General features: G+C 40.8%; 3 protein-coding genes across 7 annotated transcripts; 2 read left to right on the top strand and 1 right to left on the bottom strand.

The window, feature by feature from the left end:
* Positions 1-10,662: 10,662 nt before the first annotated feature.
* LOC110528335 (isotocin receptor) lies at positions 10,663-25,087 on the top strand. Its single transcript, XM_021610325.2, has 3 exons — positions 10,663-10,776; positions 11,048-12,333; positions 21,966-25,087. The coding sequence occupies exons 2-3, from the start codon at positions 11,400-11,402 to the stop codon at positions 22,211-22,213; spliced, it is 1,182 nt and encodes a 393-aa protein (XP_021466000.1). The 5' UTR covers positions 10,663-10,776; positions 11,048-11,399; the 3' UTR covers positions 22,214-25,087.
* Positions 25,088-27,993: 2,906 nt separating this feature from the next.
* On the bottom strand, positions 27,994-34,601 carry LOC110528334 (caveolin-3). 5 transcript variants are annotated; one of them, XM_036983909.1, is made up of 5 exons: positions 34,181-34,394; positions 34,000-34,044; positions 33,562-33,749; positions 29,816-33,361; positions 27,994-28,972 (listed from the first exon to the last, which is right to left on the bottom strand). In XM_036983909.1, the coding sequence occupies exons 4-5, from the start codon at positions 29,936-29,938 to the stop codon at positions 28,631-28,633; spliced, it is 465 nt and encodes a 154-aa protein (XP_036839804.1). In that variant the 5' UTR covers positions 29,939-33,361; positions 33,562-33,749; positions 34,000-34,044; positions 34,181-34,394; the 3' UTR covers positions 27,994-28,630. The 5 variants fall into 5 exon arrangements, with proteins under 5 accessions (XP_036839804.1, XP_021465999.1, XP_021465997.1 ...); XM_021610324.2 differs by having other exon boundaries at positions 29,816-30,191; positions 34,181-34,375; XM_021610321.2 differs by lacking the exons at positions 27,994-28,972; positions 34,000-34,044 and adding an exon at positions 34,536-34,601 and having other exon boundaries at positions 31,962-33,361; positions 34,181-34,416.
* Positions 34,602-43,921: 9,320 nt separating this feature from the next.
* LOC110528333 (synaptoporin) lies at positions 43,922-56,393 on the top strand. Its single transcript, XM_021610319.2, has 5 exons — positions 43,922-44,220; positions 49,991-50,115; positions 51,348-51,546; positions 53,959-54,150; positions 54,804-56,393. Exons 1-5 carry the CDS (start codon positions 44,197-44,199, stop codon positions 55,182-55,184), a joined length of 921 nt encoding a protein of 306 aa, XP_021465994.1. The 5' UTR covers positions 43,922-44,196; the 3' UTR covers positions 55,185-56,393.
* The last annotated feature ends 15,696 nt before the right edge of the window (positions 56,394-72,089 follow it).

The raw sequence follows: 72,089 nt of genomic DNA, 5'->3' as shown, positions 1-72,089 counted from the left end.
GCACACACACACACACACTCATAAGTACTGGAGCAGGCAGTACAGTGTGTTTAGTACTAGACAGACCATTTGCTATATTTTACACACTAAGACTGGAAAGAAATTAAGGCCAAAGATTACACTGAGACTCAATCGTGTTACAAAGTCTTGGAAACGTTTTACTCCCACGATCACCATACTGTATAGTTTCAAACTGAAAAAAGCTCTGTGTAAAGAGGACAGGAAAGCTTGGAAGGGCTTGGCTGGAGATACACTGAGATGCCAAAGGTGTTTTTAAACATCCTCAGACAGAATGTTGAGTTGTATTTTCTACACTTGGATCTACACTCCACGTGTAGCCTATGTCAGGCTCTGGAAGCAGTTTGGGTCAGGTTGTGCATAACTATGTTACCCTGTTGTATCTGCTATATGGCTCTCTTTGGTTGAATTGATGATACATTCTATTACAAAATTTAATTCTCATATGACAGCAGAAGGACACCACATGGTGATATTACAGTAGTTGTGTCTATGTGATGTCATACCTGATCTATCTTTTTTTTTTTTTTGTGGTGGATATTACAATGGCCTGTTATCTAAAGTGTTTAAAAAAATCCACAGGCCTCCCAGGTGGCGCAGTGGTTAAGGGTGCTGTACTGCAGCGCCAGCTGTGCCATCAGAGTCCCTGGGTTCCCACCCAGGCTCTGTCGTAACCGGCTGCGACCGGGAGGTCTGTGGGACGACGCACAATTGGCCTAGCGTGGCCTGGGTTAGGGAGGGCTTGGTCGGTAGGGGTGTCCTTGTCTCATCGCGCACCAGCGACTCCTGTGGCAGGCTGGGCGCAGTGTACGCTAACCAAGGTGGCCAGGTGCACAGTGTTTCCTCCGGCGCATTGGAGCGGCTGGCTTCCGGGTTGGATGTGCGCTGTGTTAAGAAGCAGTGCGGCTTGGTTGGGTTGAGTATCGGAGGACGCATGACTTTCAACCTTCGTCTCTCCCGAGTTGTAGTGATGAGAGCTACTACAATAATTGGATACCACGAAATTGGGGAGAAAAAAGGGGTAAAATTCAAAACAAACAAAAAAACTCCACTGAGCATAAAGCCATCGTATGGTTCATTTCAAGACATCTGCAGGTGCGTGCGTGTGCATATTTGTGTGTGCGTGTGTGTGTGTGTAGCTTGGCTTCCATTTCTATTTTCCACTCATGAGAGAAGGAATCCTGTGAGCTGAGGTCTAGCAGAAGTGGTGGAAACAGACAGGGGGCAGTTATCTGTGGTGCCAGTAACACATGGCTACATCAAGCTACATTATTATTATTATTATTCTAAGTTCACTGAACCAAAAACAGATGGGCGTAGAGGTGAAGCTGAAGAACAACACAGAAACAGACCACATTTCAACTACAGTTGTCATCTGATGTGGATTCAAGAGAGAACATCTACAGGTAATTGAATCTTTAGTGCACGCCATGCCTTTGCTTAAATCCTAAACATATTTTGATTATCAAAATGTTGATTCCTGGAATGTATATCAACCAAATATAATGTTTCATGGAGAGTGATTTGATAGACACATTTTGCAGGATGGAGAAAGTTTACTATGATAATGTTACGTGCGATATGTGATAAGACTTTTATCTGAACCAAGGTTTGTAACTTCAACCATAAAACCATGGCACACATCCAGTGAGCATGTGATTGTAATCCAAGTCCAGGTGATTAACCCTTGAGTCTCAATCCACCAAACTCTCTATGGTGTTCACATCCTTCCTCTCTCTAATACACACACACAGGAATGTATGAACGCACGCACACACACACACACACACACAGAGAGAGAGAGAGAGAGTGTGAGAGAGAAATATATATATATATAGTGCCTTCAGAAATTATTCAGACCCCTTCACTTTTTCCACAGTCTGTTAAGTTACAGCCTTATTCTAAAATTGATCCCCCCCCAAAATCCTCATCAATATACACACAATACCCCATAATGACAAAGCGAAAACAGGCTTTTAAAATGTTTTGCAAATTTATAAACAATAAAAAACAGATATACCTTATTTACATAGGTAATCAGACCCTTTGCCATGAGATTCAAAATTGAGCTCAGGTACATCCTGTTCCCATTGATCATCCTTGAGATGTTTCTACATCTTGATTGGAGTCCACCTGTGGTAAATTCAATTGATTGGATATGATTTGGAAAGGTCCACAGTTGACAGTGCATGTCAGAGCAAAAAACAAGCCATGAGGTAGAAGGAATTGTCCGTAGAAATCCAAGACAGGATTGTGTCGAGGCACAGCTCTGGGAAAGGGTACCAAAACATTTCAGCAGCATTGAAGGTCCCCAAGGACACAGTGGCCTCCCTCATTCTTAAGTGGAAGAAGTTTAGAACCACCCGGCCTCTTCCTAGAGCTGGCCACCCGGCCAAACTGAGCAAAAGGGGGAGAAGGGCCTTGGTCAGGGAGGTGACCAAGAACCCTATGGTCACTCTGACAGAGCTCTAGAGTTCCTCTGTGGAGATGGGAGAACCTTCCAGAAGAACAACCATCTCTGCTGCTCTCCACCAATCAGACCTTTCTGATAGTGGCCGGACGAAAGTCACTCCTCAGTAAAAGGTACCATCCATACAGTGAAGCATGGTGGTGGAAGCATCATGCTGTGGGGATGGACTGGGAGACTAGTCAGGATTGAGGTAAAGATGAGCAGAGAAAAGTACAGAGAGATCCTTGATGAAAACCTGCTTCAGAGCGCTCAGGACCTCAGACTGGGGCGAAGGTTCACCTTGCAATTGTACTTGCAAAACACCAGTCTCAATGTTAACAGTGAAGAGTCGACTCCGGGATGCTTGCCTTCTAGGCAGTGTTCCTCTGTACAGTGTCTGTGTTCTTTTGCCAATCTTAATATTTTATTTTTATTGGCCAGTCTGAGATATGGCTTTTTCTTAGCAACTCTGCCTAGAAGGCCAGCATCCCAGAGTCGCCTCTTCACTGTTAACGTTGAGACTGGTGTTTTTGACGGTACTATTTAATGAAGCTGCCAGTCTGTTTCTCAAACTACACACTCTAATGCACTTGTCCGCTTGCTCAGTTGTGCAGTTGTGTTCTCCCACTCCTCTTTCTATTCTGGTTAGAGCCAGTTTGCGCTGTTCTGTGCAAGGAGTAGTACACAGTGTTGTATGATATACATTTCTCACATGGAATAGCCTTCATTTCTCAGAACAAGAATAGACTGACGAGTTTCAGAAGAAAGGTCTTTGTTTCTGGCCATTTTGAGCCTGTAATCGAACCCACAAATGTTGATGCTCCAGATACTCAACTCGTCTAAAGAAGGACAGTTTTATTGCTTCTTTAATCAGCACAACAGTTTTCAGCTGTGCTAACATAATTGCAAAAGGGTTTTCTAATTATCAATTAGCCTTTTAAAATGATCAACTTGGATTAGCTAACAGAACGTGCCATTGGAATACAGGAGTGTTGGTTTTTGATAATGGGCCTCTGTACGCCTATGTAGATATTTCATTAAAAATCTGCCGTTTCCAGCTACAATAGACAATTTGAGTTTGTGACTGTTTTCTATTTGTGCTATCTGGGAATCTGCTTCATAATGCTACTTCATATTGCTGTGTAGTGTGTGTGTGTGTGTGTGTGTGTGTGTGTGTGTGTGTGTGTGTGTGTGTGTGTGTGTGTGTGTGTGTGTGTGTGTGTGTGTGTGTGTGTGTGTGTGTGTGTGTGTGTGTGTGTGTGTGTGTGTGAACTAGAACTTCAAAGGCAAATACAATTTTCTGAAATGACTACGACACAATTATACATAAAAAAGTAATGATAGGATATTAGCAGTTCTTAAGGTGCTATGCAACCATGTCAAATGACAATAACATGATTGGAGTGTTATGAGTCTGCATCCCAAATGGCACCATTTTCCCTATTTGGAGCCCATATGGTTCTGGTCAAAAGTAGTGTACTATGTAGGAAATATGGTGCCATTTGGAGTACAACCTGAGTGTTTGGAATTGGCACAATATAATTCCAATTAAGTGAATTCATGGTAAGCTTAAAACACCCATTACCATCATAAGGGGTAGTTTTCTTAGGGTATTTTCTTCTTAACTGTTTGACAACAGAACAGAACAAAATATATGTTTTAACATACAGTATATTGGCACTGGTATGGAACTGGATTTAATAATTTATTGAGGTAAAAAAAACGCTGAATTTACCCTTTACGTAACGAACCTGTCTGACATGAGGAGCCATAACGTAATTATCCTCACTTCACCTTCAATGTTAATCAATTAACAACATTCTCTATGATTGTTGGTTTAATTAACACAAATAGAGATGACTGTGAACTCGGTATGCTATGTTAAAATACAGTAATGGCTCATAGCAGTGTGTTACTCCACTCTTTCAAATGAACACAAATTGGTTCTTATAACAGAGTGAAGTGTATCCGTAAAGTAGCCTCCCATCAATGAAAAATAATGGTTGGAATTGGCACATTTTAATTCAAAAAAATTGGATCGGCGTTTGAGGATAGCTTGTTACAGACTGAACCTTTCTGACATAAGATGAGTCAAATATGTTCTCTATTGACAAGCATAGAGATGAGGGTGATTTACACCTCAGGGGCCTTATGTATCAAGCGTCTTACAGAAGGAGTGCTGATTTAGGATCAGTTTTGCATTTTAGATGGCAATTAATATGACTATATGTACAATTCTAAGATGTACAATCTTAGAAAAAAAGGTACTACCTAGAACCTTAAAGGGTTCTTCAGCTGTCCCCATAAGATAACCCTTAGAAGAACCCTTTTTGGTTGCAAATATAACCCTTTTAGTTCCAGATAGAACCCTTTTGGGTTCCATGTAGAACCCGTTCTACAGATGGTTCTACAGGGAACCAAAAGGGGCTCTACCTGGAACCAAAAATGATTCTCCTATGGGAACAGCCAAAGAACTCTTTTGGAACACTTTTTTTAAGAGTGTAGATTGAAACTCCTCTGAGGACTTGACACATATGGCCCCTATTTGGGTGGCATACAGTGGAGTGGTCTCACAACGAGACCGCCATGCAGTCTGGCTGCCTTCCTGTCCATTCTCCAGACAGACACAATCAACCCCTTGCTTGACCAGGCCAGCTAAGGTATAATTAGGACCTGATTTCAGGTCAGGTTACAGCATCGGCTAGACAAAGAACACAGATAGGGGAGGGGGTTTTAAGCTTCCCTTAAGGTACATTGGCAACCAAACAAATACATTTCCAGATACATTTTTGGTTATAGCATTAGCTAGACAATGAACACTGACAGAGCGTTTTTAATAGATTCCTTAGGATACAGTACATTGGCAACCTAACAAATAAATTCCAGGTGTCCTCCATCTTTTCGATAGACAGAATAATAGTGTTGTGTTATGTTACAGTGTTTTCCATTTTATCTTGAGGAACAAGGCTGGACATTCCATGCTAGGGACAGTACAAGACATCCTCAGCATGCTCTGAGAGATACACCATGAATAGAGCACATCCTACAATTGTTAATTCCACATTGGTCTGAATCAACATTTTGTACTGCGTTGAGATTTAAAAAAACCACAAGAAAACGTTAGTAACATTCAAAGAACGTTGTACAATTTTTATTTTAAAACATGTACGTTCCGTTGTCAGCATCTTGTTAAGTGTGATACCTGATCTTAATGAGTGCTTGTTTCCTTTCAAATAGGATATGTTTGAAAATACTAAAATGAACAGCTTTGAGTTAAAGAAACATGGCATGCTAGCTTCATCTTGGTGGCACAGTGAACTAATTCCATGGATAGAGAGGTGAAGAGCATAGGTTTGAATCTCACTGATGCCTTGCCACAACAAAAAAAGGAATGTGATTGCATGATTAATGCCTAAGCAAATAAATGTGTCCTATCTGTGGAGTTCAAAACAGTTAACCCAAATTAAGCTACCAGTGTTGTTAAAAGTCTTATTAAAACATGTTCTCAAAACATTATTTAATTACTTTCAAATAACCCATAATTTCTGTTCTCAGAACGTTCATAAAACCTCACAGAACCTCCTTGCAACTTAAAAATGAACATTCCCAGAACTGGCAAAATGTTCACTTCCAATCTCAGAACGTTTAAAAATGGTTTTAAACGCCAGGAAATGTATGGCTTCATTCCCAGAACCAATGGGAATCCAAAAACATACAGTTGAAGTCGGAAGTTTACATGCACCTCAGCCAAATACATTTAAACTCAGTTTTTCACAATTGCTGACATCCAAGTAAAACTTCCCTGTCTTAGATCAGTTAGGATCACAACTTTATTTTAAGAATCTGCAATGTCAGAATATTAGTAGAGAATGATTTATTTTAAATTTGATTTATTTTGTCACATTCCCAGTGGGTCAGAAGTTTACATACATTCAATTAGTTTCTGGTAGCATTGCCTTTAAATTGTTTAACTTGGGTCAAACATTTCAGGTAGCCTTCCACAAGCTTCCCACAATAAGTTGGGGGAATTTTGGCCCATTCCTCCTGACAGAGCTGGTGTAACTGAGTCAGGTTTGTAAGGCCTCCTTGTTCGCACACGCTTTTTCAGTTCTGTCCACAAATTATCTATAGGGTTGAGGTAAGGGCTTTGAGATGGCCACTCCAATACCGTGACTTTGTTGTCCTTAAGCCATTTTTCCACAACTTTGGAAGAATGCTTGGGGTCATTGTCCATTTGGAAGACCCATTTGCGACCAAGCTTTAACTTCCTGATTGACGTCTTGACATATTGCTTCAATATATCCACATCATTTTCCACCTCATGATGCCATCTATTTTGTAAAGTGCAACAGTCCCTCCTGCAGCAAAGCACCCCCACAACATGATGCTGCCAGTTGGGATGGTGTTCTTCGGCTTGCAAGCCTACCCCTTTTTCCTCCAAACATAACAATGGTCGTTATGGCTAAACAGTTCTATTTTTGTTTAATCAGACCAGAGGACATTTCTCAAAAATGTATGATCTCTGTCCCCATGTGCAGTTGCAAACCTTAGTCTGGCTTTTTTATGGCGGTTTTGGAACAGTGGCTTCTTCCTTACTGAGCGGCCTTTCAGGTTATGTCGATAAGGACTCGTTTTACTGTGGATATAGATAATTTTGTACCTGTTTCCTCCAGCATCTTCACAAGGTCCTTTGCTGTTCTTCTGGGATTGATTTACACTTTTCGCACCAAAGTACGTTCATCTCTAGGAGACAGAACGCGTCTCCTTCCTGAGCTGTATGACGGCTGCGTGGTCCCATGGTGTTTATACTTGAATACTATTGTTTGTACAGATGAACGTGGTACCTTCAGGCGTTTGGAAATTGCTCCCAAAGAATCAGACTTGTGGAGGTCTACAATTTATTTTCTGAGGTCTTGGCTGATTTCTTTTGATTTTCCCATGATGTCAAGCAAAGAGGCACTGAGTTTGAAGGTAGGGCTTGAAATACATCCACAGGTACACCTCCAATAGACTCGAATAATGTCAATTAGCCTATCAGAAGCTTCTAAAGCCATGGCATAATTTTCTGGAATTTTTCAGCTGTTTAAAAGCACAGGCAACTTAGTGTAAGCAAACTTCTGACCCACTGGAATTGTGAAACAGTGAATTATAAGTGAAGTAATCTGTCTGTAAACAATTGTTGGAAAAATGACTTGTGTCATGCACCAAGTAGATGTACTAACCGACTTGCCAAAACTATAGTTTGTTACCAAGAAATGTGTGGAGTGGTTGAAAATTAATTTTAGTGACTCCAACCTAAGTGTATGTTAACTTCTGACTTCAGCTGTACATTTGCACTATGCTGATGTAACCAAATGTGCTATCTGGGACTAGAGAAAATAAAACTGTGGAGTGTAGAGTTTATTTTTAGCCTGGAAAGGTCAATTGAGGGTCTAATTCAGATTTTACGAAATCTTTGACTTTTTTTTACATGTTTTGAGTCAAGCACTTCTCAGTAGTTGGTAATTAGATTTAGGCTACCTTATGCAGGTGTGTAAAGAGGTTTGTGGGTGTGGCTCCCTTGCATGCACTGAATACATTTAATTCCACCACAGAAAACACACCCATGTGGTGGTCTACCAATTTGATCAGGGAGTTTTTGTTCAATTTGCTTTTCAGTTCATTTATCTTAATTAAGCATCCCGTTAAATACTGTGTACCTTTAATTAGACTTTGATTGACACAAGACTAAAATATAGATTATGACGAATGTGTTCAGAATATGGAAAAATAGCCATGAAAACGTATGCATATTCGTCTCCATTTCAGAACCCATGGGTAGATAAAAAAATCTCTGATTTTACATGTTATTTATGTTTAGGGATTAATCATTAATCTTACTTCATGGTTAAACAGTGTTGGACAGCCTTTAAACACAAACAAAAAAAGGTGGTTTGATTCTTTACAAACGTGACCTCATTCAGTTAGTCAATTGTAATGTTGGAAGTAGTGTACAATATAATCATAATATGGAGAACATTATACATTTGTATGACATAATAAATATACCCATATTTCCCTCACTGATCATGGAACTGTGTGATGACAATGACCACGTCTTGTGCCAGTTCAAACGAATGGTTTGCGCTCCATAATGATTTGGTAAGCCTACATGTCCCAACTTATTTTTACTGCAATTTGTATCTGGCCTTCATGAAATATTATCCACTATCACTTGACCTTCCTGCAAAAACAAACAACAAGGACGTGACAGTGTTTACAGAGGAAACCAATAAAGGTAGGCTAAATCAAACGATGTAATGGAACGATACCAATGTAGGGTAAACTACCACCTGAAGGGAACTAACACTAAAATGTCATACGTGGTTATTACTTTTGGTCGGAACTAATAGTGGCTAATGATACTTAACATATAGCCTACCAATGAAAAGAAACAGGAAAAGTCAGCACATATGTTTTTAACATTCTGGAGACCAGAAAGTTTCAATTAGGCGCTAAACATTTCGCTTGCGTCTCCAAATATAATCCCTGCAAGTAATAAGGCCACACAATTAAAATGATGCATAACATCACAGCATTTCATACTTCACTGTGTTAAACTGGCAGAAATACCTGTCATGTTGATTTGCTTTTAAGTTTCCTGCCATATGACTGGTTTCACATTGGTCTCCTGTAATAATATGGTCAAATATATCTAAAACAATTGTAATCTAGCCCTTATCAAAACAAATGACTAATTTACCTAGCTCTTATCAATAGCTCTTATGAATTTATAAATTACAGTGCATGGATAATACTGTTATTTCTATTAGAAACAATACAGTAGCCCAGTTTTTCCACTTGGAACTGACAGGTTCCCTCAACCTTATTCATGGTTTCCTTGCCTGTGAATGTGATAGAATTATTGGGGAATTAAGTCAAGGTCAGAATAGGGGAATCTGTAGGCACACCTCTGCCACGCCTTCATTTCTGAGACTTCCACTCCAAATGCGTAGCTGGCTGGCACATGCGTTTCCCCATACTTAAGTTCAAGGTTTGAATGTGAGCAGAGAGAAAAGTGTGTGAGGTCTTACAATATTCGATGATTACATTTCTCAAAAACAGGTTATAGGCTACATGTGCACAACCAAGTCAGAACAGTAGGCGTAATTAAGAGGTGAAAATAGACCAAATTATTAGGGTGAGGCACATGGGCTACTAAGAGCTTACTTTACAACATACACTTAGTATTACTTTCTTAGCTAGAGTATACATATCTCCCTGGCATATTACATAATTTATGCAGCAGCATACAAGACATTTTTGGACTCACCACTCATTGTTAAATTTGCGATTTCAACTTGTTGTGTAATGTCTATGTCTAATGTCCGATGAGCAACGCTATGTTTTATCTATAATTTATCATCATTATTTCTCTTCATGTGACAAGGATTAAAAAGGATTTGCCAGTAGATTGTCGATTTGATTAATGATGATGACTGCAAGTATGATGTTGACATGATCAGTCCAATCAAAGCTACTATAGATATAACGTGATTTGACATCATTTTATCTATGGCCAATGACCTTGAGCCTTCTTGGATGGGCACTTCTAATGTAACTCTATGGCAGCACCCAAAGGGCTTGAATTTTTGAAGTCTATCCTTAGACTTGGCAGTGATGTAGTGTCCCCATGAGTGACAGAACACTGAGCCAATCACGGTGCAACGCTCCATATTTTCTGCTGGCTTGCCCCACCACCACAGAAAGCACTGAGCTAGGCTGAAGCACCTGCATAATGGAGCTGCCTTACACAAGAAAACAAAAAAGAGACCATGTTTATTAACTTAATGATATACATATATATATATATATATATATATATGTTTGCAAACTGATATGTGACATGTATTAATGCCAAGATAACGTCCAAAACATTTTAATTTTATGTTATTCTAAAAATGTGGGTCTCCACTTGTACCTTTCATGCTAAACTATTGATAACACATTTCATTTTTTCTTTCTGTCGAAACAAACAATAAATGCCCTGTATTAATTACAGGTTGGAAAATTATATACTGTTGCTTGCATAGCCATCTAGTGACGGCTGTGTGTTTCTTAGCCACGTCTTAGTTGGGACAGAAGTGGTACCAATAAGAATGCCGGACACATTGCGCATGGGCAGAGAGAGGGTCCCAGCTTGCACAACTCAGTACCTCATACATGCTACAAAGACATCAAGGGATGTGGATAGCAAAAGCCCGTCTAGAAAAAGATCTGTGCGCACTAGTTGCTGTGCATCACGTTGGAAAGGCTGTCATTATAATATGGTAAGTAAATTAATATTAATTATCTTATCTTAATGTTAGAATTTTTATCATGACTAGTAAGTATGATTAAAATTATTATTAGTAAGATTATGGTGATTATTATAATTAGTATATTATTAGAAGCCTATTAATATGGTTGATATTGATTGATTGCTGAATTGATTAGTCTAGTAATTGCACATATCATACATGTATTTATTCATTTATCCATGTTGATCTTTTTGCCACTGACTTGTAAAATGTAGGCTTATTTTTATTTGTATTTACCTAGAACATATCTCCCAGAGTCTACGCCTAATTGGGACACCTTACTATTGGATTTTACTTTGCCTTTGATAAGCCTACCGTCCAAGAGACAAACATGTAAACAGAACAAAACATCTTAATAAACTTTGCAATAATGGGAAATTATAAACAAATGAACAAGGAACAGATGAGGAGCCAACCAGTCACTTCACCGATGTCTGGTACTGGATAATAAGCAGTGTTTTTAGGCTCCAGGTGAAACACACTATGCAAACAGAGCGACGGAGCATCGTATAGTTCCAACATATTCGTTTCACAAAAGTACATAGAACTACGTAGAAAACGGAGCTTGTGTAAGGTGGTGAGTTTACGCATGAATGATGGAGGACCTTCTGCGAGACCAAGACTTGTGGGCAATTATAAATGATTCATGGACCAACTCGAGTCGCGGTGGAAACGAGACCAGTACTGGGAACCAGTCCATCGTGAACCCCTTGAAGCGGAACGAGGAGGTGGCCAAAGTGGAGGTGACCGTTCTTGTCCTAGTTCTGCTGCTCGCGATGGTCGGTAACATTTGCGTCCTTTTGGCTATCCATACGAGCAAGCACAGCCACTCTCGGATGTATTACTTCATGAAACACCTCAGTATTGCGGACCTGGTGGTGGCAATCTTTCAGGTCCTCCCGCAGCTTATATGGGACATTACATTCCGCTTCTACGGGCCGGACTTACTGTGCAGGCTGGTGAAGTACCTACAGGTTGTCGGGATGTTCGGGTCGACCTACATGCTTGTTCTAATGTCCATAGACAGATGCTTGGCGATATGTCAGCCGCTTCGCTCTCTGCACAAGAGGAAGGACCGTTTTTATGTGATTGCCTCTTGGATGCTTAGTCTGATTTTCAGTACCCCTCAAGTGTATATATTTTCGTTGAGGGAGGTGGGCAACGGAGTTTATGACTGTTGGGGAGACTTCGTGCAACCCTGGGGCGCCAAGGCGTACATTACATGGATTAGTCTTACAATCTACATAATTCCAGTGGCTATCCTAAGTCTTTGCTATGGCCTGATAAGTTTTAAAATATGGCAAAACTTTAAAATGAAAACCAGACGGGATCAGTGTATGTCTCTGACGCCGCGGGAGTACAAAGGCGCAGCGCTCTCTCGAGTGAGCAGCGTGAAGCTCATATCAAAAGCGAAGATCCGAACTGTCAAAATGACTTTTGTCATAGTCCTAGCTTATATTGTTTGCTGGACTCCTTTTTTCTTCGTACAAATGTGGTCGGCATGGGATCCTGCTGCACCCAGAGAAGGTAATTGTAAAGAGCTTTATGCATGAATTACACAGTGCTTTATTATGCATGGATGGGTTTATCAGGAGCACGTATAAACATAGTAATACTGCATAATGTAGATCAATTGTTGGCTCCATAAGCAGGGTTGTGCTGTTGGATCGCAGGAGAGCGGCGCTCCCTCACCTTTTTCAATTTGAGGTATACACAGAGCTGGTAAAACTATTTCTGGAAAATGTATTCTGATTAATTACCACAAGAACGTCATGAAAAATAATAGAATGACAAACTACATGGCGGTCTAGAGGTAGGTAAATTGTGGTTTCTTCCCTGTCTTCTCTCTGGCAGTGACAAGAATTATGAATAACTATTGGATATATCTATGCACTGCAGAGGCCCGTCAAAAAAATCAAAATTCACCCGTGTGTCTGCCTTGATTTTCAAAAAACTCCACGGACCACATCTTGCGCAGTGGAACCCAGCACATTATGTGACCACTTGGTTACATGACACCGTTCTGCCGAGGACACCCAAACCAGAAAAGCTACCGCAAAGCCTAAGGAGCCTGACCCTCTCTGGGAGTTGATGTAGCCCTGCTTGGCACATTTAGCCTATTGGCTATTGGTTGAGACCCAGGCCTGTTCGGGTTAAACGGGTTAAATGTGTCCAAAACAAAACGAATATTTCTTACATCTCCTAGATATAGGACAGACACTTCAAAACCTTATTCCTTATGATTTCTTTTTTTACTATCTTTTTTTACCATTTACTGCATAAATGTGTTAATCAATGTGTTTCCATGGGCTATAGCAATAAAGGCCAAGTAAAGGTTTTTGTTATACCTAAAGGGGTCCTAAATTTCAAAATCAAACAGCTAAATCATGATGGAGGCCACTGGGTACTCTCGAGAGGCTAGATGTTCTTTACCATTCGGCCATCAGATTTGCCACCAATGCTCCTTATAGGACATATCACTGCACTCTATACTCCTCTGTAAACTGGTCATCTCTGTATACCCGTCGCAAGACCCACTGGTTGACGCTTATTTATCTTATTTATCTTAGGCCTCACTCCCCCCTATCTGAGGTAACTACTGCTGCCCTCATCCTCCACATACAACACCTGTTCTGCCAGTCACATTCCTTTATAGGTCCCCAAAGCACACACATCCCTGGGTCACTCCTCTTTTCAGTTCGCTGCAGCTAGTGACCGGAACGAGCTGCAACAAACACTCAAACTGAACAGCTTCATCTCAATCTCTTCATTCAAAGACTCAATCATGGACACTCTTACTGACAGTTGTGCCTGCTTTGTGTGATGTATTGTTGTCTCTACCTTCTTGCCCTTTGTGCTGTTGTCTGTGTCCAATAATGTTTGTACCATGTTTTGTGCTGCTGCCATGTTGTGTTGCTACCATGCTGTGTTGTCATGTTGCTTCCTTGCTATGTTGTTGTCTTAGGTCTCTCTTTATGTAGTGTTTTCTCTCTTGTTGTGATGTGTGTTTTGTCCTATATTTATATTGTATTTATTTTTTATTTTCATCCCAGGCCACAGTTCTCATGCGCCAAAACTCAACAGAGCACACCAGGATATATATATATATATATATATATATATATATATATATACACATAGTTTTTTAACACCATCTGCTATAATTTGCTCACAAAACAGTAATTCAAGAAAATCAAAATGCATAGGCTATTCCCATGATGCAGTTTCATCAGTAAAACATGAAGAATTCACAATTGACAGTGATGATTACAATTAGGTATGCCTAAATTGGGGTTTTGAGGGTATTAAACATTGAAAATGTCTTGACACAATAATGTGTGGGCTTAGCCAGATGTTGCAACTGTAGAGTGCATATTATGCATATTCTATATAATAATACCAAGGTGCAGCATGGTAAGCGTACATTTTCTCTTTATTAAAAAACTTCCCACCAAACAGGAGGGGGAAAAGGGTACCTAAGTATGGTTCTCAATCAGAGACAACGATAGACAGCTGCCTCTGATTGAGAAGCACACCTGGCCAAACACATAGAAATAGAAAATCATAGAACATAGACTGCCCACCCAAATCACACCCTGACCAAACCAAAATAGAGACTTAAAACGCTCTCTACGGTCAGGGCGTGACAGTCCCCCCAGGACAGGTCATGAAGGAAGGCTTACTATTTAAAGTTATTTAGCAAGCGTCTATGACACATCAGGACAGGTCGTTTCACTGAGCAGCATTACAAACACAGGCTGTTAAACGGTGATCACTAAGGTCATTACAGAAAACATCAGACTGATACCTATCAGGATTATTTGTGAGGAGAACATTGATGTGAGTAGCCTTTTCTGGGTGTTTGGAGTCATATCTTGTGGGGTTGGTAATAATCTGAGAAAAATTTAGTAAATCCCATTGCTTTAGGACTTGGTCAGGTGGTTTAAGCATGTCCCCGCTTAGGTCATCTAGCAGGACGGATTCAGACAGTGTAAGGGGCCAGGAGTGTACTAACTGGACAGTTCTCTAAGTGTGATAGGACCAGGAATTGAATCACCGGATTCAGAGTGTTCGATGTTACATACTCTGACGCCTTGTAGTTTTGTTTTTTTCACTCACAAATGAGTCCTGATTGAACCCTCTGTAGGACCTTCGGTAGATTACTTTAGGGCCAGACTTTGGTATTTTAGTTTTCCTAGTGAGTGAGTCCTGATTGAACCCTCTGTAGGACCTTCGGTAGATTACTTTAGGGCCAGACTTTGGTATTTTAGTTTTCCTAGTGAGTGAGTCCTGATTGAACCCTCTGTAGGACCTTCGGTAGATTACTTTAGGGCCAGACTTTGGTATTTTAGTTTTCCTAGTGAATGAGTCCTGATTGAACCCTCTGTAGGACCTTCGGTAGATTACTTTAGGGCCAGACTTTGGTATTTTAATTTTCCTAGTGAGTGAGTCCTGATTGAACCCTCTGTAGGACCTTCGGTAGATTACTTTAGGGGCAGACTTTGGTATTTTAGTTTTCCTAGTGAGTGAGTCCTGATTGAACCCTCTGTAGGACCTTCGGTAGATTACTTTAGGGCCAGACTTTGGTATTTTAATTTTCCTAGTGCGTGCAATCAAGTTATGATCACTACAACCTAGTGCCACTGATACAGCTTTAGAACAATGTTCAGCCATGTTAGTAAAAATGTGATCGATTCAAGTTGACGATGTGATACCGGACCTATTAGTGAACGTTCTGGTTGGTAAGGTCACGACTTCCACCGAAGGTGGCTCCTCTTCCTGTTCGGGGCGGCGCTCGGCGGTCGTCATCGCCGGTCTACTAGCTGCCACTGATCCTTTTATTTTGGTTATGTTTGTTTTGTGTTTCACCTGGTTTCATTTTGGTTAATTAGGGGGGTGTTTAATCTCACCATTTCCTTTGGGTTTTTGTGCGTGATTGTTTTCGTTTGACTGTCAGTGAGTTTTGGTTGCATTTTCTTTAGTTCATTTTTAACAGGTGGTTTTTCCCTGGACTGTGTCTGAGTGTGGTTTTGTGGCTACTGTTGTAGTACGGTGTCCTGTTATTTTGTACTTGTTTAAATAAATGACCTTTTCCTTCAGAACTTGTTTCTCCTGCGCCTGACTCCACACACACTTCTCCTTGGGGAGATCTGACAGGTAATGCCATAACTTGCGTCAGGTTATATACATTGGCAACATAAATACGTTTCTTTCTCATTGGACAGTTGGTGTTACAAAAAAAATCTATATTCATAGCTCCCTGTCTATTGCTCCTCCTAACTCCTAGGGAGGGAGGGTGAACAATCAGTTTGTCACTCCTCAAGTATGCTATGTCACCTTGTTCTCTTACAGCCTTCATGGCTGGTATTAGTTAGTTTCTTCTTTGACAGACTGCATAGAGAAATCCTAATTTAAGGCATTTGGCTTTTTCAAGGACTGCAATCCTTGAACCTGAGGAATCTCACTAAAAATAGCCTGGGTCTGGTTCTATTGGCATCACCAGTGCCCCCTGGTTTTCCCAGACCAATGAGCATGTTCCAGATCAATCTGTTGATCCAATTGTAGCTCTTCAGAAAACTGCTTTCGAACTATGATATTTATGTGTCTGTAACTTTCTCACTCATCATTATTCACAAAGATTGTCAAATAATATTGGTCTTTTAAATTGTTCCTGTTCTGACCCTTCATGTGATATGCTATAGGCCGAGTGTCAAGGCTCAGGAGTAGACCCAAGTGCAGACAGCTTTGAAATAACAAAAGTTTATTACAAAAACAGGGGGGCAGGAAACAACAGATCACGGGCAGGCAGAGGTCAGTAGTCCAGAGCTGAGTCCATTTCATTTGCACTTTTCGCACCGATTTCTGAAACCTTGCTCCATTTCCTGAAACCATTAAACACAAAACCTCATCTTCAAGCACTATTTACATAACCTCTGACTCCTCTTGCAAAATGAAACATTTGCCTCAGAACAGTTTTACCTGTGTTCAAAATCAAACACTGCTCTCAAATCATAAACAAAGTGATCAAAATGATATACACTCTCAAGCAGTCAGTAAACAATACACAGAAAAATAGAAAACACATTGTTCAAAACATACAATTCTCGGGGAGAAGTACATTTTTAATCAAAAGAAATATTCATATTTTCCATCATTGTCCTTTGATGATCTCACATCATTTGAAACAGGTTAAATCAATTTTGAGTGGTTGTGTTCAATCAATTACATATGTTCTCTATTTGTATTTGATTGTTGCCACTTGTGTTTACCAGTATGGATGACATGTGCATTAGAGTGCAGAATGTGTTTTGAGAATGAGAACATGTTTAGAGTTTTGCTGAAAAGTCTAAGTGAGATCTGCAAATTGTGTTTTATCATGTAAAATGGTTTAAGGTATTGACAACAGACTGCATAATTAGCTAAATGAGTCCAGGCAACTGAGAACTTTGTTCAGCCAATGGGCTTTAGTGTTTTAGCAATTGAGAAAAACTGTAAGACATGGGTACATGCATGCCTTTCCATGCTGAATTATAATTGACACCTGGCTGTTCAGCTCCCAACTGTACTATCAGATTGTCAGTTCATTGAGTCCTATTCATAGAAATAAACACTCTTAGAAAAAATAGTTCTTCAGCTGTCCCCATAGGAGAACCATTTTTGGTTCCATGAAAGAACCCTCTGTGGAACCAAAATGGTTCTACCTGGAATCAAAAACGGTTCTTCAAAGGGTTCTCCTATGGGGAGAGTAATTTAGGCATTCTATTTCTCGAGTTGTACTGAGGATTAGGTACTGCTGCAATCTTCTTTAGGATCAAATCACTTCAATACCAGATGTAGTTTTCCTTTGAGGCCGTGTGTCCTATATGTCTTTATAGCCTAAAGTATATTCAACAGTCTGTAAAATGAAGGAGAGGCTATGGAGAGAAAGAGAGGGAAAGAGAGAGAGAGACAGGAAGAAAGAGAGAGACAGGAAGAGAGAGAAAGAGAGAGAGAGAAGCTGTCAGCAGGTCTCATCTTCAACCCAGGCTCTGATCATAACTCATGCAGACAGGGAGTGGGAGGGAAGATGTACACACTCACTTTATCACCCTCACATACAGTACTGTATAGGGAATGGAAAACTGCCATTATTCTTTCTATAATTCCTTTGCTTATTTAGGTGTTATATAAATTATATGCTTAGGAAACTAAAGAGTTGAAAGTTCTCTGATGATGGTGGATTAAATTGCAAGCCCACTTGATGCATTTGCTAGGGTCCATTATTATGTTATTTATTATTAATTAACTGCATCCAATTTCATACATGTATGTACTTTTCCCCCAGAGACCAAAAATGATTTATTACTTGCTGATCTTTTCATGAATTAAATAACACTCACTTCATCAGACTAGTTTATTGGTACGTACAACAGCTTACTGGTACATACAGTGCCTTCAGAAAGTATTCAGACCCCTTGACTTTTTCCACATTTTGTTACGTTACAGCCTTATTCTAAAAAGGATTAAAGAAAACGTTTTCCTCAGCAATCTACACACAATACCTCATAATGACTGTCACGCCCTGGTCAAAGTATTTTGTGTTTATCTTCATTTATTTGGTCAGGCCAGGGTGTGGCATGGTTTTTTTTATGTGGGGTGTTTTGTCTTGGGATTTTCGTACGTATTGGGATTGTGGCTTAGTGGGGTTTTCTAGGTAAGTCTATGGCTGTCTGAATTGGTTCTCAATCAGAGGCAGGTGTTTATCGTTGTCTCTGATTGGGAACCATATTTAGGCAGCCATATTCTTTGAGTGTTTCGTGGGTGATTGTTCCTGTCTCTGTGTTTGTTGTTACCAGATAGGCTGTATAGGTTTTCACGTTACGGTTGTTGTTTTTGTATTGTTCGTGTTTATTCTTCATTAAACATGTATCAAAAATACCACGCTGCATTTTGGTCCAACTCTCCTTCACCCGAAGAAAGCCGTAACAATGACGAAGCAAAAACTTGTTTTTAGACATTTTTGCTAATAAATAAAAAACAGAAAAACAGCCTCTAAAAAGGGAAATGGCGACAGTCACTTGTTTTGTTCTTGATTATGATTGATTTGTTTGATTGATTAATTGATAAATAAAAAACAGAAATACCTTAAGCCTCTGAAAATGGAAATGGCGACAGTGACTTGTTTATTCTTGATTATGATTTATAACTATTCAGACCATTTGCTATGAGACTCGAAATTGAACTCAGGTGCATCCTGTTCCCATTGATCATCCTTGAGATGTTTCGAAAACTTGATTAGAGTCCACCTGTGGTAAATTCAATTGATTGGAAATTATTTGGAAAGGCACACACCTGTCTGTATAAGGTCCCACAGTTGACAGTGCATATCAGAGCAAAAACCAAGCCATGAGTTCAAAGGAATTGTCCATAGAGCTTTGAGACAGGATTGTGTTGAGGCACAGATCTTGGGAAGTATACCAAAACATTTCTGCAGCATTGAAGGTCCCTAAGAACACAGTGGCCTCCATCATTCTTAAATGGAAGAAGTTTGGAACCACCTGGACTCTTCCTAGAGCTGGCTACCCAGCCTAACTGAACAATCGGGGGAGAAGGGCCTTAGTCAGGGAGGTGACCAAGAACCCGATAGTCACTCTGAGAGAGCGCTAGAGTTCTTCTGTGGAGATGGGAGAAACTTCCAGAAGGACAACCATATCTGCAGCTCTCCACCAATCAGACCTTTATGGTAGAGTGGCCAGACGGAAGCCACTCCTCAGTAAACGCACGACAGCCCACTTGGAGTTTGCCAAAGGTACCTAAAGACTCTCAGACCATAAGAAAGAAGATTCTCTGGTCTGATGAAACCAAGATTGAACTATTTGGCCTGAATGCCAAGTGTCATGTCTGGAGGAATCCTGGCACCATCCCTGCGGTGAAGCATGGTGGAGGCAGCATCATGCTGTGGGGATGTTTTCAGCGGCAGGGACTGGGAGACTAGTCAGGATCGAGGGAAAGATGAACGGATTAAAGTACAGAGAGATCCTTGATGAAAACCTGCTCCAGAGCGCTCAGGACATCAGACTGGGGCGAATCGGACTTGAACCCGATTGAACATCTCTGAAGAGAATTTAAAAAAATAGCTGTGCAGCAACACTCCCCATCCAACGTGACAGAGCTTGAGAGGATCTGCAGAGAAGAATTGGAGAAACTCCTCAAATACAGGTGTGCCAAGCTTGTAGCGTCATACCCAAGAAGACTTGAGGCTATAATTGCTGACAAAGGGGCTTCAACAAAGTCCTATCTGAATACTTATGTAAATGTGATATTTCAATTTTTGCTTTGTCATTATGGGGTATTGTGTGTAGATTGATGAGGGGGAAAAAACTATTGAATCAAATTTAAAATAAGGATGTAACGTAATAGCATTTGGAAAAAGTCAACGAGTCTGAATACTTTCCGAATGCTCTGTACAATTGAAGGCAATAGACAACTTCTCTGATAGGAAACGGCCCATGTTGCATCGATATTAGTCAAAATTGACTACAAAGTGTAAATAGGATGATTTTGGTCATAAATTCAGTCTCATCCAAAACAGAGATTTGTTAGTGAGTTTATCATGATTTACTTTTGAGGGTTGGGTTTTGATTTTGACAATGCTCACTTGTCCACTTAGGGATGCAAAGCTGCATTGATTGTGCTTTTTCCATTCCTACTGCAGAACACAGACAGTGAGATAGACCTGGCCATCAGAGCAGAGGATCTGACTTTCTTTACATACGACATTATGTTGAATATGTTTTAACTTATAAATACTGCACCAAACTTGAGGAAGTAGTACTGGCTTTGTTCCTATGGTGTCTCATGGGAGACAAACATCAGTAACTGCCACATCGAACCACATCCCCCAAGACTGAATTGAAATTAGCCTTTTCTTTTTTTGTCCATCACCCGTCATGGTTCCATCTATATCTCTGTTCCCATATGGCAGTGGGGGTTTCCCTTTCCTTTCCTCCATTCCACCAATATGTAAGACACACCACAGCCAGGCCAGGGATCACTATGATTTGTTGATTTGTTTTGTTCTAGAAAGCCAGCTACCTTCACTCTTAAGAGTGGAGGTGTTTTCAGCTGCTGCTCTCCGAACGAGATTAAAGGGTCCCACTGTTCAGCAAGAATAGGAGCAAGACAAGACAGCCTGATGGCTGATGGGACATTGGCTGATTGGGACATAGGACAGATGCAGGCCCAATTCATGGCCGGACAGTAGGCCAGAGACTTTTAATATGTGGAAATGTAAATGTGCAACGTGTGCTAACTTTACGGTTTTCTGTACTGCATGTAATATATTGTGTGTTTGTGTATTTGTATGCTGACGTCACAAAATAAATGTCCATGTAAATGGACAATAAAATATACATCATATCATACTATATCTAAGAAGAGCAGAGGCATTTGGAAGGAGAGCGAGAGAGAGAGAGCTAGAGAGAGATGGTGGAAGTTCTATCTCAAACCTATGCCGATTCTGTTCACTTTAAACTCATTTAGTGAAATGTCAGATCGCCAGTAGGGATTCATCTAATGGCTTCAAAGGTCACAGTACATACACACACTGTCCTTCCCGCATCAGTGTCTTATTGAGTTTTTTTTTTTTTTCACACTAAACATTGCTTCGTTGGGTACCCAAATTCATTGGGTACTACATTCATGTAGTGCAAGAAGAATGGTGTTTTTGACTTAAACCAGAACTCCGGTTACCGGGTTTGGTTAAACAGTGCCCCAGATGCCTGGAGACAATAATGTCAGATTATAGTTTGCTGTTTGTGAATTACAAGATGATGATTGTTGTGGATGAATGCCTGCCAAAATATAGCAGTTTATCGAAAACAGATTGTTATTGCTCCTTCAAGATTGGAAGTTTGAATGAACATCAAAATTGACAATCAAGCAATTACTATTGAAATGAACTACGGTGCAAAGATTGCACTGTAACAATTTGCAGTCAAGGCAACAAGTATATATTTCGACAAGGAGAAATATTTGTACTTTCTATACTGTAGTTACCATATTGTGTTTTGCATTGGTAAAAGCTGTGATAGACTTATCGTATCTACAATGCATATTGAAAGTTGTCGGCAGTTGAAAATTTACTTCAATGTCTCTTTCCTTCTCTCTCTCTATCCTAGATGTGGCGTTTATCATTGCCATGTTACTGGCCAGCCTGAACAGCTGCTGTAACCCGTGGATCTATATGTTCTTCGCTGGCCACCTGTTTCACGACCTGATGAGGTGCTTTGTCTGCTGCTCCTCACAGTACCTGAAGGCCTCACGGTGCGGAGGATTTGACCACCAGCAGAGCCGCAGGAGCATTTCCACCTACGTCGTCAAGGACCATAGCAGTCAGAGGAGCGTCACTCACACCTCCAGCACATGAGGAGTGAGGACCATGGAGGAGATGAGTTGGGGTGGGACAGGTTCTCCCTACCCCCGAAAGCCATTCTTTATACCAGTCAGAGGAGCATCACACAGCCCTTCAGTTCATAAGGACCATGGGAACACCAGAAGAGGCCTGGTGTGAGGTACTCTCTAACCTTCAATGACCTTCTCCATCACACAGACTCTAGAGGAGTACCATGAGAGGAGAGGGGGGTGGTCGGGGACCCTCTACCCCCTAATGGACTTAAGCCCTATTCGCACTGGACTAGTATTACTATAGAACGTCAGTTATGTAATTATTACCCTAGAATGTCTGTTTTTCCAGTGGACGATTCAGACAGGATTAGTTTTACCATCTGCCCCCTGTATTTTTTTTCTCATTCATATGATGGAAGCCTGGAGGCTGTTCTAGGCATGAAGATATTTAATCTCGTCTAGGGATAGGTCTCTTCAGGATATCTGGCCACCCTCAGTTCGAAAGTCAAAATAATATCAATAAGAACCATGAACTGTGTACAGATATCTAATTAACTAACATATTTGACAATTTATTATTGAATGGGCACAATATCATCTGGGCATAGGGGAAGTTGATATATGACAAAACAGGTCATTCATTTGTAGGCTACGTGTATAGCACTTTGTTTAAAGCATCAATTTGTTCCCATGTTCTTCCCAAACTGCGTGCAGCACCTATTAAACTCTGTAATATCCCTCAAAACACAGGGATGTCGATTCACACGGGATAAGTAGATTTTTGGGGTTGGAATAATAACCTCCCCACCAAGTAAAAATGACTGGCATGGCAGATTCGGATGGGACTAAATTTATGTTGTTTTGTACTCGTGCATTTAATTACATTACCCTATCTACCCCAGTGAAACGAATCCTGTCTGAATAGGGATTTAGACCTTCACCACACAGACCTTCACCACACATACCTTCACCATCATCCAGGGAAGTAGAGTTTGTCTGGGCCAGGTACCAGCCAGAGGAGCATCACACAGACCTCCAGCACATGATGACCATGGAGAGAGGTTGAGTTGGGTATTCTCTAAACCTAATAGACCTTCTTCATGTAAGGTTGGAGGGGGGCCAGGTACTCTCTAATCAAGACATTCATCCAAGGCCGCAGAGTTGGGTTGGACAGGTACCCTGTAAGCCAAAAAGAGACCTTCTGCGTGCAAAGATCTGCAGTGGGGTTGGCCAGGTACTCTCTACTCCTGACACAAACCTTCATCGTGTAAAGAACAGGAGTGGGTGGGCAGATACCCTGTAAGAAACCTTGAAAGATACCCTCAACATTTGAGAGACAGGACTGGGGTGGCCAGATACCCTGAAAGACACCTTAAGAGAGACCCTCAACATTTAAGGGACAGGACTAGGGTGGCCAGATACCCTGAAATAAACATAAAAAAAGACTCTAAACATTTAAGGGACAGGACATGGAGTGGCCAGATATCTTAAGAGACTTACATCATGCAAAGCCCCACAGAAGGTTGTCCAGGATGTACCCTCTACCCCTCACATAGGTCACCATGTAACACCCAAAGGAGGAATCCATTACGTAACTCTCCACTCCACACAGAATACTCAAGCACTGGAAGTGGGTTATCTTAACATGGTCATTTTGGGGGTGAACTTGTGTCTCTATCTCCATGGCACACCCTTTCACGACCATCCACTAGTGATTTCACTATATCCATCGTGTCCCTCTAGAATAGATTATCACCCCCCACACACACACAGTTAATTAAGCTCCTACTGTAGTTACACTCTCCTGCACTTTAACCAAAATCCCTCTAAAATGTAAATTGTATGTGGAATATATTTATTTTGCCCTTAGGTTCTGTCAAGTTATGATATACCTTTGTAGCACAGATATACATTTCTGGTTTTATTTCAGTTCTACAGAGTATACAGCTGTGGATCAGGTTGTCAGTCAGTGTGTTACCATAACTCAAATGATTTATTCTTTACCTGTATGTCCTTTTTTCAGGAAAAGACATACAGGCAGGCGCAACCTTTTCCCCTCCTTCCTCTTCCCCAGCAAAAAGGTTGTATTGGATTCTTATTATGTTTTCTAACACCTGATATACAATTTGTTTCTACACACAGCTCTGTGACTCTAAATATTTCTCAGGTCTAGGTAGAGAGCAGAGCTTTTTAGCAGAGCTTGTTCACAACAAGCTGACCTTTCAGTCACCACAATAACAAAATGGGAAATAGAAATAGAATGAAGTTTCACAAACCTATTGTCTTGGTGACCTTACTGCTCAGTCAAGGATATTGCATTGTTATTGATCTCTACACAGAGAGATGTTAGATTATATTGCCTATATCTTCAGACCATGGAGGGGATATTAAAGACTTTATTGTTTATTGACTTTATTGTTATTTTTCTAAGGCCGTGTGTCCCAAATGGCACCCTATTCCCTACAGTGCACTACATTTGACCAGGGCCTATAGGGTTCCGGTCAAAAGTAGTGCACTATATAAGGAATAAGGTGCCATAAAATGTATTCGATAGACAAATAACAATGAAGTATCTTTGATATCCCCAAAGCTACAGGCATACTGTAGCTTTGTAAAATTAGAAAATGTGGACTAAATTTTAAATGTGCTCCAACACTATTGGCTGTGTCTTTCTTCTTTGTCATTGTGTGAGTGATTAGATAAACGCAGATGTTAATTTGTGTATATATGTATCCTCTCATTCACATTCACCTTTCCGATTTATACCTAACTGTGGTCACAATATATTCAGAAAGTAAAGATTCTCCCTTTGTATCAACAATTTATTTGAATGTAAGTATATTAAATGTATCACTAATGTATGATAAAAAAATAAAAAAAACATTTGTGTCCAAAATGTTCAGTTATGCATAGATAGAGGAGCTTGGTCCATCCATACTAAATCATTTAAGCAGTCAGATTGATGTCAGTATAATTATCAAAGGTGTCACATTTGTGAAGGTCTTGGATTACTCAAGTCCTGTCAATGTCTATGATTCAGATCAAGTCACTCCCTGTGAGGGAGCTGAGAACAGCAAGCAGAGGATGGACAACTTGCCCTGTAGTTCCTCCTAGTGGCCAGAAAGGTTTGTAGGTCTTTCAGAAAAGTGTGGTTACAGTCAGAAGGTATAACCCAGACACGTCACAAAGGCTATAAGCATCCATTGAAGCGTCAGTTTAGAATGTTTTCTCACCATATGGAACTAGGTGAAACGTTTTATGTTCCCAAACCTAGAATCTGTTACGGACAGATTGTTTAGGAGTGCAAGGTCGAATTGAGTTTGTGCACACACGCACTTCACAGACGAGGGGTTCCCTAACGGAAATATGCAAATATATGCTACAACACAGAAATAGGATCTCTCTAGCTCATGCTTGGCTTTGCCCACCTCCTTGCTTGTTCTGCCCACTATGCATTATCATCATCATTATTATAATTTATCCTACTGCAAACGACACAGACAAACTATCTCGGGTTAATTATACATATCTTTCAGTGGGCTTTCTCTGTAGCTGGGACGTGTTCACCAGGGCACATAACGGAACATGCTTTAAAGCATTTTGAAATGTAAATCTAAAATTAATGTTTCCTACTGGACAAGGTTAGGTAGTCACTCCCTGTTTCAATCCATTTTCTTCCATTTGATGCCTAATGAACACGACCCTGGTGTCGGTTATAACCTTTGTGTTTACAGATCCATGTCTGGAGTGTACCTTGGAGTGATGACGCTTTTTTAAATGTTTAACGTAGAGGATTTAATGGTGTATCTTTACATCAGAAAACAGAATATTCCTCCTCATTTGTTGATACGTTAGATGGGATGTATAAAACCAAACTGGGCAACTTTTTACAGGTAATCTCTCGATCATCAGATTCTTCTTTGACTTGGATAAACATGCTGTGAATTCCTATATATTGCAATTCCATATCACACACACATGCAGTGGAAGTCGGAGGTTTACATACACTTTAGCCAAATACATTTAAACTCAGTTGTTCACAATTCCTGACATTTAATCCCAGTAAACATTATCTGTCTTTGGTCAGTCAGGATCACCACTTTATTTTAAGAATGTGAAATGTCAGGATAATAGTAGAGAGAATGATTTATTTCAGCTTTTATTTCTTTCATCACATTCCCAGTTGGTCAGAAGTTTCCATACACTCAATTAGTATTTGGTAGCATTGCCATTAAATTGTTTAACTTGGGTCAAACGTTTCGGGTAGGTTTCCACACACTTCCCACAATAAGTTGGGTGAAATTTGGCCCATTCCTCCTGACAGAGCTGTTGTAACTGAGTCAGGTTTGTAGGTCTTCTTGTTCGCACACACTTTTTCAGTTCTGCCCACAAATGTTCTATAGGATTGAGGTCAGGGCTTTGTGATGGCCATACCTTGACTTTGTTGTACTTAAGCCATTTTTCCACAACTTTGGAAATATGTTTGAGGTCATTGTCCATTTGGATGAACCATTTGCGACCATGATTTAACTTCCTGATTGATGTCTTGAGATGTTGCTTCAACATATCCATATAATTTTCATCCTTCATGATGCCATCTATTTTGTGAAGTGCACCAGTCCCTCCTGCAGCAAATCACCTCCACAACATGATGCTGCCACCCCCGTGCTTCATGGTTGGGATGGTGTTCTTCGGCTTGCAAGCTTCCCCCTTTTTCCTCCAAACATAACGCTGGTCATTATGGCCAAACAGTTCTATTTTTGTTTAATCAGATCAGAGGACATTTCTCCAAAAAGTATGATCTTTGTCCCCATGTGCAGTTGCAAACCGTAGTCTGGCTCTTTTCTGTTGGTTTTGGAGCAGGGGCTTCTTCCTTGTTGAGCAGCCTTTCAGGTTATGTCGTTATAGGACTCGTTTTACTGTGGTTTATATCGTTTTGTACCTGATTCCTACAGTATCTTCACAAGGTCCTTTGCTGTTGTTCTGGGATTGATTTGCACTTTTCGCACCAAAGTACGTTTATCTCTATGAGACAGAACGCATCTCCTTCCTGAGCGGTATGACAGCTGCGTGGTCCCATGGTGTTTATACTTGCATACTGTTGTTTGTACAGATGAACGTGGTACCTTCAGGCATTTGGAAATTGCCCCCAAGGATAAACCAGACTTGTGGAGGGTCTACAATGTATTTTCTGAGGTCTTGGCTGATTTCTTTTGATTTTCCCATGATGTCAAGCAAAGAGACACTGTGTTTGAAGGTAGGCCTTGAAATACATCCACAGGTACACCTCCAATTGACTCAAATTATGTCAAATGGCCTCTTAGAAGCTTCTAAAGCCATTACATCATATTCTGGAATTTTCCAATCTGTTTAAAGGCACAGTCAACTTAGTGTATGTAAACTTCTGACCCACTGGAATTGTGATACAGTGAATTATAAGTGAAATAATCTGTCTGTAAACAATTTTTGGTAAAATGAGTGTGTCATTAACAAAGTGGATGTCCTAACCGACTTGCCAAAACTATAGTTTGTTAACAAGAAATTTGTGGAGTGGTTGAAAAACGAGTTTTAATGACTCCAACCTAAGGGTATGTAAACTTCCGACTTCAACTATAGATACTGTACGTTACATATAACCTTCACCACTGGCACTGAGGCATGTTTGTGTAGATCTATCTGGCCTCACCCTTGCCTGAGCATACCGGGAATTCTTTCACTGAATTTTTTCCAAATCAGTTACATACAGTACTGTAGGAAGATTCTATGTCACAACGAGCGCTAAAGACAGACATCACATATACCTGGAACATTAAACAAGTAATTTATTGTAGCATCAACATGTGAATAGAGCATGGAATATACTTAAGTTTCAAATCATTCAAGCATGGATGAGTGTTGTTTGTAGTGTACCATGTATTATAGACCATGGATTATCCCCCATCTATGGCACCCAGATGCGAGCACTCTTCTTCTTGTCTTCTGATTGAACACAATAATCTCTATGTATCACAAACTCTGTTTGAAAGATGGGTCAGACCCAGACCCAAGCATCAGCAGTCAGACAGGAGGCCAGGGAAGTAGCCTACATGGCATACTGCAGAGCACTCCATTCTGGCACCTCTGGTCTCCTGTTTGTCTCACCCCTACAGGAGGTCCGCTCCCGCTCAGCCCAGTCAAAGTCTTCTCTGTCCTGGCACCCCAATGGTGGAACCAGCTTCCCCCTGATGTTAGGACAGCAGAGTCCCTGCCCATCTTCCGAAAAAATAACTTATTTATTGAGGAAAAATGTACTACAACTGTGATATGTGGTTGTTTCAGCTAGCTATCTTAAGATGAATTCACTAACTGTAAGTTAATGTAGCTGAGAGCATCTGCTAAAAAAATGGGTGGAGAGCAGCCTAACCACTTCCTCCCTGTCCCATTCCCATGCTTCTGAACCCTACACCTCCTTCCGTAGCACCACCCGAACACTTGAGAATATTTTTGCCAGGGCTTCGAACAGGGGGTCACAGAAGGTGTGGATGGCCAGGGAGTAGATACGGCTCAGACACTGGGACTCGATCAGACAACTTTTAATGCATGGCACAACGGCCCAGATGTGGCAGAAGGAGAGGCAAGCGAATAGGAAGCCCCACAGCAGAGCCACTGGGATCCCCAAAATGGCTGATAGGATGCGGTAGCACCAGTATTTGGACACAGTGAAGGTGGTGTAACTGGCTTTCCACACCCCATCCAGACTGTGAGTCCCATCAGGCTCAGCGATCACATCCTCAAAGTCCACCTGCAGGGGGAGACAGAGAGGCCATTGTACTGTAATTGATAAAAGGGTCCAGCTTCTGACACCAACGGCAATGAGACAGGACACCATTATGTTAGCTTCAGGAATATCTTTACTAAGTTAAAACCTAATATCTTACGCAACGCATTATGGGTATTGTAGTACATTATGCTACAGCCATCAGCAGCTGGACCTTCTTTTAGCTCAGTTAAAAACTGCTATATTATATTGCCTGAAACCTTTCACTGTCCCAAGCAAATTCATCTATCATGAGTAAATACTGTATAAGACAAATGGATACATTCCTACAACATGAACAGTTCTCTTTCTAACAATCCGCCTGTTTTAAAGTCACAGATCTAATTAAAGGAAGGAATTTGTGCGCTGCAGTCCATCTGACACCACTACCCGTAACTATAAATACACTTACTGAATATATACAGAGGGCCATAAAAATCCATGAAAAACCTAAAAGCCATAAAAACCATTAAAACCATAAAAGCCTAATGATTCATTAGCAAATCAAAGAATACCAGAGAAAACCATCAAAGACATTATGTAAAAACATGTATTAGAACAAATTCCATGATGGCAGTTTTGGCAGATAAACATTGCGTTCCACTGCCATTCATACCCTTGTGTTTGCCTTCCCAGAAATAGAGCCACTATCTGTAGCTGGGTTGGTAAGAGCTACAGGGACACAGGCTGTTTCAGGGAACATTTGATGGTCACAATAATAACCCAAAGGATAGCACCTCTGGTGCACTTGTGAGCACGCACGCACACACACACACACACACACACACACACACACACACACACACACTTAAATGTAATATAGCCCACCTTCACTACATCCTCGTTGACTTGCTTGGGGTCTCTGTTGATCAGGTCAATCTCTTTATGATGTCCGTTTGCCTGAAACCTTTGTTCATAACCATTGTTGATGTCAGCCATGGTTGCGGTCATATGCTAATCAAAGGAGAGGGAGAGAGGTACGAGGCAGAGTAGAGGGGTCTGAGAAGAGCGGTCTCAGTAAGGCTGGTAGTTATCCTGGAGCTGGGCAGTGGTAGCTGTAGTGGTCAAAGAAGCAGTGTGGGGAGTGGGACAGGGAGTGGCTGTACCCAGGCTTCTGGATTTCCCTTCACTGTGATGTCACTCCTGGAATGCCAGCAGCACCCAGCAGGCAGCTGCCCCTAGTTGTCCTGTCAAACTGTAACCACTGTAGCCATAGCATAGCACAAACACACAAACACACAACACATAGCCTACAGTTACACACATACTTTGTTGACTACAACAAATTCTTGTTAATAATCGCTTATAAACATCTTGTAAACACACCAAAGAATGAACACACACACACACACACACAAACACACAGACATACACACATTATTTTACTATCCTTGTGGGGCCCATTCAAAATCCTATTTTCCCTAACCTCAAACCCTATACCTCAACCCCTAACCTAACACTAATTGTAACCTTAACTCTCAACCTATCCCCTAAGCCTTAAAGATATTTTTTCCTTGTGGGGACTGGCAAAATGTTTCCACTTGTCCTAATTTTCCTTATTTTACTATTCTTGTGAGGACTTCTGGTCCCCACAATGATAGTAAAACCAAACCACCCACACACACAAGTAAGGCCCATTCTCTATCAACACTCATGCCATACCTCACACTGGGACCCTAAGCATTTCTTAAAGGAAAAAGCAGACCTATGTTGCATTACACACATCCCTGATGGTTCACCATAGTAATTACTGTAGCCCAATATAGTGTGAAGATCACAGGAGTCTGCTAAGGGTATAATAATAGCCAGATTCATAGCAAATGGAATGGCATCAAACATATTTGAAGAATTTGATTCCATTCCACTTGATCTGGTCCAGCCATTACCACTAGCCTGTTCTCCCCAATTAAGGTGCCACCAACCATATAGCAATGCTCAGATATAGACAAGTGAGTCCGTACAGAGAATTGGATGACACTTTCCATGATGCAGCTATATATAATGCCTTATGATACACTACCAATATATGTTCTGGTTAGTCCCTCCATGGAGAGACTTGTCATATATGATTGAGCAGGTGGATCTGCTGATAAGACAGAGAACTGTGCAAAGATCTGAGACTGACATGTAGACCTAAGCATTTTGAGTTTGTGATACATTTACTACCACACGTTAAGTTGAGAGTGGACGGTGGGGATAAACAGCATCAAAATGCTTTCTAGCATTAACCCCATAAAACCTGAGACTCACCTAAAATAAAGCAACTTGGCAGGAGATGTAGCATGCTGATGATGTTGGAATATATCATGCATGGCTCACTTTTTTTCCCTGTCACAAACCTGTATTTCCATAGCAACCACAAATGGAATGTACCATGAAGGTCTGCCTGTTTTTTCTTGTCACTCAAACCTGTGTTTCCATAGCAACCACACATGGAAAGTACAATGGAAACCTGTGTGTCCATAGCAACCACAAAATACTGCCACGCATACACGGTATATAGTAAGTAATCATCATGATATTAAATTCCTCACCTCCCAACTATTGGCTTAAAAACCTCTTAATGATCCGGGCCTTTTTTTCAATTTTCGCCTAAAATGACATATCTAAATCTAACTGCCTGTAGCTCAGGACCTGAAGCAATGATATGCATATTCTTGATACCATTTGACAGGAAACACTTTGAAGTTTGTGTAAATGTGAAATTAATTTAGGAGAATATAACCAATTCGATCTGGTAAAAGATAATACAAAGAAAAAAACATGCATTTATAAAAAATAATTGTACCATCATCTTTGAAATGGAAGAGAAATGCCATAATGTATTATTCCAGCCCAGGCACAATTTACATTTTGGCCACCTGGATTTAGGAAAAAAAATCGAATTCAGGCATTTTAGGCCAATATTAGTTCTTTAAATTAACACTTTTTATCTCCAAATTCATTGTAAGTATTGTGCAATATACAGTTATCAAATGGTAGAATGACTTTATTATGAAATGGTTTAAAACAAAACAAAATGTCAACCATAGTTTCCTCTGGTTGTTTGTCATGTCCATGGGGAGGATATTTAGTTTTTTACAAGTGGTACAGTAAAATCCTAACGTTTGATATATTCCTTCTCACCCATGGTGACCTGATTATGTAAAATCTGCTTTTCTCATGATAAAATTCACTACAGGACAAACTCCTCACCTCATAGAGGAGGTCTTGAGTGGTACCACTGAGTACTGTCAAGCAATAAACATTCAGGCCAGTTGTGTGTGTGAAACACGATTCACTTCAAATACAGGGAGTTTGCCTGTGCGTGTTTAATTAATTGAAGTGCCCCATTTCCTATTCTGGGAAGGCAGGGGCCTTTCCAGGGAGGAAGAGAGCAGCATCCAGACCCTGAGCTGTGAAGTGAAGATGTAATGAGGTACTAGATGTTAGCATAAGAACGGCTGATGACATAATCAGGTCATAATGCAATAACAAGAACCCAGCTACTTGAATCGTATTTCTGTACTGAGTACAACATTGATATTGAGAAAGGTTGTGTCTCTTAGAAGAATAGGGGATATTTCAATTGAATGGTTTTGTATGTGAAAACAAATCTGATATTGCTGCATATTGATCAAAATCTTTAACACTCTATTTTAGATATCCTGCAATCCAATTCTCATCAGAATATATATAAATAAAAGTAAAGCTATAGTAAACGTTAATGTTCTACTCTACCACAAAAAATTGTGGAGTCACATTTTGAACTGTGTGGTCAGGTTTTATTGAAATAACACTATACACCAGTGCTGTCTGAATAATACTGAATGTGCTCATCAAACATGGGAATCACCTGACACTATCACATGAGAAAAGGACAACTCAAAGCACAGTTCAAGTGCATACCAGATACAACAGTATCCTAAATGAGTGTGAATCTTTTACACATTCCCTTTTCACCTTAACTTCTGACAATATCTTAGATAAGTAACCAATCACCTTGTTGGAAATTGTTTTAAAAAATGTACCAGTTTTGATCAATCACACTGATCTCAGTTCAGTTGTAAGATCCCATGATCCACCAAAAAGCCTGTAGTTGTGCCCCTGGTCTGATCCTAGAGCATCCTACAAATACTTTGCCCAGGCCTGATAGTCTCCCAAGAGGACATTCCATAGTAGGGTAACATTGGGAACAAGCCCATATTCCAAATCCTGATTTTGTGTGAAGGTCCAATATTCTGTCATTCCAGAGTCAGGCGAAGTCTGATTCCATCGTAGCACTTTGCTGCACTAGTGAGGAATGGGCGGACACCAATGTCCAGTACGATGCTCCATAGGCTCTGCAGCCAGTATGTGATTATAAGGATATGATGCACGAATGGGCTAAAGAACCTTTCAGGATTAGATAGAGAGTACAGGGAGTAAGAGAAGAGAAGAGTTTCAAGATGGTAACTTATGGTTCACCCATTGGTTACAGATGTAATTTCAACGTCTATTTCATGTTGGTTCAACGTCATTTCATTGAAATGACGTGTATGCCCAGTTGGCATGTATTGTATTCAGTGAATAGTGAACTGATATTATAGACGTACCATATGTGTAGGAAGCTGAGGATGGCGAAGATCAGTCCGGTGATGATGGACACAGGGACGGCCAGCAGGACGGTCACTATGCGGTAGATCCAGACCCTGGTGACCTCGAACAGGGCGTTGCTCCAGATCCACACTCTGTCTCCGCTACGTACTGATGCCGGCTCTGCTATCACATCCTCAAAGCTCACCTACAGGCAGAATCATAATCTTGGGGGGATTGTTTATAGACAGACAGTTTGTTTTTGACACTCAAAGGAAAATATAGATAAACTGCAGTCAATGACATGACCAGCAGAGGGCAGTGCAAGTATACAAAAAACAACTGGGACATGCCACATGTCTATAGAAATATAATACTCTTCAGATTTGTTTGATCGTTTAAGTAATTATGTTTGACTAATTGGGTTAAGACAGATAATCTGATTGAAAAAACAGCACCTTATATCAAGCTTGTGACAGTGTTACCCGTTTCAGTGTACAATCCTGAAAGCACAAAGAACTAATTCATGAAGTCATTCAAATTGACAAACATGTATCAACACAAAACAAATGTTTTCTGGTTAGCAGTTAGCTCCTGTTTTTATGGGTTGATGCATTGATGTGAGGTTGTGTGAAATACCTTCAAACACTCGTTGACTCCTCGAGGGTCTCTCTCATTCAGGAGGGGCTTGGTGTCACTAAGATCCACTAACGGGGACACAGCTTCCACCTCATCCATCCTGTCCCCCAGTTCAGCCTTCCATAGCAGCTGAGGCTCCTCATGTTCCTCATACAGGTCTGCATCAAGGTCTTCATCATCAGTGTCTCCCAGGTCAATATTTGTCTCCACTGGATCTGTCTTTCTCATCATGGTGCCTTTTCAAGGAAACAACTACTGTTTTTAGAATGAATTTCAATTAAATACAAAAAATATTCAAATATGGGAGTGTAGAGAGTAACAGGACCAGAAAGACTCACTCTGCCTACACACATACCTACACACTCACACCACACTGTCAAACTGTGACACTTTCAGACAGAGGATGGCCACTAGGCTGTTCACATGGGTGTGGCTAGCAGCAATGGGTTATATTGGGAAAGTGAGACTGGCCTGGTTGGAATTTTCAAAGGGGCTTTGGTTTGTGGATCCCCATACCCAGGGAGAGAGGAGAGGGGAGAGGGAGAAGGTAAGGGGAGAGGGGAGAGGGGAGAGACACTCCCTGCTGCAGGATATAAATACCTAGAGAGAGGACTATATTCAGACAGCTCCTATGATCATACAGTGATCTACCTTGCCCATCTGATCCAATAGAGACAACTCAGATTGGGAACTCTGCAGGATACTTTTTTAAACTCTCCACTTGATATGAAAAGGAGAACGTGGAACGTTTCCTACAGTAGGACTAAACTGTGATATGAATGTCATAGTGATATGGCAACATGATCTCACAAACACATTTCAATACGGACACCTAAAATAGATAGGTTACTCATTGTTGTGATATCATTGACTTGGTGATGATTAGCCTGCCATGCACTCTGTGGCTTATTAGAAGTAGTAACTTTACCTGGCCCATGTCCCACGGGAACGTAATGCAAACCAGTCCAGGGTCGTATTCATTAGTGCACACTGTAGAAAAATGCTTTGCAACGGAAAATGAAAACAATTATTCTTAATTGACAAGTTCAGTTATTTCCTCCCTATTTTAGCTCGTTTGCTCCCATTTTGTTCCCAATGAACAGCCACAAAACCAACATGTGCGCAACTATGGGGCAAAACTTAGATTGTTGACAAAATGTAAACTATATTTAGACTCCAATGTTTATTGAAAACAGAAATGCATTTGCACAATGAGCACTTGTTGTCTCTCAAATAAATCATTTTATTTGATGTTTAGCAAGCTTAGGAATTTTTTCCATATTAGCATTGACATGAAATCAGTCAAAACACCTCAAAACAAAAACAAGATAAAACTGGCTGAAAAGAGCCATTACGATTCCCCACATGGCAGTTTCTTGTCATTGTTGCTAGCTATCTGGCCATTCAGAATCAAATCAAATTGTATTGGTCACATACATATTTAGCAGATGTTATTGCAGATGTAGTGAAATGCTTGAGTCACACCAACACATGGACTTCTGCCCCATTGAAGCATGCGCATCAATTTTGGAGATGTCAGTTAATCTATCTATAATACTCATCAAAGGACATTGGTGGCACCTTTATTGTGGAGGACGGGCTTGTGGGAATGGCTGGAATGGAATGAGAGGAATGGTATCAAATGCTGTACTTCAAACACATGGTTCCAAAAAAATGGAGGCAAGTGGAAAGGGGAGGGGAGTGGAAAGGGGAGGGGGTAAGGAACTTGTCTGTCTGCCCTGCATTTTAAAGACCAAAATTGGCTAAAGAAAATTGTGATAAATAAAAAGTATACCAGGACCAAGAAATGGACAGCTGCACCATACAGGTTACAAAATAATTGAGGAGATTTCAATGTACTTATTCCATGGCACATGATTTATGAACTGGTACACAAAATGTAGCCGGATTCAAAATGTAGAGTTTTTCAATATGAATTATAATATCAAATTCTTGCAACCAATAAAATGTTATATATATTGGAGATACAACCATCTCAGCTCTGCAGATTTTTCTGCGAAGAGACAGAATTAGTAGATTACTTGTTTTGGTACTGCCCATATGTAGATTGTTTTTGGTCGCAGGTTCACAATTTGAAAAATTGCAAAACTTACTCGGAGAGAACTCTGCAATTAGCACTGCTGGGTGATTTGAAAAGTCATAGTCAATTGATCGATGATATAGTAATAGTCCGGGATGCTGGCCCTCTAGGCAGAGTTGCAAAGAAAAAGCCATATCTAAGACTGGCCAATAAAAAAAAAAACTAAGATGGGCAAAAGAACACAGACACTGGACAGAGGAACTCTGCCTAGAAGGCCAGCATCCCAGGGTGGCCTCTTCACTGTTGATTTTATCACCCTCTTCCAGGAGAATGTTCCTGCAATTCTTCAGGATTGGTGGGTCATTGAGACTGGTGTTTTGTGGGTACTATTTAATGAAACTGACAGTTGAGGACTTGTGAGGCAATGGGTTTCTCAAACTAGACACTCTAATGTACTTGCCCTCTTGCTCAGTTGTGCACCGGGGCCTCCCACTCCTCTTTGCATTCTGGTTAGGGCCAGTTTGCGCTGTTCTGTGAAGGGAGTAGTACACAGCATTGTATGAGATCTTCAGTTTCCTGGCAATTTCTCGCATGGAATAGCCTTCATTTATCTGAAAAATAATAGACTGACAAGTTTCAGAAGAAAGGTCTTTGTTTCTTGCCATTTTGAGCCTGTAATTGAACCCACAAATGCTTATGCTCTAGATACTCAACTCGTCTAAAGAAGGCCAGGTTATTGCTTCTTTAATGAGCACAACAGTTTTCAGCTGTGCTAACATAATTGCAAAAGGGTTTTCTAATGATCAATTAGCCTTTTAAAATGATAAACTTGGATTAGCTAACACAACGTGCCATTGGAAAACAGGAGTGATGGTTGTTGATAATGTGTCTCTGTACACCTATGTAGATATTCCATAAAAAATCTGCCATTCCCAGCTACAATAGTCATTTAAAACATTAACAATGTCTACACTGTATTTCTTATCAATTTGATGATATTTTAATGAACAGAAAATGTGCTTTTCTTTCAAAAACATGGACATTTCTAAGTGACCCAAAACTTTTGAAAGGTAGTGTATAATTACAAAAATATATTTATGGGGGATTGGAAATTATGCAGACAATTACATTGATAGAAGCCACAATCTATCTGCAATATTCCATCTGATCTACCCCCCCACCCCCCAAAAAAAAGATGTCTACAGGCTGCAGCCCAATAGCGCCCCCAGCTCCAGACCAGACATCCCATAGACATGCTGTACATTGTGGAAGTGAGAGATTTTCTAGGTCTTATAGTAGACTTACAGTAATACCCATTGCTGTGAGTGAGGTATTGTGTTATAGGACCATCAGTACTGTATGAACATGTTTTCCCAGCTGTCCGTGGATACCATGCATATCTCTGGCTATTGACGTGGTGAGGAAATCACAAGTTAAGCAGGTGATGATGTGTGGTCAAGAGAAGACAAGAAAGGTCTAAACTTTTTCAGATTCCGAAGCCTCAGCATCATAAGTAGGCTATTGTGACCTGACCAGCAAAAACTCCATTGGCTATAATAAGGGCTTAGGGGCCAGAGTTATTCCTGTTCAGGTTACATGGCCACAGAAAAACTCCTTGCCCTAAACATAACCCTAACCCTAGCTTCATGTCCACATGCCAGTTCAACCCTAATCCTAAAATGTACCCTAATCCTAACCCTTACCCTAGCTTCATGTCCACATGCCAGTTCAACCGTAACCCTTACCCTAGCTTCATATCAACATTCCAGTTCAACAATAACCCTGACCCTAACCCTAACACTTACCCTAATCCTTACCATTGCTTGATATCCACAGCCAGGTTCAACCCTAAGCCTAGACTCAACTCGGTTTGGTTTGCATTTAATTGTGTGACTTGTTCTATTTCTGAGGTTTTCACCAAGGATCTCTGTACTTTCCTCCATTCATCTTTCCCTCTATAATGACTAGTCTCCCAGTCTCTGCCGTTGAAAAACATCCCCACAGCATGTTGCTGCCACCACCATGCTTCACCATGGGGATGGTGCCAGGTTTCCTCCAGATGTGACACTTGATTTTCAGGCCAAAGTGTTCAATTTTGGTTTCATCAGACCAGAGAATCTTGTTTTTCAAGGTCTGACAGGCTCCAAGTAGGCTGTCATGTGCCTTTTACTGAGGAGTGGTAGAGATGGTTGTCTTTCTGGAAGGTTCTCCCATCTCAACAGAGGAACTCTGGAGCTCTGTCAGAGTGACTATCGGGTTCCTGGTCACCTCCCTGACCAAAGGCCCTTCTCCCCCAATTTACCACAGGTGGACTCCAATCAAGTTGTGGAAACATCTCAAGGATGATCAATGGAAACAGGATGCATCTAAGCTCAATTTCTCAATTTCTATTAGCAAAGGGTCTGAATACTTATGTAAATAAGGTTTTTCTGTTTTTATTTTTAACAGATTTGCAAAAATTTCACAAAACCTGCATTTGCTTTGTCGTTATGGGATGTTTTGTGTAGATTGTTGAGTTTTTTTTATTTTTAGTTAATCCAGTTTAGAGTAACAAAATGTTTAGAGTAACAAAATGTGGAAAAAGTCAAGGGGTCCAAATACTTTCCGAATGCACTGTATGTTGGTAACCAGTCTATAATAGCAATAAAGCATCTCAGGTTTTGTGATATATGGCCAATATACCACAGCTAAGGGCTGTATCCAGTCAAGCGTTAGGTAAGAACAGCCATTAGCCACACCCCCTTTGGCCTTATTGCTTGAATATAATATAACGCAACAGTAAAAAACCTGACATTCTACAGTATGATTTTATGGACAGTAGCATTCACTGACTGCACACAAAATGTTAACATCAGACTGAAGTCCATTCACAGACTAATCTCATTGATTTTCCACATCTGATCAATGCAGCAGCCTAATCAGACACCAATTAACCATCACTAGTCACCATGGTGTCCAAGGTTATAGGTTCACTGATGATGACAACAACAATCAGAAGCTGAGGAGCAAATATATACCATTTTAAGTACTGTTCCTAGAAATGTTGCATCTAAGACACTCTATATTTATTTAGAAACTGCGTTGTTCCATTTGTAGGAATGTGAACTTGAGATGGTTGTTTCAAAACTGCAGAGAAACTGTACCAAAATATGGTGGTTGGAATGTGTAATTGTGTCTGACCTGTGCTTCATGTTATGTCCAACTGTAATTCAAAGTCTCTTCACCAAATAAATATCACATATCTTTTCCACAATAACTCAGTAATGACTGAGTAAGTTAAATCAGTGGAGAGGAGGGTAGGGTTTTTCTTCCATTAAAAGTTAAGATTGTACAAAGAGTGTCTTTGAGTTAACATTTCGGACTGCTCCAGACTCTGGGTTACTATGGCAACTCGAGAGCTTTCTTTTCAGGAACCGGCTCATCTCTGACTGTGATCAAGTACTGAATGTCATCTTTTCTTCACATCTCAAACATTAATATACCACCTGGTGTATAGAGAGACTGGATTAACTACAGTTAATGAGAACATTGCCATGGTGTGGGACTTTGGAAATAAGAGTTGCACCCTGTCATCTTGTCATGTATGTTTTATTTTGGAACCTAAAATAAAATATTATACAATTCAGCTTATTGATATTGCATTTAAAGGTTATGTAGAGCTCAAAGTAATGGAACAATGCAATAATTGCCAGGTGTGCTTCAGAGGAAGTAGAGACCAGGGCTCCTTTGTAGTCTACTAATTACACTTATCATGATGTTGGACCGCCCATATGACCAATAAAAATACTTTAAAAAGGACTAGATGTTAAACTGGGTCATAGTAAAAATGGTAGTGGGTGTGTCATATAGTCCACTATCAAGGTTCTAAGGGGATTATAGAACTAGATAGAGATAGAGACACAGTATGTATGTATGTTTGTATTTATGTACAGTATGCATCTCTATCTCTATGATACTAGAGACATTCATTAGATTCAAGGACTCCAACCCAAGGAAACCTAGTATTGTCCACTATCAGGTTTATAAAGGAGGTACTACACTTACAGATACAAAAATATTTTACAGATAATACAGATAATATGCATCTATCACTTTGATACCAGAAACACGCATTCAATTCAAGGACTCCAACCCTTGATATTCTCCACAAGGCTTCTCTCCCTCTGTGCTGAGAGTCAGACCCTGCCAGACACTGTCATCTATTATCTATTGTAATCTATTATCTGGGTCCAAGCATCTGAGAGCCTTTCATCTTTACTTTATATCTCCCCACTTGTTTACCTCTGGACTGGAGTTAGATACTTACCAGTTTAAATAAGCTTTTTTCTAGTTCCCTGTCATAGAGTTGTACATGTTTCACCACCATGGACAGCTCCCCAACTCTCCATACCTTCAACAGGGTAATAGTGATGATCAGTGTGGCTGTACAACTGTAAGCAGTTCAGGTGTTATCCTATGGTTCACTGTATCCATATTATCTTACTACCTTGTTGATTTTTTACTTTGAGAAAATAAGTATGAAAGGAAATAACAGGCACTGAAAGCTTTAGCTTTGTAATTGGTTTATGTTAAATATTTGGTAAGTGTGTTTATGGGAAATGAAAAAGATTATTCGAATTCTGTGTTGCGTAATACAATGTCGGTATCTGCATGTTACATTTGAGTAATTTAGCATACGCTCTTGTCCAGTGTGACTTACAATTAGTGCATTTATCTTAAGATAGACATTTAGGTGAGACAAAATACAACATCACAATTGTATCAGATATATTTTCCCCTTAACAAAGTATTTATCAGCAAAGTCAGTGCTAATAGGAAAAGACAAGTGGCTTTTTTAAATGTATTTTTTTTAAATCTAAAACAAATTAGCTTTCATCATGATCATGATTAAGTAAAACATTGTAAAGTTGGACCTGTAGTTGAGCAGGTTGAGAGATTCAAGTTCCCTGGCGTCCACAATACCAACGAACTGTCATGGTCCAAACACACCAAGACAGTCGTGAAGAGGGCACGACAACGTCTATTCAGGAGATTGAAAAAATTTGGCATGGGTCCTCAGATCCTTAAATAGTTCTACAGCTGCACCATCAAGAGCATCCTGACTGGTTGCATCACCGCCTGGTTTGGCAACTGCTCGGCCTCTGACCGCAAGGCACTACAGAGGGTAGTGGGTACGGCCCAGTACATCACTTGAGCCAAGCTTCCTGTCATCCAAGACCTCGGCAAGTGGTACCGGAGTGCTCATTCTAGGTCCAAAAAGCTTCTTTACAGCTTCTACCCCCAAGCCATAAGACTCCTGAACAGCTAACCCCCCCCATTTTAACACTGTTACTACTCTCTGTTTATAATCTATAAATAGTCACTTTACCTCTACCTACATGTACATATTACCTCAATTACCTCGACTAACCTGTGCCCGTGCACATTGACTCTGTACTGGTACCCCCTGTATATACAGTTGAAGTCGGAAGTTTACGTACACCTTAGCCAACTACATTTAAACTCAGTTTTTCACAATTCCTGACATTTAATCCTAGTAAAAAATACCTGTCGTAGGTCAGTTAGGATCACCACTTTATTTTAAGAATATGAAATGTCAGAACAAAAATAGAGAGAATGATTTATTTCAGTTTTTATTTCTTTCATCACATTCCCAGTGGGTCAGAAGTTTGCATACACTCAATTAGTATTTGGTAGCATTGCCTTTAAATAGTTTAACTTGGGTCAAAAGTTTCAGACAGCATTCCACAAGCTTCCCACAATAAGTTGGGTGAATTTTGACCCATTCCTCCTGACAGAGCTGGTGTAACTGAGTCAGGTTTGTAGCCCTCCTTGCTTGCACACACTTTTTCAGGTCTGCCCACACATTGAGGTCAGGGCTTTGTGATGGCCAATCCAATACCTTGACTTTGTTGTCCTTAAGCCATTTTGCCATAACTTTGGAAGTATGCTTGGGGTCATTGTCCATTTGGAGACCGATTTGCGACCAAGCTTTAACTTCCTGACTGATGTCCTGAGATGTTGCTTCAATATATCCACATAATTTTAATCCCTCATGATGCCATCTATTTTGTGAAGTGCACCAGTCCCTCCTACAGCAGAGCAACCCCACAACATGATGCTGCCACCCCCGTGCTTCATGGTTGGGATGATGTTCTTCGGCTTGCAAGCCTCCCCCTTCTTCCTCCAAACGTAACGATGGTCATTATGGCCAAACAGTTCTATTTTTGTTTCATCAGACCAGATGACATTTCTCCAAAAAGTATGATCTTTGTCCCCATGTGCAGTTGCAAACTGTAGTCTGGCTTTTTTATGTCGGTTTTGGAAAAGTGGCTTCTTCCTTGCTGAACAGCCTTTCAGGTTATGTCGATATAGGGCTTGTTTAACTGTGGATATAGATACTTTTGTACCTGTTTCCTCCAGCATCTTCACAAGGTCCTTTGCTGTTGTTCTGGTATTGATTTGCACTTTTCGCACCAAAGTATGTTAATCTCTATGAGACAGAACGCATCTCCTTCCTGAGCGGTATGACAAGCTGCGTGGTCCCATGGTGTTTATACTTGCGTACTATTGTTTGTACAGATGAACGTTGTACCTTCAGGCATTTGGAAATTGCTCCCAAGGATAAACCAGACTTGTGGAGGGTCTACAATGTATTTTCTGAGGTCTTGGCTGATTTATTTTGATTTTCCCATGATGTCAAGCAAAGAGGCACTGAGTTTGAAGGTCGGCCTTGAAATACATCCACAGGTACACGTCCAATTGACTCAAATTATGTCAATTAGCCTACCAGAAGCTTCTAAAGCCATGACGTCATTTTACTGAATTTTCCAATCTGTTTAAAGGCACAGTCAACTTAGTGTATGTAAACTTCTGACCCACTAGAATTGTGATACAGTGAATCATAAGTAAAATAATCTGTCTGTAAACAATTTTTGGAAAAGTGACTTGTGTCATGCACAAGGTAGATGTCCTAACCGAATTGCCAAAACTATAGTTTGTTAACAAGAAATTTGTGGAGTGGTTGAAAAACAAGTTTTAATGACTCCAACCTAGGTGTATGTAAACTTCCGACTTCAACTGTAGCCTTACTGTTATTTTATTACTGCTCTTGAACTATTTAAATATATATATATATTTATTGTTTACTTAATTTTCTTTTAGTAAATACTTTCTTAACAATTATTTTTTCTTAAAACTGCATTGTTGGTTAAGGGCTTTCACTTTAAGGGCTACACCTGTTGTATTCGGCGCATGACAAATAACATTTGATTTGACTTCGATATGATTACCCAGTGGAAAGTATGTCTGAAGAATCTTATCATAGACACGCACTGTGTGTGTGGTGCATGGTAAACTATCTGTCTCTGTTTCTCTGGGGAATCTATCGGTGGAGATCTGCTAAGTGAATCCTCATAGTTCTGTTTATCTGTTCTCTCCCGGAGTGTCTGGTACTGTAGGTAGGTCTGTCCTCAAAGAGAGGAGCAGAACCACACAGTTATACTAGAGAGGAGCTCTGCACTACAGTACATCCTTTTCCTTACCCTACTCCCTAATGCCCACCCCAACCCCAGATAGTTCCCTTTGCTCTCTCCTCTCCTCCCTTCAGATAGCTTGTCCCCCCCACCCCCCCCCCCCCCCCCCCTTTCAGGCAACCTCCGCACTCTGTACTCTCTGTTCTCTCTGTCTCTCTCTCTGTCTCGCTCTCTGTCTCTTTCATTCTCTCTGTCTCACTCTCTCTACCTCTCTCTCTGCTCTCAGTCCTTGAACCATCTACATTAGTGACAGTGCATTAGTATGAGCTCTCTCTCTCTCTCTCTCTCTGTCTCTGCTCTTTGTCTCTCTCTTTGTCTCTCTCTCTCCCTCTCTCTGCTCTCTGTCTTTGAATCATCTACATTAGTGACAGTGCATTAGTATGAGGAGAAAGCTGCTAACACCCTTTTGTGGAGTAGAACTTGTTCGCTGTGCTTTTTAAATGTGTATGGTCATATTTGCTCCGGTAAGTAGTTGTTTCTTTCATATTTGGACTCTAGGTAAGTACATTCCTCGTTAAACCAGCATTATAATTATTTAGTTATGAAACAGGGGTGTGTTCTATAGGCTATTGAATGTGATACATGTGTTTTTAAAATACTTTATTTTTCAATTTGGTTTGTAAGGAATATTACTTATGTTTGATGGGTGAATTTTATTTACTGTTTTTCCCAGGGCAGTCCTTTGGGATGTGTGTGTGTGTGTGTGTGTGTGTGTGTGTGTGTGTGTGTGTATGTGTGTGTGTGTGTGTGTGTGTGTGTGTGTGTGTGTGTGTGTGCGTGTGTGTGTGTGTGTGTGTGTGTGTGCGTGTGTGTGTGTGTGTGTGTGTGTTTGTGCGTGCATGTATGCATGCATGCGTATGCCTGTGTGTTTGTGTGTGTGGCATGTACAGTATTCCAACAGGTTCAGTCACTCTCTGAGGCTCTGCCCACTCTCTAACCCACAGTAGGTGGCTCACTGTTTGCAGTCAGCCCATTTCTAAATTATTCAGTTGTTTCCATAATGCTGTTCTCAAGAAAATCAATCCCAAACCTTGATCATCAGTCTGCTTAATAGATATGGTGCCGAGATTAGCTTTCCTCTACCACCTCTCTCTCTCTCTCTCTCTCTCTCTCTCTCTCCCTTTCTCCCTCTCTTTCTCTCTCTTTCTCTCTCTCTCTTTCTTTCTCGCTCTCTCTGTCTTTCGCTCTCTCTTTCTTCCTCACTCCTCTCGCTCACACTCCCCTTTCTCTCTTCTCTCGCTGTGTCTCTTTCTCCCCCTCTCTCTCTCTTTCTGTTCGTCTTTTAACACTGAAACCAAAAAGCCTTTGTATTTAGACGATACTTTGTTAACAGCTGTGTTTTAGTCTAGAATTTCATGGCATGATAATGATTATAGAAGTTATAATGTGTCATTAATGATTGTAACCCTTTAGAATGCATTCTTTTACCATTTGAATATGAATGAGTGAATTAACAGGATGTTTGCAGACAACAGACGTATTCATCATTTATTTTGTAAATACATCTAATCAATGACTTTTAATTATAATTATAGCCACACACACTCAATTAGATGTGGTCTTAAACACTCTGGATCTGATCAGGTTACACAACAACTGTCTGGCTGTATGTATACCTTTTTGAAACAATCTGAGAGAAACAATCTCTCTCTCTCTCTCTCTCTCTCTCTCTCTCTCTCTCGCTCTCTCTGTCCCTGTTCCTGTCTCTGTCTCTATCTACATATACAGTGTTTCAGGATGCTGTGTATCCCCATAATTAGAATTCATGTAAACATTAGAGTTTTGAAAACATAGCTTGTTCCAAAAAAGTAATGTCTTGGAACAATTTACCCTGGGTATGGGGTAAGTTGAGCGGCGGGACAGGGTAAGTTAAGCCGCCTACACATTTCTGTACTGAATTAAATATTACCACTACCTTTTTAAACCATGTCTATTTCCTAAACATAATTCAACACAATCACTTTTTTGTCTTTTAATCATTTTAAGTAGGATTAAAAGCCCATTCATAGCCCATTCTGATTTGCTTCTAACAGTACCAAAAATTAGAACAGGTCATGGCAGAAATAGTTTTAGTTACTTAGCACCGTGGTCCTGGAATTCTCTCCTGAACATTTTAAAATGTGATGATCTAGTTTCATGGTGGAGTTAAAACATTTGATCGATGTATATATCATAGAAAAGTGAAATTGTTTTTTAGGCCAGCTGTTTTTAGTCAAGATGTTTGTGTTTTTAATGTAATATGTTTGTTGTTGTAACGCTCGTCTGTGGTGGAAGAAGGTGAGGACCAATGCGCAGCGTGGTAAGTGTCCATATTGATCATGTATTATCATGAACACAAAAACAAAATAACGAGAACGAAACGAAACAGTCCTGTACGGTGAATACACAAAAAAGATAACCATCACCCACAAATCAAGGCTGAAAACAGGCTGCCTAAGTATGGTTCTCAATCAGGGACAACGATTGACAGCTGCCTCTGATTGAGAGCCATACCAGGCCAAACACAGAAATACCAACTCATAGAAAAACAAACATAGACAACCCACCCAACTCACACCCTGACCATACTAAAATAAAGACATTTCAAAAGAACTAAGGTCAGAACGTGACAGTACTCCCCCCTAAAGGTGCGGACTCCGGCCGCAAAATCCGAACCTATAGGGGAGGGTCTGGGTCGGTGTCTGCCCGCGGTGGCGGCTCTGGTGCGGGACGTGGACCCCACTCTACCATAGTCTTTGCCCGCCTCTTTACCCGCCTCCGTGGCCTCTTTAGAGCGGCGACCCTCGCCGCCGACCTCGGACTGGGGACCCTAACAATGGGTCCTGAATGGATGGGAGATTCCGGCAGCACGGGACAGGCGGGAGACTCCGGCAGCTCCGGAGTGAAGGGCGATTCCGGCAGCTGACAGACCGGCGGCTCCGGCAGCTCCTGACTGGCGGGCGGCTCTGGCAGCTCAGGACAGATGGGCGACTTTGGCAGCTCAGCACAGGCGGGCGACTCTGGCAGCTCAGGACAGACCGGCGACTCTGGCAGCTCAGGACAGACGGAAGACTCTGGCAGCTCAGGACAGACGGGCGACTCTGGCAGCTCAGGACAGACGGGTGACTCTGGCAGCTCAGGACAGACGGGTGACTCTGGCAGCTCAGGACAGATGGGAGACTCTGGCAGCTCAGGACAGACGGGAGACTCTGGCAGCTCAGGACAGACGGGAGAACCTGTAGGGAGGAGACCGAGACAGCCTGGTGCGTGGGGCTGCCACCGGAGCGCTGGTGTGTGCCACCGGATAGACCGGACCGTGGAGGCGCACTGGAGGTCTCGAGCACCGAGCCTGCACAACTCTACCTGGCTGGATACTCCCTGTAGCCAGGCCAGTGCGGCAAGGTGGAATAGACCGCACTGGGCTGTGCTGGCAAACCGGGGACACCATGCGTAGGGGGGGTGCCATGTACCCCAGGCCCGAGGAGACACACTGGAGACCAGATGCGCTGAGCCGGCTTCATGGCACCTGGTTCGATGCCAACTCTAGCCCGGCCGATACGAGAAGCTGCTATGTAACGCATCAGGCTATGCCTGCGCACCAGGGACACCATGCGCCTCACGGCATAACACGGTGCCTGCCCGGTCCACCTCTCTCCACGGTAAGCACGGGGAGTTGGCTCAGGTCTCTGATTGAGAGCCATACCAGGCCAAACACAGAAATACCAACTCAAAGAAAAACAAACATAGACAACCCACCCAACTCACGACCTGATCATACTAAAACAAAGACATAACAAAAGAACTAAGGTCAGAACGTGACAGTTGTACTGTGTGTGTGTTTATAGTTTTGTTTAATGTTGTGTTAGTTTATGTAAGTTGTTTTGTCTGAAATGTTGTTCCCTCTGCTGCTATTGGACCAGGTCTCTCTTGGAAAATAGATATTATCTCAATGAGAAAAAACCTGTATAAATAAAGGTAAAATAAAAAAATAAAAAAAATACATATAAAAGTATATTTTAACACAGGGTTAAAATTAGAACTTCTTAGGGTTAGGCGTCCCGTTAACGGGACAGTTGTAAATCATGCAGCGCCTTGTGTCACCATCGCAGATTTTAGAGAAACAACAAATGTCGGTACACATAAGTGTCTTATATCGGCTGAAAGCTTAAATTCTTGTTAATATAACTGCACTGTCCAATTTACAGTAGCTATAAATGCCATGCTATTGTTTGAGGAGAGCTCCTAACAACAAAACACTTTTTTCACAGTGATGGGTTTGATAAATTCACCTCTGAAGGTGAAATGTGTACTTACATTCTGAAATCTTGCTCTGATTTATCATCCAAAGGGTTCCAGGGATAACATGAGTGTAGTTTTGTTAGATAAAATCATTTTTCATATCCTAAAAAGGTCCATATAGCATGTACGATCGATTTTGTATTTCCACTCATTCAATTTGCAAAGAAAGGAATCTGTGCAAATCTAACCCTAAACGTTTTTTCAACCAGTCAAATTATAGTCATATTTATTCCTCAGAGATCCTAGAACGTTACCAGACTTCATTATATAATTAGGGGTGTAGTATATCCTATAGGACACCAAATTTGGTCAAAGAGCGACGCCTTCATGGCACGCAGATGACGCAGGCGATCTTCACTTGATTGATTGTAACTTTGTCAAATTGCACCAATCGGGGTAAAACAAAGCTAGCTAGATAACCAATGAGCTGGGCTTTATGAGAGTATCTGGAAACCCCATATTTGTTGCAAAATGTAGCTTGTGCGACAGCAAGCCTTTTCCTTTTGGACAAAATGTATAAGAATATGGAGAGTTATAAAGTTTTGAAAACTGGGTGTTTTGCAAATGTTGAACTTATAAGATGACTACTAATACTGGAAAAGCTACATCAAAGTCCAAGGATACAGATTTCACAATATTTTTGCAGTAAAATGTAATGTGAATGTAAATGTCTCATTCACGATTTGCCCAAATGTACCTGGGTGATTTCACACTAAATGTCATGTAGTTTGCTCATACTTCAAGTTATCCATCTGGAACTTTGCACATACACTGCTGCCATCCTGTGGACATCATCGGAATTAGAACCAGAGTGATGGCTCAATGTAGGTCCTTTCTGTTCCATTTCAAAGATGGAAGTAGAAAAACAAACGGTTGTTTTTTTCTTTGTATTTTCTTCCACCAGATCTATTGTGTTACATTCTCCTACATTCAATTCACTTTTCCACAAACTTCAAAGTGATTCCTTTCAAACGGTACCAAGAATATGCATTTCCTTGCTTCAGGTCCTGAGCTACAGGCAGTTAGATTTGGGTATGTCATTTTAGGCGAAAATTGAAAAAAAGGGGGCTATCACTAAAACACCTAACAAACACTTTGTAACACAGTCCCTGTTGTTGCCTCATATCCCAGCGATAATGCTTTGCATTACGCCTGGGAATAAAACACTTCAATTTGCTCAACTGACCCCAAGGCAAACATTTTCACTATATTAGCCCAGACAGCTACAAGGCTGCACTTTCATGCTAGGTGTAGGACCTCCTATTGAAGCTTATAGAGACCCCAACTGATGTAGAACAATCTTACAATTATTGACTTTGACTTAGGTACAACTATCATGAAACATCTAATACAATACGTTTATTTATTTTGTTGAAAATCAGTTTTTTGGACCTAATTGCCTACCACTTTTTCCATGTAGTTTCCACTCACATGACCTCTTCCTAAATATTTGGTCAAACAATTAATTTTCTGTATGGTTTCCTTGAAACAAGGCTGGCTCAACTTACTCTTTTGGCTCAATTTACCACACTCTCCACTACTGGCAAGAGCAGTTTGTTTTTGATTTTAGGATCCATCAACAGTCCCATGCTCATTCCACCATATATCCACACCATATATCCACACCATATATCCACACCAAAAATCATATATTATACACATGACAACTTTCCCAAAGGCAGCATCTGTCAGGGTGTTGATATAGACGCTGCATTGGGGCTCATTAGGTCCAGCTGTTGCTCTAGCAGTTTTGTAAAGGACCAGACACGAAAGGAGGGACCAGGAGCAACTATTAACTGCATTCCAAAGGCACCCTATTCCCTGTGTAGTGCACTACTTTTTACTTTTGGTGAAAATTAGCTAGCCAACTATATAGGGAATAGGGTATCATTTGGAACACAGTCGATGTCTAGCATGCTCAATGAGTAGGAGTTTAATAATATATTTATTTTCCAGATCTTTGCCGTCTGTGCATTTGCAACATGTGGAGGGTACTCTGGTCACCTGCGGGTTAGAGTGGAATGTCTGGACAAGAGCCAGAGCAACCTTAGCATCACAGTAAACTTTGCCTATCCCTTCAGGTAATACATGCTGTTATTTGCAACAATTTGCAAACTGGAGCAAAAGGATCATGTCATTGTCACATGTCACATGCATGGGTATATCACGTTGAGAGACAAGTAACATTATCCAGATAAACACTCCACAACACTTCACTAAGTAACTCTGTATTGTAATCTACTGTGCATGTGGGGATATAGCCTTGGTGAGACAATGACAGTGTTGTCCATCTGTAAATGTGTTTTGACAGATAGGGTGGAGGTGTGGAGACAGAGTTTGATTTTCCGTCTATAAAATAAAAATTATGATTGAAAGATGATGGAATATGGAGCTGTAGCTGTCAGACAGACAATTGTGTCTGATCCCCAGAAATCATTCATTTGTTTCCACAATCAGTATCTCACATGTATCTACTTGCTTCTTTGAAGACCTTAAACCTTTCAGCTCAGGTTTAGAGTAATGTGAAAAGACTCTTGATGATCAGGGGAGAGATTCATAATGGAGACTCCTGAGCATCATACAGTGATTCTAAGGAATACATATACCTCTACCTCTCTCTCTCTCTCTCTCTCTCTCTCTCTCTTGTCTCTCTGTCTCTCGTCTCTCTGTCTCTCGTCTCTCCTCTCTGTCTCTCTGAAGATCGCAGGTTCATTCAGATCAGTGGGAGGAACTTATTTCACTCAGTTTAACAATCGCTACCTTTAAAGCCTGTCAGATTCCATTCGTGATGGAAGGGTTCCTTACCAAGACAGACTTTTGTTCTTTCAAATATATATATTTTTTGTATTTTTTTTAATGAAGCAAGAAGCAGCAGGGTCTATCTCTACTTTCTGTAAATTATTGTGTGTTCAAACACTCTGCTCATACCTTACTTTTACCTGGACATACCCTAACATTATGCAGGACTTTGTTATTTTATAGGTCAGATGGCATAACTGCAGGTCTCTCTTGTAAACACAATGTGATCTCAATGACTAACCTGTATAATTAAAGGTCAAATAAAATAAATGGAAACTAATATAACAGGTGATTAGGATTCTAACACATTGAGCGTTGATGAGAGACATTTCACTGACAACATAGCTACAGCAAGACATCTGTCTTCATGTAGCTGTTTTTACTATGATAATGACTTGCATGATGATGGTCATGACATTCTCCACCTCATTCTCACCCACCTGTGAACAGAGCCTCACTCTTCTCAATAAAAGGCTCTAACTGTGACCATGTCCTTGTTCCTGTCATCTGATAGGTTACAGCAGGTCCATTTCCAGCCCACGCTGTGTGAGAGGAACAGACAGGAGAGCATCTTCCTAGTCGGAGACTATTCCTCCTCAGCTCAGTTTTTTGTGACCGTGGCTGTCTTTGCCTTCTTCTATTCCCTGATGGCCACCGTAGTGTACATCTACTACCAGAACAAGTATCGCGAGGGTAACAGAGGACCGTTGGTGGTGAGTTGATTTGTATAATGTATGTACCTATTAATTGAGATAAATTGAATTAAATAATTTACAAGGCAGTGGTAGCTTAACATATAGAGAAATGTGTTTCACAAGATTATTACCTGAAAGGTGTGGTATATTGTGGCATTTTATCAATTGCAGTTAGCTTTACGTTGTTGTTAATCCTGCTAATGACATACCCAAATCTAACTGCCTGTAGCTCAGGACCTGAAGCAAGGATTTGCATATTCTTGATACTTGTCACAACTCTGACCGAAGGTGGCTCCCCTTCCCGTTCGGGTGGCGCTCGGCGGTTGTCGTCGCCGGCCTACTAGCTGCCACTGATTATTTCCTCCCCCTCCTTATGTGTTTATTGAGTGCACCTGTTTTGAGTTGGGTATAATTAGTGAGGCTTTATTAGTCAGCCGGCCCGCCTGGTTCTGTGTGCGGGATTAATTATTGTGACCTTCTGTTTTGTATAAACTTGTGTGCACGTCTGTGGGTTACGTGTTTTTCCCATTTCGTGGGTTTTTGCTGGACAGTTTAAGTCCCCCTGTTTGGGGCGTTTGTGTTGTTATACGCCCTGTGTTTTCGTGGGGTTGGCTTATGTTCGCCGTTTTTTGTGCATTAAAGTAGCACTCCCCTGAACTCTCTGCTTCCTGCGCCTGACTTCTCACCCACTACACTCAGAACGTTACAATACTGTCACGTGTGCTCCCTCGCTGGCCTCTTGATCACCAGGCTGCTCGTTATGGTGCACACCTGTCACCAGCGTTATGTGCATCTGTGCATAATGGCACTCACCTGGACTCCATCACCTCCTTGATTACCTGCCCTTTATAAGTCACTCCCTTTGGTTTCTTCCCCGGTCGTCATTGTTTATGTATAAAGTTGGTGCGCTCTTCATGTTTCTTGTTTTGTTTGTTTATTTATAAAATGTATTCACTCCCTGAACTTGCTTCCCGACTCTCAGCGTACATCGTTACAGAACGACAACTCAACAAAGGGAAGCATCAGGGAGTGTTTTTTTTGTGTTGGAGGTGATGTCGGGTCCGGGTGTTGAAGCCGGAGCTACCTGGGAGGCCTCAGCGGGTTTGTAGGCTCCAATGCCTCAGCTGGGTGAACAGGTTCCCGTGTCTCGACCGAGGCAACCAGGGAGGTTTCAGCCGGCTCATCAGGCTCTCACTCCTCAGCCGGTTCGTCAGGTTTCTGCGCCTCAGCAGCGGTGACCAGTCCGCCCCTGATCCCCGGGATTGTCATCTTGGTTGGCCTGCGACTGGAGCCGCGCATTGGGGAGGGGGTACTGTCCCGTGTGCTCCCTCTCCAGCCTCTAGGTCACCAGGCTGCTCGTTATGGCGCACACCTGTCACCAGCGTTATGTGCATCTGTGCATAATGACACTCACCTGGACTCCATCACCTCCTTGATTACCTGCCCTTTATATGTCACTCCCTTTGGTTTCTTCCCCGGTCGTCATTGTTTATGTTTCTGTATTATGTTGGTGCGCTGTTCGTGTTTCTTGTTGTGTTCATTTATTTTATTTATTTACTCATTCCCTTATTCCCTTAACTTGCTTCCCGACGATCAGCGTACATCGTTACATATACCATTTGAAAGGAAACACTTTGCAGTTTTTGGAAATGTATTTTATTTATTTTAATTGTATTTCACCTTTATTTAACCAGGTAGGCTAGTTGAGAACAAATTATCATTTGCAACTGCGACCTGGCCAAGATAAAGCGTAGCAATTTGACACATACAACAACACAGAGTTACACATGGAATAAACAAAACATACAGTCAATAATACAGTAATGTGAAATGTGAAATGAATGTAGGAGAATACAACACATTAGATCTGGTAAAAGATAATACAAAGAAAAACCATGCATTTTTGTACCATCGTCTTTAAAATGCAAGAGAAAGGCGATAATGTATTATTCCAGCCCAGGCACAATTTAGATTTTGGCCACTAGATGGAAGCAGTGTATGTACAACGTTTTAGACTGATCCAATGAGCCATTGCATTTCTGTTCAACATTTTGTATGAAGACTGCCCAAATGTGCCTAATTGGTTTATTAAAAGCTTTACAAGTTCATAACTGTGCAATCTCCTCAAACAATAGCATGGTATTATTTCACTGTAAAAGCTACTATAATTTGAACAGTGCAGTTAAATTAACAATCATTTAATATTTCTGTCAATACCAGATATGTCTATGTTTTGGTAAATTTTCTTGTTACTTACAACCTCACGCTAAATACATTAGCCAACGTTAGCAACCAACCCTAGGGGGACCCACCAATCCTGTAGAGGTTAAACCTCATTTATAACGTCACCCTATCATGTTTTTCATACCTCAACTCTCACGGTCGAATTGAATCTGATAATAACCTTCTCCATTTCTCCCTGCTAAACAGGACTTTGTAGTGACCGTGCTGTTCGCCTTCATGTGGTTGGTGAGTTCCTGTGCTTGGGCCAAATCTCTGTCTGATATAAAGTCAGCCACTGATCCCACCCAGGTCCTCCTGCTCATCTCTGCCTGCAGATACCCGGCCAACCGGTGTTCAGCTTCCCACCACCCAGTCTGGTCTGAGCTCAACACGTCTGTGGTGAGTCATTGGTGACATCCATAATGGCACCCTATTTTCCATAAAGTGCACTACCTTTGACCAGACCACTATGGGCCCTAGTCAAAAGTAGTGCACTATATAGGGAACATGGTGCAATTTGGGACATAACCCTTAAGCATGAAACACCAATGCTGATCAATGTCAGCTCCATTGTCTTCAGACAGGTGGTGTTAACTCCTACGCAATGCTTCAAACGATTGTTGACGACGATGTTTGAAATTATGTGCACAGCAACAAAAATTCTTAGCAACCATTTGTTTTATGTCAATAACATTATCTGATTCTGAATCTGACAGTTTGATGTTTAGACCCAAACTCTAAATGCATTTTTCATCATGAGTCTTGTTCTAGAGGCAGCTCTCTAGAGTGGTCACTAGCTGGCACAGCCATAAATTCATCAAATCTGAATGTAAACCTAACCCTAACCTTAAAAATCACTACTAACCCTAACGCCCAACCCTAACCTTAAATGAAGACCAAAAAGCTCATTTTTGTTTTCATACATTTTTACAATATACACAATTTTGACTTTGCAGCTGGCCTATCTAAGGTGAAATCTGTCTCAGTTTTGACTCCAGGACAAGAAATGTCAACATGCACTCTAAATATCCTCGTTCTGTACTTTTATACAGGTTTTTGGTTTTGTAAACTTTATCCTCTGGACCGGCAACATCTGGTTTGTCTTCAAAGAGACAGGCTGGTACAAGACTGGCCAGAGGTACCCAATGAGAAGCGCCTCTGGGAGACGGGCCAATGGGATGAGCCAACGGCTCTACAGCCAAAGCAGTTTCGAACAATCAGGGGACAGCTTCTATCAACATCCATGCAGGCAGGCTAGTTTTGATCAATCACGGGAGAGCTTTGGCCAGCAGCACTACAGCCAAGGTAGCTTCAACCAATCAATAGGGAGCTTCCGCTTGCCACAGACCCGTCTAGGACAGCCAATCATCATTAGTCAGGGAGATGTCACCTCTAAAGGGCTTAATCCTATCATATTTGTCAATGATATTTAGATCACATTTCATATATATATTCCCCTCATCTACTTACCCTTACAAACTTAACTAGATCTGAAAATACTTTTGTATATTGATACCTAACCATAAGCAGGGTTGGGTATGTTACTGTCTAAGTGAAATCCGTTGCAGTTACTAGTTATCTGTCTTAAAATTGTAATCAGTAACATTACTTTTGGATTGCCCAAATTCAGTAACGTTATCTGATTACCTTCAGTTACTTTTGGATTACTCTGCCATTAAGAGGCATTTGAAGAAAACAAAAAGGATCCATCAAACGCATTTGGTGTGTCATCATAGGGGTCTCTGACTTGTGGTCAGACTCGCTCAGGTGGAACAAACTTAATTGAATGTCATTGAGAAACAGAAAGGTGTCATAATGTATTTTCTTCTCAAACATCCTTTCTGAATTTAAAAGTAGCCTAAAGCAAAAAGTAATCATCTATTTTTTCAAAAGTATCTCGAACCTGATTACAATATTTTTGCTGGTAACATAACTGATTGCAGTTAAATTTTTTTGTGATCAGATGACATGTAGCTGATTACATTTGACCATGAGGTATAGGTCACCACTCCCATGTAGATTTCCAAACATGAAGTTTGCGAGGGCATGTGGATGAAGTTAAAATATCTACAGGGGTGGACTGTAAGAGAGAAAGATGACAAGAAGAAGGCATACTGAAGGGGAAGGAAGGATTTAGCAAGTTAATTTTTAAGAGGACATCGGAGTAGACTGGAAAATGTATCAGAAATGGAAATAAACTGAGAGAAGACTGTGTGAATAGTGTGAATGTGAGTGGTTTGGCTCCGCTCACATTCATGTACATTATTGTACAACCTTGAGCAAGGTACTTAACCCTAGTTCCTCTGGATGAGTGTCTGTAAAATGATTGATATTTTAATGACAAATTGTTTCATGCTTCAGTAAGTTTGTGCTGTTGAATTGAAAGCTGTGGACATACGTTTGTGAACCGTCTGTTAAATATACTCTAATTATACCTCATCTGATGTTCAAATGGTTGCAGTGAGGTTGATTGGTGGTGACTGTGCTCTGCTGATAGTGTCATGCAGTGATGCTCCACAGTGAGTCGTTCCACACATTTTGTATACGTGTTGTAATTTCTCAATGGTTTTAAAGTGATGGTGATATTTCACAGGGATCTAAATAATACTGACATTTGAAGATGCACAAATAAAGCCTTACATTCGCATTGTCCAAGTGGTGTGCCTCTGTGCGAATACTGTATGTTCTTAAAATGGAAGCCTTTTGAAACTAAAGTCAAACCAGTCTGCCTGTCTCTATATAGCAACCACAGGACAGTGCATCAACACATCCATGCCCAGAGAAAGAGCAGCAGGTCCAATAAGGTTGATCTGACATTCCAAAGACATCAACACTTACTGCTCAACTGTAACTCTGTGCTTTGAATACAGTTTATATCACACAGGTGAAAGGTGCTCTGATATCCTGCTAAGTACTGTCACAGTGATCAGATCAGATCCACCTGAGAGCTGTTACCATGGTGATGCAGATATGGGAGGTGAGAGTTGGTATCCTCTCCTGCTCCAGAGGGAGTTGAGGTACCGTACTAGCCCCACTAATCTGTAACAAGACCAATAAGATTCAGCTATGCCTCTTTTCCATGGCAGACTCATGTGGGCAATTTGGGATGGAACAGGGGAAGGAGAGAGAGAGAAAGCGAGAAAATGAAAGAGAGAGAGCATATGAACAGAGATATAAGTAACAGAAAAAGGAGAGGGAGAAGATGGCAGAAAAAACATTGATAAGAAAAATAATGTGTGTGAGTAAGTGTGAATGTCTAGTTTGTTTTGAGCAGAATGCTAACGGCACCTGCCCGCTCCCCTAGATAACATTCATGCATAACCGATTTAGTTCTGTGGCTAGTCAAGTGTGTAGAAAGGCTGTCTGTCACGGATAGCTAGGGGTGGTGGGTGTGTAGTCAGGCGCAGAGAGCACTGCTTCCAATGCATATGTTTATTAAGCTGGGTCTAGCCAACAACCAGGCAAAATAAACAGGTATGTCACCAAAACCAGGGAAAATAAACAGGTATGTCACCAAAACCAGGGAAAATAACAGACAGCAAAATACGTATAAGAAAAACAATTTCACTACTGACAGTGAGAATAAGCCCACACAAAAGCAGGCGGGCCTGGATGTTTAAATAGGCCATAATTAATAACAAATAAGTAACAGGTGAAAACAATCAAGATAAAACTAACAGAAAAGAAAAAGGAATCGGTGGCAGCTAGTAGACCGGTGACGACGACCGCCGAGCGCCGCCCAAACAGGGAGAGTGTCCACCTTCGGTGGAAGTCGTGACACTGTCAGAGTAATGGCTCAAACAGGCACAGACACAAGGGCCCATGGGGCCTACCTCACTGGCTCAGGGACTCTATTCTAATCCTTTGAATGCAGGTATTTTAATGGCATCCAAGTCTGCTCACATCACAAAACATGGATTATCTTCCATGCTAATACATGAGAGCATCTTGGCTGAGTGTTCTAGGTTTGTTCTGTTCACCTACAGTAGCTAATGTGCTGCAGCTGGTGCTGCAATATCATATCTCTGCAATATCAGTGATAAAATGTTCTTCAAAAGCCATAAAGATGATGACATGACAAAAACTACATTTTTATTCCAGATGAAGTGCTAATGGTGGAATTTAGCACAAAAAAAAGAAGGTTTTCATCAGTTCTGTCCCCATAATTTAGACCAATTGGGAAACAAGCTTTTATATTATTTTAGCATAATTCAATTCAGCAGGCTCCATAGGAGCAAGCTAATGGAATGAGGAATACAACTAAGACAACACCATGATAAAATGCCAAACGCGGATGAATAGCTGGGATGTAAAAGACATGAGAAGAGACAAGAACAGAAGAAAAGAGAAGAGAGAGCATGGACGGACATTGCCCAAGGAAAGCATGTTTAATAACGAGGCACAAGGGATGTAATTAAGTTTCTGTGGGTTGCATGGCCCTTTTCTGTGTGTGAGCAGCCGTTAAACACAGAGTAGAGAGAGGCAGTGTTTCTCTGGATGAGTCCCAATGGCACCCTATTCCCTATATTGTGCATTACTTTTGACCACGGCCGTATAGGAAATAGAGTGCCATTTGGGATGTATCCTCTGTGTGTTTGGCCAAACCTCCAGAGATGCTAGCTAAACGTTAGCAGCAGGTGTCCAGGACACAGAAAGACAGTAGGATGGAAATTGCAGTGAAGGTACAGTATAAGAATTAAGATCAGGTTATCAGCTGGAAATCAAGGGTTACATTGAGTATGCACATGCCAAGGCTGTGTGGAGGGCAGGGGATGGGGAGGGGGTTGGAGAGATGGAGAGGGGGTTGGAGAGATGGGGAGGGGGTTGGAGAGATGGGGAGGGGGTTGGAGAGGGAGGATCAGTCAGCGTCTTGATCACAACACATTATTTATTATGCAACATTGCATTTCAACATGCACTTAGAATGTTTTTGTTTCTGCAGTAATTTACTAATTGTCTCATCTCACTATGCATTTAAAACACATCTCTAAGCACATCATAAATATACAAAACACCTCCAAATACAATTGTAAAAGCTTAGATCTTCATTAAATTAAGGGCTCTATTTTAACAAACTAACGCAAAGGTAAATCTTAGCGCTGGCGGTAGCGCTATAGGTTGGAGGCTGTGTAAGAAATATATTTGCTATTTACACAGTGGGAATTATGAGCACAATAGCTGACGGTGGCGTGAAAGGGCTGGTTTTTGATTAAGTTGTAGGTGTGACAAAGGCTTGACAATTCACTGGCCAATCAATGTGTTCAATGGCTACTATGTGCGGTTGTCTCAAGTTGTGTAGGTTATTGACAGTCTTTGCATTGTCAACTCCAATTCGGCTGGGGGGTACGGAATACTCTTCCTAGTCCATTGTATAATAATACCATTTATTAAACAGCATAGACTACAGTAACAAATAATAGGAATTATATAATACCTCCAGTTTTTGCTAAACATGTTTGGAGTGCTGGCAGTCAACATTATTGTACTTGGCTTCCATAAGCATACTGTATAAGCTTTACACATTGCACTTCTCCTGAAATAAAAACTACTAGGCTCCCCGTAAATGTATTGTCGGCCTATGTGTGAAGCTCGCTCCCAATAAGCAAGATATAGGCCTATCCAGCCACATGCACAGATAGGGGTCTACCTGTGCCTGAGCACCTGTCCCTTTGCCCTACCACTCGCCAAGATAACTTTTTTTTGTTGTTGTTCCGAACCCGCTGCCCCCAAGTTGTGGCGATGTCGTCAAGTTTACCAACCAACCCCCCCACCCTTACCCCGTCCATTGGTCTGCCCTGCACTGAGCGCACTCATGCATGGCTTGAAATGCGATCAACGGTTGAGTGTGTGTAGCAAGCTACCTATATTTACAGCATCAATATTTGGTCTGGTTGGCCCATATCCTACGCCCAGCAACACTTCATCATTTATTCAATCATTTTGAGCACCTGCCCCTTGCAAGGTTTGTGCACAGCCCTGGGCCTGTCCACTGTTGATAATGTAGTGACCCTAACCCAACACCTAACAACCTCTTGCCTGAACGATTAAGATGTTGGCATGACAGTCACTGGACCTGGGTTTGAGTCCCAGTCTGGGACACCCCCTGAAAATGCTACAATATGGCATTATAAGGCTGAATTCATTAAATATGTTTGGAGGAGCATGTCTTTGGTAACTGGATGAATGGGGATGGATACAAGTCAAATTAAGTGTGCAGGTCGGCCTATGTGAATTGTGATTCATGCATGACTAAAAAAGCCTCACTAGTGGACCATTTAGAAACCTTTTATGCATAGGCTACTTGACTAATAAAAAAGACACCCAACACCAGCCTTCGTTGTGAAAGGGTAAGAGTAGCCTACGGAGGGCTTGGTTTTTAATCAAATGGAACAGAAAACAAGCAATTGTTACAAAAATAACTTAAATGTTTCTAAATACAAAGGTTACCGGCATCATCTAATCTCTCCTTCCATAATGGACACATGATGTAGCCTTCATGTTCTGTTTTTTTAATGACCCCAAAATAATAACAGGAGCTAGTTAAAACAATGTACGATACATAGACAAAAAGAGGATGTCCGCTCACTGAATTGCCGCTCCCAAACTTGATCTTTTAAACAAAGCTTTGGCGATTAAGATTTATTTCAAAGCATTCTCTCACGAGCAAAACCCTTTATTGATTGGCTTGGAAACTTGGGGACTGGTTTGGGCACTTAGCACCAGCAGAAAATAGAGCCCTAAATATTCCAGAAAAAAATGTATTGAGACAGCCCACATCCACAGTGTTACTCCAGCCTACAGGGAGAGCCAGACAGACACCTTAAGAAGACTTTCCATGACTATACTCCTTCAGTGGCTTTCAAGATCCCTCATCCCTGAGAACTTTTCCCTCAACCAACATACAGTAGATGGTTCTTATTAGTGCCACATTCAGGGTTACTCTGTAGCCTGTAGATGTTACAAGCCACCTTTAAAACACGTGTGCTGCTTTCAAGATCCCTCAACCCTCACACCTTTCCCACAACCTACAGAGATGGTTCCTATCAGTAGCCAGCAGAGGGTACAAGCCGTCTTTAAAAAATGTTTGCTGCTTTCAAGGTCCCTCATTCCTTACACCAGTGGTTCTCAATCCTGGTCCTGGGAACCCAAAGGGATGCACATTTTAGTTTTTGCCCTAACACTACACACCTGATTCAGATCATCAACGACTTTTGATCATTTGAATCAGGTGTGTAGTGCTAGGGCAAAAAACAAAAATGTGCATCCCTTTGGGTTCCCACAACATACATAGATAGTTTCTTTCAGTAGCCAGCAGGGGGTGCAAGCCACCTTTAAAATAAGTGTTCTGCTTTCAATATCCCTCATCCCTCACACATGTATCACAACCTACATAGATGGTTCCTATCAGTAGCCAGCAGGGAGTGCATGCCACCTTTAAAAAACAAGTATTGCTTTCAAGATCCATACACCATTACAAACCCAAACAGTATGGAGGCAGGTTGGTTTTACCTGTAGAAGCCTGTAGGGGTATTAACCACCTCTCAGAGACATACAGCCCCTTCAGAAAGTATTCATATCCCTTGACTTATTCCACATTTTGTTGAGTTAAAGCCTCAATACAAAATTGATAAAATTTATTTTTTTCTCACCCATCTACACACAATACCCTATAATGACTGGGGCTCCCGTGTGGCGTGGTGGTCTGAGGCACTGCATCTCAGTGCTAGAGGCAGCACTACAGACACCCTGGTTTGAATCCAGGCTGTATCACAACTGGCTGTGATTGGGAATCCCATAGGGCGGTGCACAATTGGCGCAGCATTGTCTGGGTTTGGCTGGCGTAGGCCATCATTATAAATAAGAATTTGTTCTTAACTGACTTGCCTAGTTAAATAAAGATACACATTTATTGGAAATTAAATACAGAAATATGAAATTTACATAAGTATTCACACCCCTAGAATTTTTAAACTTTTGTTTTATTTCACCTTAATTTAACCAGGTAGGCTAGTTGAGAACAAGCTCTCATTTACAACACCTTTGGCAGTGATTAAAGCTGTGAGTCTTTCTGGTTAAGTCTCTAAGAGCTTTGCACACCTGGATTGTACAATATTTGCACATCATTTTTTTATTCTTCAAGATCTGTCAAGTTGGTTGTTGATCATTACTTGACATACATGTTAAATTGTTGCCTATCACGTATCAGGTAAGACCCAAATGCAGACTGTGTTGAAGTAACAATGTTTATTACAGCAACAGGGGCAGGCAAACTACAGGTTAAGGCAGGCAGGGGTCGATAATCCAGAGTAGTGGGGCAAAGGTACAGGAAGGCAGACAGGCTCAGGTTCAGGTTCAGGTCAGGCAGAGGTCGGTAATCCAGAGTAGGGACACAGGTACAGGACGGCGGGCAGGCTCAGGGTCAAGGGCAGGCAAAGTGGTCAGGTAGGCGGGCTCAGAGTCAGGACAGGCAGAGCAGTCAGGCAGGCGAGCTCAGGGTCAGGGCAGGCAAAGTGGTCAGGTAGGCGGGCTCAGAGTCAGGAAAGGCAAGGTTAAAAACGAGGAAGGTGAGAAAAAGAGAGACTGGGGAAAAGCAGGAGCTGAGACAAAACGCAGGTTGACTCGACAAACAAAACAAACTGGCAACAGACAAACAGAGAACACAGGTATAAGTACTCAGGGGATAATGGGGAAGATGGTTGACACCTGGGGGGGGGGGGGGGGTGGAGACAAACACAAAGACAGGTGAAACAGATCAGGGCGTGACAGTTGACAATAGATTTTCAAGACGATTTATGTCAAAACTGTAACTAGGCCACTCGGGAACATTCAACGTCATCTTGGTAAGCAACTCCAGTGTATATTTGGCCATGTGTGTAGGGTATTGTCCTGCTGAAAGCTGCATTTGTCTCCTAGTGTCTGTTGGAAACCAGACTGAACTAGGTTTTCCTCTAGGATTTTGCCTGTGCTTAGCTCTATTCCATTTATTTTTATCTGAACAAACTCCCTAGTCATTGCTGATGACAAGCATATACATAACATGATGCAGCCACCACCATGCTTGAACATATGTGTTGTACTCAGTGATGTGCTGTGTTGGATTTGTCCCAAACAGAACGCTTTGTACTCTGGATATAAAGTTTCTTTGCCACATTTTTTGAAATGTTACTTTAGTGCCTTATTGCAAACAGAATGCATGTTTTGGAATGTTTTTCTTCTGTACAGGCTTCCTTCTTTTCACTCTGTCATTTAGGTCAGGATTGTGGAGTAACTATCCTCAGTGTTCTCCATTAAATTCTGTAACTGTTTTTTTTTTACCTATCTTTGCGAGGCATTGGAAAACATATCTGGTCTTTGTGGTTGAAATTCACTGCTCGACTGAAGGACCTTACAGATAGTTGTGTGGTGTACAGACGTGAGGTAGTCATTCAAAAATGATGTTGAACACTATTATTGCACACTGAGTGAGTCCATGCAACATATTATGTGACTTGTTAAGCAAATTTGTACGCCTGAACTTATTTTGCCATAACAAAGGGGTTGAATACTTATTGACTAAAGACATTTCAGCATTTCATTTTGAATTACATTGAAGAAATGTCTAAAAACATAATTCCACTTTGACATTATGGTGTATTGTATGTAGGCCTGTGACACGGAATTTAGATTTAATCTATTTTAAATTCAGGCTGTAACACAACAAAATGTGGAAAAAGTCTGAAGGCACTGTACATGTTGTACATCAGCCTGTGAAGAGGTTGGCTGGCTGCCCGGCCACTGCCAGATTCATACGTCTCAGTATCTGACTTTGAACCAAATGGTCTGGACAGCCAGGCAGGTTGCTATTTAGTTGAGGCCATTGAGTAGTTGCATGATTGAACCATTTATTGTATACCTTTTTGATATGGATGATATTTGCCACATTCAGTTTGTAGAAAAACTGAAACTTAGACAATATTATTTTCACAAGCTGCAAGCATATTTTGTTTACTTATTTGATGCCTTGTTTGCATTCCATTTTGACCAGTTTTTATATGTGTAATGCTTTGTCTTTCACCTCTTTTCTTTGGTGTGAATCAATAAAACCTGTAATTGACGCTAATCACATATAGTTTGCAGATAGAAGCTTATTTTGTAAACAAGCACTATTTATTTTTCAATTCAAACTGGTTAAACTGTTTCCTGAGTGAACAAGTTGCTAACAATGTTAAACTTCCTGGCTTCAATTCCTGCAGGGAGCTTCACGTATACCAAAACAATGCTTGCACTCACTGTACTGTAGGTGGCGTTAAGTGGCATGTAGATATTGTGGGGATGTTTCAGTGCTTGTGGTGGCACGTATGGTAGGGTACACGTACCTTACTTGAACAGGCTTTGGTATTCCTGGTAATGGAAAATCGAATTAAGGCCCAACAGGTTTTACAGAGGCTTGAGCAAATTAGAGACTTGTTAGAGCGTTGCAGGTGCCACTCTCTATGAGAGGGATTACACGAGGTGACTTCGGCCTAACAATGTTACGGTAAGCCTTCCACAGTGGGAGACGGTGAGAAACGTTGTGCATTCTCACCTGCCACACTTACCCCTTGTTTGCACAACATGGGCCTCGGAGGCTTTAACATCTGTTAATGTAATAACACTGTTTAACGTAATAACTTCTCTAAAAGTAAGAACTTATTTATTCGTAATTTAATAAAACCGGTGAAAGTAATAACTTGCAGGATAATGTCATCAACATGTTGAACAGATAATGTAATATATTAGTCTGCATAAGTTCTTATGTTATCCGGTGGCCATTACATTATCAGGTGAGTAACAGCCTTTTTGAAACATTTTATTCAGTATTATTTCCCTGATTTTGATGCACCTACCGTCCTTCACCAATTACAAACACACACCATCATGACACAAGGCGAGACCCAGATGCAGACACAGGAGGCAGATGGTTGGAATTTAAGATGTTTAATAATCCAAAAAGGAGTAGGCAAAAGAATGGTGAGGGACAGGCAAAAGGTCAAAACCAGTTCAGATGAGGTACAGAGTGACAGACAGGCTCAAGGTCAAGGCAGGCAGAATGGTTGGGCAGACGGGTACATTGTCCAGAACAGTCAAGGGTCAAAACCGTGAGGACTAGAAAAAGAAGAATAGCAAAGGCAGGAGTACGGGAAAAAACGCTGGTTAACTTGGAAGGAGAAACAGGTGAAGCAGTTCCGGGTGTGACACATACACCTATACACCTATACACCTATACACATACATTGACACTCATACTCAGAGACACACTCACAAGCACACATTGAAATGTACACACATGCATGCTCATAGACAAACACACACGCACGCACACACACACACGCACACACACACACACACACACACCTACTGATATATATGTACCCACATATACAGAGACTCAAGCATTACAAACACACACATGCACACGCACTTACAAGCACACATTGGCACATGATAAAATTGCACACACACATAATCAGGTAACAGATTAATTTTTTTCACAGTTCCAAACCCCATGGAAAACCAGACACACATGATGGGAGCAGCACAGTATTAGCATTGCCCTTGTAGCAGTTTAGGGACAAAGTACTTGCTCATGGCCACAAAGGCAGTTGGGGATGGCACCTGAAAAATGTATGTAGGTGATGAGTAACCTTGTCTGAAACCTAAAGACCTGAGCTAATGCCTACGCTTAAGCTCAGCAGGTTATCACGGTCATATGGCCTGCAGGAAACCTTTGTTAGAAACTAGTCTGTCTCATTGATACCGTGACCTAGATAGGTCTATGTGAGGAGAAGGTGAAATGCGTGGTGGAGTATAATGAAGGTAGTTATGTAAACCATGCTAGTGTATTGAGTAACCTTTCTTGATACGTTAACCACATAGAGTCGATGTTCACTACCCAGCGGAAATCTACTGGAATTAGCATAATAAAAACATGTGAAAATGTGTCCGTTTAAGAGATTAGAGTGGCAGTCCAGTAACTGCCAGGTCGCCAGTTTGAATCCAAGGGCTGAAAAAATTGTGTAATTGACTGTGTTCAAACCTGAGCCACAAGACAGTGTTACCTTGCTGAACTAAGGGGCGTTATGAAGACTAGAGGTTAGACGGGCAGGACAGCAAACAGAGGGTTGCTCGTTGGATTGCTGGGTCTGATGGGAAAAATCGGGAGGATGTGATCCAGCAACTGAAGGGTTGCTGGTACTGTACATAATTCTAGATATCATATCCTGTCGTTGTGCCGATGAGAAAAGCACAACCACAAAAACAGTTCCAAGGTGAAATATTATTTTTTACCTTGGGAGGGCAAACGGAAGTCGTAAGGTCTCAAGCAAATTTACTCAACATGCGCAGTTCACCAAACTACCAAACCTCCTCAGTTACACGTCACTCCCCTTTTGACACTCCCCTCCTAGCAGAAACCAATCTGTGTCACAGATGGAGGTCTATCCCAGGTCTCCTGTGAGCTACAAAGTCTCAAGCAAGGTTACTCATTATGATACACAGCCTGCTGTGTGTATGGTATTTCAGAGGCTGTGATAGCAAAAAGACAAGTTTTACTTGTGCAATGGCTAAAGTGAAGATGTGTTCAATTTGGACTTTTCAAAACTCCTTCCACTGATGTCATGACTGTAATGAATGCCTATCTATAATCAAGTAAAATGTTACCTGAGTGAGTATGTGCGTGTGTGTGTTTGTGCATTTAAGGGAGCACACTTTGCATACATTTTGGTATACAGTGTATGCAGAACATTAGCCACTCATTCTGACCATTTCAAATACTGCATACCCCTTCATTAAAAAAACACATGGTAACTTGTAAATAGATTAATGAGATTAGTGTGTTGTGTGGCTTGATTGGTAGAGCATGGCACTTGCTTGGTAGAGCAAGTTGACTTTATTAAGTTTCCAATGGTTTTAGCAGTAGAGGAAGAGTGGTCTGAGGGTAACTATTTATGTTTTTTGTTATATGGTAGACAGAGAACAAGTATTTGATACACTGCCAATTTTGCAGGTTTTCCTACTTACAAAGCATGTAGAGGTCTGTAATGTTTTATCATAGGTACAGTTCAACTGTGAGAGACGGAATCTAAAGCAAAAATCCAGAAAATCACATTGTATGATTTTTAAGTAATGAATTTATTATTATTTTTTTATTGCATGACATAAGTATTTGATACATCAGAGAATCAGAACTTAATATTTGGAATAGAAACCTAAAGTTTCTAAACCTAAGTCACAAAAAGCACAAATAGAGAGAAAATGAATCACTAACCTTTGATGATCTTCATCAGATGACACTCATAGGACTTCATGTTACACAATACATGTATGTTTTGTTCAGTAAAGTTCATATTTATATCTATAAATCTTATTTTACATTTACAATCTTATTTTACATTTTACATTGTGTTATGTTCAGTAGTTCCAAAACATACAGTGATATTGCAGAGAGCCACATGAAGTCACAGAAATACTCATTATAAATGTTGATGAAAATTTAAGTGTTAACTTTAGATAGACTTCTCCTTAACCTTTCTAGGACACTCGTTCTGCTAGCGGAACCCCTCGACAACATTCCGCTGAAAAGGCGGAAACACACAGCCATTTTCCCAGCCAAAGGTCACAAATAACAAAAATAGAGATAAAATGAATCACTAACCTTTGATGATCTTCATCAGATGATACTCATAGGACATCATGTTACACAATACATGTATGTTTTGTTCGATAATGTGCATATTTATATCCAAAAATCTCAGTTTACATTGGAGCCATGTTCAGAAATGCCTCCAAAATATCCGGAGAAATTGCAGAGAGCCACATCAAATAACAGAAATACTCATCATGTCACGCCCTGGTCTTAGTATTTTGTGTTTTCTTTATTATTTTGGTCAGGCCAGGGTGTGACATGGGTTTATTATGTGGTGTGTTTAGTCTTGTTTTTTTTGTAGGTATTGGGATTGTGGTATAGTGGGGTTTTCTAGAAAAGTCTATGGTTGCCTGAAGTGGTTCTCAATCAGAGGCAGGTGTTTATCGTTGTCTCTGATTGGGAACCATATTTAGACAGCCATATTCTTTGAGTGTTTTGTGGGTGATTGTTACTGTCTCTGTGTTAGTTTGCACCAGTATAGGCTGTTTCGGTTTTCGCGTTACGTTTCTTGTTTTGTATTGTTCGTGTTCTTTCGTTATTAAACATGTATCAAAATTACCACGCTGCATTTTGGTCCGATCCTTGCTACACCTCCGCTTCAGAGGAGGAGATAGAAGAAAACCGTAACACATCATAAACTTTGATGAAAGATACATGTTTTACATAGAATTAAAGATACTTGTTCTTAATGCAACCGCTGTGTCAGATTTCAAAAAAACTTTACGGAAAAAGCATACCAAGCACTAATCTGAGACGGCGCTCAGATAGAAACAAAATTTCTTCGCCATGTTGGAGTCAAAAGAAATACGAAATTACATGATAAATATTCCCTTACCTTTGATGATCTTCATCAGAATGCACTCCCAGGAATCCTAGATCCATAATAAATTGTTGTTTTGTTCGATAATGTCCATTATCTATGTCCGAGTAGCTACTTTTGTTAGCGCGTTTAGTACACATATCCAAACGCTCGTGCAGGTCCAGGTGAACGTCGGACGAAATGTTCCAAAAGTTATATTACAGGTCGAAGAAACTTGTTAAACTAAGTATAGAATCAATCTTTTGGATGTTTTTATCATAAATGTTAAATGTTCCAATAATTCCATTGTCTGTAGAAAAGCAATGGAACGAGAGATACCTCTCATGTGATATGCGCGTGACTGAGAATGAGGCTGCTGACAGACCCCTTAGTCAAACAGCTCCCATCCGGCCCCCCTTCACATGAGAAGCCTGAAACAATGTTCTTAAGATGGTTGACATCTAATGGAAGCCTTAGGAAGTGCAACATAACCCATATCCCACTGTGAATTCGATAGGGGCTGAGTTAAAAAAAACTATAAACCTCTATTTGTTGAGCAAAATCAAAGCTGTAATGCATCCTGATGTCTTTGCTTGCTGGTTCAGTAGGGGCCCCCAGAGACAACTGCAGGTTTTGAAAGGTGGTCTTGCAGTCAGCAACCGTCTTCTGGTAGACAGACAACTCACTCTGAACAAGCATGAGATGCTCCTCTTGCTTCTTCAGCTTGGTTTTCATGTCTTCACTGTATTCTACAATGTAGAACGTAGTTCAAATAAAGAAAAACCCTTGAATGAGTTCCAAACTCTTGACTGGTACTGTATTTTCCATGAATGCATTTATTTTCTAGAGCTACATCTCAAATAATATATAAAACATATATAGCAAATTATTACATATTCAGTCAATAAAATAATTGAAAGCCAAAAATTATCAAACCTAAAGGATAATGTCCATCCTGACAACATGAGTGGAATTCATTAGAGCTTGAATTCTAGTCATTCAATTAATTTAAATGAGTAAAGATTCCACTGTGAACTTCATGTTGAGTGACAGAGCTTCACTTCCGTAGAGAGTGTGTGACAGACCAGGTTTACCTCATACTCTGGCCTCCATCCTGATAATTGGCTTTAGAGCCTGCCGTATTGTGTGTCAGGTAAGTCCTCCTGAATTCGCTTAGCAGTGTCACTGCTGCTATCAGCCAATAAAGACATAATCCTGTGCAAAGATATGTCTGCCCCAGAAAAGGAATCAAACAATAGCAGAGGAATAAGGGAGACATAGGACGTAGGACGAAGTTTTAACAAACTCCAGGCGTTTACATTTGTTGGATGACATGAAAATAGAGCTCTTTGGCCACGCACACCAGTGGTGGGTTTGATGTCGAACTAAGGATGCATACGCAGAAAATAACCCCATACCTAATGTAAGGGGTAAATATTAAATGTTATCAGGCTATTTTGCTTCCACTGGTTCTGGGGCACTTGTTAATGTCAACGGCATCATGAATTTTACCCAGTGCCAGAACCTTTTAACTAACCATCAAATATGGTTGCCTTTGCAAGGAGGCTGAGACTTTGCAGCAAGTGGATACTACAGCAAGACAAAAACTCAGAGCACACATCAAAATCCACAAGGAAATTATTAATTGACCACAAAATCTACATTTTGCAATGGCCATCTCAGTCTCCAGACTTGAACCCCATTGAAAACCTGTGGTTTGAATTGAAGAGGGCAGTCTAAGCCCTTAGATCGCAATATCTACTAAGCTGACATGTGGAATTGTTTTAAGATGGTCATAAAATGTATTTTTTTGCCATTTGATTTTGAAATGTAGGACCCCTGAAGGCCAACATTTGTTTTTTATTTGGGGTGCTGAAAAATTGAATTTCGTCTTTACTGCTATAGCCCATAGAAACTTCAATAACACATTCATAAATGGCAAAACACAAAACAGTCCAAAAGAAAATTCATAAAAAATAAGGTTTTGAAGTGTCTGTCCTATACTTGAGAGATGTAAGAAAACTCAGGAAAGGTTTTACTTATTATTATAAGAAATGTTTAACCCATGTTAGGTCATGTTATTTTGGCACATTTTACCCACTATGCACTTTTTGCCATTTTTACAGCAGGGTACTTGGTTACATTCAGCCAACTCCACAGAAGTTTTTGTACGTCATACAGCAGAACAACTGACGCCTTTGTTTGTGAGAGTCTCCCCTTTCGATATTGGTGACATATTAGTTTGTAGCTACAACGGTTTGTTCTGGACAGTAGAGAATTCAGAAGACTGCTGTAAAGCTTGTGGATGTCATAGAGCCAAACAACTGACACTGTCATGTTCGTGAGAGTCTCCTCCTCCTTTGAAATTGGTAAAATATTTGTTTGTAGCTCAAAGGTTCAGGTTTTACAGAAGATTTCGTGATGATTTTCTGGTCCATTTGCATTAAAAGGCACCTTTCACAAGCCCCATGTTATGGAATAGGCACACACTTTACATAGGTGGAAAAAGGGGAGCTATTCTATATTCAAAAGGATGTCACGTGTGACGCATGGGTGCGTCAATCGACAGTTTTTTTTAAGCGTAGACAAAAGATATCAAAGATCTGTAAAGATTCTGAAATCGAGGAATGGTCTAATGGTTGACGTTGAGACTTGTGTTTTGCGGGTACTATTTAATGAAGCTGCCAGTTGAGGACTTGTGAGGCATGGGGCGGCAGCGTAGCCTAGTGGTTAGAGCGTTGGACTAGTAACCGGAAGGTTGCGAGTTCAAACCCCCGAGCTGACAAGGTACAAATCTGTCGTTCTGCCCCTGAACAGGCAGTTAACCCACTGTTCCCAGGCCGTCATTGAAAATAAGAATTTGTTCTTAACTGACTTGCCTGGTTAAATAAAGGTAAAATAAATAAAAAAATAAAAAGGCATCTGTTTCTCAAACTAGACACTCTAATGCACTTGTCCTCTTGCTCATTTGTGCACTTTCTATTCTGTTTAGAGACAGTTTGCGCTGTTCTGTGAAGGGAGTAGTACACAGCGTTGTACAGAACTTCAGTTTCTTGGAATAGAATAGCCTTCAGTTCTCAGAACAAGAATAAACGGACAAGTTTCAGAAGAAAGGTCTTTGTTTCTGGCCATTTTGAGCCTGTAATCAAACCCACAAATGCTGATGCTCTAGATACTCAACTAGTCTAAAGAAGGCCAGTTTTATTGCTTCTTTAATCAGCACCACACTTTTCAGCTGTGCTAACATAATTGCAAAGTGGTTTTCTAATGATTAATTAGCCTTTCAAAATCATAAACTTGGATTAGCTAACACAACATGCCATTGGAACACAGGAGTGATGGTTGCTGATAATAGGCCTCTGTATGCCTATGTACATATTCCATAAAAAATCTGCCATTTCCAGCTACAATAGTCATTTACAACATTAACGATGTCTACACTGTATTTCTGATACATAAAAAAAAAAAAAAATCTTTCAAAACAAGGACATTTCTAAGTGACCTCAAACTTTTGAATGGCAGTGAATATACAGTACCAGTCAATTTTGGACACACCTACTCATTCAAGGGGTTTTCTTTATTTTTACAAAGACATAATAGTGAAGAAGACATAATAGTGAAGACATCAAAACTATGAAATAACACATATGAAAATGTAGTAACCAAAAAAGTATGAAACAAATCAAAATATATTTTAGATTTGAGATTCTTCAAAGTAGCCACCCTTTGCCTTGACATTCTCTCAACCAGCTTCACCTGGAATGCTTAATAAAACAGTCTTGAAGGAGTACCCACATATGCTGATCACTTGTTAGCTGCTTTTCCTTCACTCTTGTAACGGTTTTCTTGTGTCGAAGGAGAGGCGGACCAAAACGC

Source organism: Oncorhynchus mykiss, chromosome 7 (genome assembly GCF_013265735.2).
Source record: "Oncorhynchus mykiss isolate Arlee chromosome 7, USDA_OmykA_1.1, whole genome shotgun sequence".
In the NCBI taxonomy this organism is placed as follows: domain Eukaryota; kingdom Metazoa; phylum Chordata; class Actinopteri; order Salmoniformes; family Salmonidae; genus Oncorhynchus; species Oncorhynchus mykiss.
The sequence above is the reverse complement of the archived record's forward strand: the minus strand, read 5'-3'. Positions and strand labels throughout refer to the sequence as shown.

Excerpts from the sequence above, each read along its gene's own strand:
- LOC110528333 (XM_021610319.2), top strand. The coding sequence starts at position 44,197 with ATGTGTATGGTCATATTTGCTCCG. Across the intron at positions 44,221-49,990 it reads GTATGGTCATATTTGCTCCG|ATCTTTGCCGTCTGTGCATT; the intron begins GTAAGTAGTTGT and ends TTTATTTTCCAG. Across the intron at positions 51,547-53,958 it reads GTAACAGAGGACCGTTGGTG|GACTTTGTAGTGACCGTGCT; the intron begins GTGAGTTGATTT and ends CCTGCTAAACAG.
- LOC110528334 (XM_021610321.2), bottom strand. The coding sequence starts at position 34,411 with ATGATGAGAAAGACAGATCCAGTGGAGACAAATATTGACCTGGGAGAC. Across the intron at positions 33,750-34,180 it reads GAGTCAACGAGTGTTTGAAG|GTGAGCTTTGAGGATGTGAT; the intron begins GTATTTCACACA and ends TTCTGCCTGTAG. Across the intron at positions 33,362-33,561 it reads CTCAGCTTCCTACACATATG|GTTCTTTAGCCCATTCGTGC; the intron begins GTACGTCTATAA and ends TAATCCTGAAAG.
- LOC110528335 (XM_021610325.2), top strand. The coding sequence starts at position 11,400 with ATGATGGAGGACCTTCTGCGAGACCAAGACTTGTGGGCAATTATAAAT. Across the intron at positions 12,334-21,965 it reads TCCTGCTGCACCCAGAGAAG|ATGTGGCGTTTATCATTGCC; the intron begins GTAATTGTAAAG and ends TCTCTATCCTAG.